The 60301-nt window shown below is 42.8% G+C and overlaps 1 protein-coding gene across 1 annotated transcript; it reads right to left on the bottom strand.

The window, feature by feature from the left end:
- Positions 1-1169: 1169 nt before the first annotated feature.
- grik5 (glutamate receptor, ionotropic, kainate 5) lies at positions 1170-30805 on the bottom strand. Its single transcript, XM_056444765.1, has 18 exons — positions 30595-30805; positions 27492-27589; positions 26958-27123; positions 22999-23177; positions 22166-22219; positions 21262-21420; positions 20709-20861; positions 19324-19428; positions 16943-17050; positions 15386-15589; positions 14390-14503; positions 13711-13820; positions 13316-13489; positions 12048-12213; positions 10716-10941; positions 7678-7806; positions 6628-6749; positions 1170-5388 (listed from the first exon to the last, which is right to left on the bottom strand). Exons 1-18 carry the CDS (start codon positions 30803-30805, stop codon positions 4759-4761), a joined length of 3108 nt encoding a protein of 1035 aa, XP_056300740.1. The 3' UTR covers positions 1170-4758.
- Positions 30806-60301: the final 29496 nt, after the last annotated feature.

Here is a 60301-nt window from a genome sequence, read left to right as displayed (position 1 = left end):
GGCGGTCATGATCATTTGTTCTCAAAAAGAGCAAAAAGGACTATTTGACTGCAACCAGAGCCAATCATAACAAACTAGACAACATGGTTTTTTTAAAGGCTCTTTTTTCATGTTTAGTTTTGTTTACTTACAATAACAATTACCGTTTGTGCTGTCAGGATTCATTGGAACTAAGAATTATTTTAAGAGCTGTTATCTATTTTAAATTTGTTCTGCAGTTATTAATTCAGTTGAAAGTCCTTAATGCGTTTTCTTGTTTAGTCCCGTTGCTGATAAACCATGCTCACGGCCAACATATGGAGTCAAAAGTGCACAGTTAGTCAACTGTCTTTACATCTAATAAGTGTCTATTGTGTAATAAAGTTGCACATTTTCACAGAGCTCATTTTTCTAATGTGTTGTATGTTCTGTAGAATCATGACAAGAAACAGATAAGAAAGATAAGACAAATGTTTCAAGGAAGTAAGGGCCATCTTTCTGCAGAATGAATACTTGCAGAACATTTATCTAACAATACCTTTGTGTTTTCGCTGAAGTAGCTTTTACATTGTTGCAGTGGTACATCCGAGTCCTCCCTCCACACCTGGCATTATGGCAGCGTTTCCATATCAGTGAGGAAGAGTAGAAGTGCTGTTTGAATATTTTTATTCCAAAAGAAGTTTGTGTCTATAGGTTTGAACAACAGGGCGATCTCTCTGAAGAACATCATTGCACTTTCGTCCCAGTCCCTCCCATCCCCCCCCACCCACAATCACACCATAGAACCTCTTGGTTTTAGGAATAATAACAACAATGTAATCATAATATTCATCATCAGCTTTGATAATCCATTTAGCACTAGTATAGAAATGTGAAAAAAACAAATAAAATAAAATTGAACAACGGTTTGTTTTGACTGTTCAGACACCCCAACTGATTTGTTTTGTGACCCCCCCTTCCCTTCATACACGCAATTAATCACACTAGCAATGTCTTCGTCTTATTTCGGGTTTGTAACCTCCTTTTGCCTCTCCACAATAATAATGCTTTGCAGCTAATAAACACTTAAAGCTGGAGACCACTTATTGGCTCTGTGGTGCCGTCACATTTGAAGTTTTGTGAATATGTACACAGAACCAACCAAAGAAGATGCATAAAGGAGACAAATTCAAAAACAACAAAAACAACCAGAGGGTTTACAACTTTTAAACAGCGAGGAAATAAGAATTGGAGATGTTGCGGATGAGTGTGTGTGTGTGTGGAAAGGGGCTCGCTGCTGTTGCCTTGTCAGCATTCTGAACAAGGCAGAAGTACAGAGGCTTGCTTCTGCTGACAGCAATCATTCAGAGACAGAATAATGTGTGCAAACAATGTTATCGTTCACGAATGTGTCGACAAATCTTTTTCACTGCAAAATGCACAACTTTATACAGCAATGCAATGTTTGCTTAGCCAACAATGCCGGTCATTTTTCTTCAGGGGATTTGTTAAAGGGCTGAACTGGTGTGTTTGCGTGTTATGTCACACACTTTGTATTCCTGCTGAATATAGATGAGGGAAGCCAGTGAGGGATCGTGTTCCTGCTGTTGGGTGAGATCTAAGATGAGGGCATGTAGCGCCTGCAGCTGGTAGCTTTATGTGTGTTGGGGGAGACCCGTTGGAGTCAAAAGGTTTTAGGAGACGAGGATATAGTATAAATTAATTTTACAAACTCAGGGGGAAAAAAGAGAGAAAGGGGACAAACTATTGATACGTACAGGAGGGAGGTAACGCTGACTTTTGAGAATCAGCTGCCGGAAAGTTTTACATTCATAAAATCAGCTGTCAACAGTAACAAAACACTGACACTGAGCAGAAAGAAGGGAATTCAGTTATATGTTATTGAAAAAACATCAGCTAACTCTCGTATCTTGGATTTCATTCTCTGAAACAGCACCCCGGGATCAGTGGGTAGTGAATCACTCTCCATGGAGTATTTTGGGTACCGAGTAAACACATGATTCAATGAACACTGACACTGATGAGTCTACAACCTGCAGTGCAGACAATGCTAATACAGCACTTGATAATGATTTCATATAAAAAAAATATATATATATTCTATGCAATGAATGCAAAAAACCCGGATATTAACTTTTGAGGGGACCATTTCACAGGGAGGTTGTACAACAGAGAACACAGCCGCAGAACATGAAAGGGATCTCATTTGATTACTAAAGGGAAATAATGCTGCACACAATTAATATTGTAATTGGGGTTCAAAACATCAAGGGCAGCAATTTAATTTTGATAAATAGGATTTCTGTGGAGATAGTGAAGCCGAGTGGTCTCTTTCTTTAAAGTGGACTTAAAGAATAAGGCTGGCAATATTGTATAGGCCCTATGTTTCTTCTTGTCAACAAATCCACTAACGTGTTGGTGTGTCTCTAAAACACATTCTCACTCCCAACTCCTGAAACACCGACGTTTAATCAGTGCTCCTAAGCCTCAAACTACCACCCTTGAGGGACCCCTCCAGCGTCACTTCTGAACGTGTCAGAGCCCCTCGCGACACGCAGAGTATCTTTTCAAAATAAACGTCCATCTTCACAGGAAGTTGGGTTGAGGCAACAACTCCACTTAGTTTGGTTGAGGAAAAGATCGTGGTTTATGTTAACGTGACTGACTAGGGACTCACTACAGGGTCACTAACGAGTCATGTGACCAGCGACTCACATGACAAAAGGACTCACGTGACAAAATGTCGAAGTTAACTTTTAGTTTCACATGGACATGAACAGCTGTGTGTCTCATCCAGATGCTGAAGGGCGCGTCAGGCTCCTCTGGGCACTCATCAACTGCCGATATTTGACAAGTTGGAAGTGAGAACGTGTTGGTCCCTTAATACTTTTTCGACTTCCGCAGCCTGCATGTTGGTGGCACTACGCCACTTTGGTTTCATTGATGACGCAACATTGGGTACAAATAGATACTTTATACGAGGCGTTGGCTCCTTATCAGTCAGATCAGTTCATCAATAATTGTGTGTTTTGGTCTTTTCATCAGATTTGTTGGCGGTAGAATGTAAGCAAGCCTCATGTAATGCTCCTTTTAATCATACCACCAGTTCTCGGTGTGAAAGCAGAGGCTTCTTGAGAGATTGGAGGTACAGTGTCCACAATTGGACATTAAAGACCTAAAAGATTTGATTCTATATGGTCTTTAAACCTATGGTCTTTATGCACCATAGCTAACACATAGCTAATATACTGTGGCGTTTAGTTTTAGTTGGGCTGTAACATTAACAACATAATTAAAAGAACGCAGCTTCTCTCTGAGCTGGAATGAAAAACATGCTTTTCTTCCAAATCTTTTCATCAGCATGTTTCTCTGAATTCAAACCCCTCCGGAATGAGCCGCGGACACCGTTGGGAGTAATTAGACGATCAAAAGCTTGAGACGAGTATTGACAAGGCTGTGTTGAGTCTATCACTCTGGCAGCAGCCTCTACTGTGGACGGCCAAGTCTGTCTGATAAACAGAGAAGAGCAGAAGCTGCAGCTACAGTCTGCTTGCGCATGAACACACCCCTTAAAAGATGCCCAGAATTAACAGATCAGGACAGATCTAATAATGGAACAGTTTGGGATCCCTCATTCAAATTATGTAGTGTCCTTCTCACTCTTTGTCTCTTTCTATCTCCTCTCTTTCCATTCTTCTCTATCTTGCCTCTTTGTCTCGGCCTCGCCTTTTCTTTCTATCTCCTCTACGCTGTGTAAACAGAGGTGACAAAGACGTGAAGGCTTAGCAAGTGTTACTCAGGATAACAAGGACATTCATTTCACATTTCAAAGCCTCCTGCGCTTTCTTCTCTTCTTTTGTGGCTTTCTGATCATTTAACATTTGTAGAAAAGTGCCGTTTCTGGGAACATAGTTCTCCTCACTCGAGTAGTTATAGACTTACAGTATCACACATTTTTACAAACGCGGAGACGCACAGCGTGAAGGAAGGCAGACAGTTTCCTCTGCTCCTGTTTGCATTATGTTGTCTTGCAGTAGCTTCATCCACCTTCCCTGATACCATCCAAAAAGCAGCTATGGGTCACAGTGAGGGACACAAAACTCACAAAACTCTTGAACACCACTCGCCAGTGTCATATTATGCTATAATTCACCATATTGTCACATGTACTCTGTATTTAACTCTGTAATTCCCTCTCAGAACAATGGTAACAAAAACAGAAAGAAAAAAAACCAAACAACAGGAAATAGTTCTCTGAAAGTCTTTTAGATGCTGTTTTAAATCGCATACGGATACAGCATGTCCTCCATCAAGGCTTCATTTGACTACGGTCTAGAGGAGAGAAGTGTCTGCGGAGAAATAAAAACCAGCACACTCCAATCTAAAGATGAAGTGAGAGGGAGAAGGAGGAAGGACAGGGAGGCCAATAGAAACCATCATCTGGTCGTGTGCATTTCCACTAAACTGATCTTCAGAGTCGAGTAAAGAAGCTTAACAGACGAACATCTCACAGAAAGCTTGACCCCAGTTCTGTAGCCCGAGGCCCCAAGCCCAACTAGAGAACGGGTCATGGTGTTACCTCTTTATTCTCCTTTTAAAGGTTGCTTAATTGGTCTATTGGCTGCCCTTGCAGAGTTTGTTTCCCTCCAACTCTCCCTCTTTTGTTCTCCGATGAATTTCACCTGTGGAAACAAGCAGCGTCTCTCTCAGCAGCACAGGTACATCCCACTGTCACAGTCACTTCCTGCTGCACTCTCACCCCGCCTATTGCTTCTGGTCTCAGTCCTGTTTACCCAGTAGGTCTGTGGTTTTGCTGTTCTGTGGAGAGGGAATGGGTCGAGAGCTATGATGTGGTGGGCTGTGGTGTAGCCGCCTTGGGCTGAGCCCCCCTCCGCCCTCGCTGTCTGTGTTGGATGTGGATGGGGGTGGGGGTAGGGCTAGCCGGGGCAGGGGTGCTGATAAAGGTGGTATTCTTGTTGTGGTTGATCCTATGGTGCTCCCCGATCTCACGCTCTGGATCCTCCGGCACTCCTGGCAGATCCGCACGTGGGTGCAACTGCGGGCGGACAGCATCACAGGTGTAGGTGCTGGTGGAGGAGGGGTCGTGTTGGCCCCCAGTGGATCATCTAAGAGCCGCTGGGGCCCTGGCCCTAATTCGGGAAGCCCCGTCCCCCCTGCTCCACCTCCTCCAGCTCCACCTGTCAGCGGGCCGGTGCCGCTGTAGAGCTTGCCGTTGCTAAGGCGCATCTCCCGGACCAGGCGCAGAGGTCGAGGGGCCCCCAGAGCAATACGAGTGGGATGCCGCAGGGCTGCTGAGCTGCTGAGGGGCCGACGGCGGCGCATACGGGAGCTCTTCTTACAGGAGACGGCGTTTCTAAACTCTGTGATCATCTCCTGACAAACAGACACCTAAAGGAGAAAAGAAAGGAGGGAAGAAAGAGGAAATGATGGAAGGGGAGGAGGCAAAGGAAGGGAGGGGCGCCACAGACACAAAGTAGGCAGGCAGCGGGACAAGACGGTGGTAAGGCGGTACAGAAATAGGAGAGCGGAGGGACAAGGAAATTGAAAAGAAAAGCAAAAAACAAAGCGGGAATATGGGAAAAAGAACAGACACAGTAAAGCATGGGAAAAGAAAAGTGGCAGGAGAAGCGAGGGCACAGAGACCAAAGAATGGTGGGGTGGTTTTTAAACAGATGAGGAGGCGATGGGGGAGAAGGATGTGGAGATGAACAGGGATGGGAGAACATCCAAGGAGCAGAGAGAGTTAATACAATCTAAACACATCAAACACCAAAATGTTGTTTCGTGTATGGGCACTTCATTATGGCACTATGCACTGTGGACGGACAGGCAGGCCTGCAAACTCAGGTGCATGTACACAAAGGCACACACTCACGCACACCCTCAGACACGCCCACAAATCAATGCATTATTCCAACAGAGTCACCACTGCAATTTGCACACACGACAATCGAAATGCTTCAACAAGTCTCTGACAGACAAACGACATTCTCATTAAAATCAGAACAAAACTGAATGTGCTCACATAAACAGAAACAATACTCCTTATCGGAGGACAGACACTGATGACAGGAGGCGTGTGTGTTTGAAAAAGAGATAGAGGAAGACACACAGTGAAATGGATGAGAAGTAATCCAAGAATGGAAACGAAGAATACCAGCGTACAAGTGAGGCGTGTAAAAGAAGATACATCGTGACATTTAATGCCAGGGAATAAGATCACACTAATTTTTTTTTATGCAAGCAGATATTGCCATTTCTCAATATTGCTGATGCGTATCATCAAGTTTAGCTCACAAACACTTGCTGCCATACCGTTGAACACCGAACACCACAAGGGCATGATGACTTCCAAACAGGCGGGACATGCAAAGTGAAATCAAATTCTCAATTTGTTTTATACATGTTGGAGTTCAGTGCCACGTACTGGAACATCCCTCTCATCTCACATGAACATTCATTGAACCTCAACTGTTAGAGCACACAAACAAACAAACGTACAAATGGATGCAAAAGATGTGAGAAATTCTCAAACACAAAACAACAGAATCCAAAAAATGGCGGGATGCCATGGTAACCTACTGGGGTGTGTCTGTGGGGTCGGCGTGGGCAGGTATGGGGGCATACCTCATCGATCTCTGTAGAGTGACGTGTGGACCACACAAACTCCATGATGGCCACAAACACGGCAATGATGAGCCCACAGATCAGCACGACAAAGATGCCCCCAATGTTCTCCATGCCCAGACCTGAGGGCGGGACGCAGGAGATAAACATTAGTACGCGGACGCAGAAACACACCGACACTAGCATGGTTTGAAATGTTTTACTCTGACACTTGGTTTTATTAACCAAAATAAAGAAATGACAAGATACGTTGATGTCTACTTTCCAGTCCCTCGGCTATGCTTCATCAGCTGCTGAGAGGTAGCTCTCTTCTCATCTAACTGTTGGCAAGAAAGCAAATAATCTCTCAAAATGTCGAACTATTCATTTATGTCTGAGAAAGTGGACTGAAGACCAGAGACGTTTAATTGACAGCCTGTGTAACAAACTGCAGGCAGTTCAAAAGACTTGGGCCTGATCACTTTGTTTGGGTCTAAGAGGGTCTAAGTGAACCATTAAAGATATGGATTTTTCAGCCTCTGAAAATCCAATTTGACCACTCTTTAAAAAACATCTGCGCCTTGCAAGTATCTGAATGTTATGTCAGTGAAATACTAAATCACTGGCGCTTTATGAATTAAAAAGTTAAAATAGCCGTGGTATGCGGACTCTGATCTCCAGAATGAAAGGCCTTGAGATTCACTGTGAAGATGAAAATGAATGATGCTGAAAGGTAAAGCACCAAGTCTGTTTTTTTTCTGGAGTTGTCAAACAATATTCTCAAAAGAGATTTGTCATTGTCATTTACACACACACACACACACAGACACAGACACAGACACAGACACACACACGCATGAACAGACCCACTCTAATAAAACTCCCATTACACACCACCTGAGACCAACAGACAACATTTGGTAAGGGAAGTAGATTGTGCTAAGCACCCTTCACCAGCACATTAGGTTGGGCATAAGCCATTAGCTGGACTGGAGCAAAGAGTGAGGAGACTATTACTGGGGAAATTAGAGAGAAGGTGGGAGAGGATACAGACAGCTGCGGTCGACTGACCCTTGGCACGGTGGTCCTCCTCTTTGAGGCATTGGCCTCCCTCCCACCACCGCCTCTTCAGTATCTCCAGCCTGTTATTCTCCTGCAGCTGGAGGATGGCCAGCGTGAGCTCATCTCTGAACGGAGACCCTGGGAAATGACAGTAAAGCAGGATAAGTGGTGGAGGATGGAAAGAGCCTCGAGCAAGAACGGGGGGTTATTTCACCACAGGGGAAAAACATGAACTGTAGAGAAAGAAAAAGAGGAATCAAAGGGACAGATGCAGCTTCGAGATGGCTACAAGTGATTTGAGTTTGAGAATAAAGAGAGGATTAGTGAGAGATAAAGAGCGAGATTACAACCAGTCAGAGCCAGTGGTGCAGCTGCTAGTCAGACCGCATACAACACATGTCAATGAACTAGATAACGGTAAAAAACTGTTACTGTTGTCGAGTCAGGGAGAAACTCAGCGCACCACAATGTGAGCAGTTTTCATCTTAACTGCTTTATGCAAAACCGTGGACAGTGTGTGCTTTGAATTGAGATCAATCCCTTATAGCTGATATCCTCTGGGAGGTGATGCAAGCCACTTCCCACCATGACAGAGCGCTTCAAAAACACCAGTATCCCCCATTTCAGGGCCTGAGCTCCTCCCTCCAGGGAGACTGTTGTTGCAGTGCAGGGATGTTGATAGAAATGTGCTTCTTCACACGGAACCAAAGTCCACCAGCATGTCTGTGTGGTCATTAATCATATGAAATAAAGGAATAGTTCAACTCCATAAATTACGCTTATTTGCTTTCTCGCAGAGTAAGATGAGAAGATTCTATGGTAAAAATTAAGCTGCAGCAATTAGCTTAGACTGGTTATGTCCAAATTGTAATTAAAATCTGCCAACCAACTACAAAAAAAGCCAACTAGGTAACATTGGTATATGGCTTGTGTTTATCTTTTGAAAAAACGAAATTGAAAACGTTTTTTTATAGGGTTTTAGTGTCGGAGAATTTCCTCCTGAATGCTTGTCGACTTTGAATAACAACTCTGTTTCCGACCAAGAAATAGTCCAAAACATAACCTGAATAACCGCATTATTATTAGCCTTTGGGGAAAGCCAGGCTCGCTGTTTCTCCCTTTTTCCAGCCTTTATGCTAAGCTAAGCTAACCATCTCCTACCTGCAGCTTCATATTTAGCATACCGACTTCAGATGGGTATCCATCATTTAACTTCTGGAAAGAAAACAATCAATTGTATAAATCAATATGTCAAACTATTGTTTTTAAATTGTGTTTTGTTATTTGGTTGAACCAGTATTTCTAGATATCTGCCTCAAGACATCTTTCTCCTGATCTGTCTCTCTCCATCACGATGTACAGTTACTCTCTCTTTCTCCACAACTTTGGTCCGTCAAATCTTTTCTGTCCTTTCCTCCCTCTCTCTTGTTTCTTCTTCCTTTTTTAGAACGGATGACTGTGATACAGTGACACCTCTTAGCGCTTGAACAAAAGAAGCTTCAGAAGAGCCAGACATGAGGGGAAAAGCCATTACTGTCACGACCCGGAGTTTGTGTCTTGTTTTGTGTCTTATTTGAAGTCCTTGTGTCGTCTGTCTCCCTGTGATTGTCTGCCCTGGTCCTGATTGTTTCCTTCTGTGTGATTGCTGGCCCCGCCCTCATTGTGTCCACCTGTGTCTCATTCCCCGTTGTCCAATCACCTCCGCCTTGCCTGTGTATGTAAACCCTGTTCGTCTCATTCCCAGTGTGGCTTCGTACCGTTTGGTCCGCGGTTTGTCATCCTGTCTGGCTTGTGGAATTAAATATTGGGTTTTGCAGTCATGTTGGCATTTGGGTCCTCTCTCGCTGCGACATCCGTGACACCTCATGACAATTACCTGCATGTTCATTACCAGTTGAAATGACTTCCCTCGGACAAAAAAATTAATCAAGCACGTACAAAACGTTTTTTCGGATCCAATCCCTCACCAATCAATACTACATGTTTCTATTTAGCATAATTGATCTCATGCAAGTGTTTCTGCCTCTCCCACAGTCCAATAAGTTTGTATTTGTTTAATGCAAGAATATCACAGTGATTCCCAATTTAGGGATCGGAACCCGAACAAGGGGCTGAACGATTAATCTCAGGGTCATGATATGATTTTGAACTAAATCCAAATTCTGCTACATAATGTTTAATTGCTTTAGACTTTTCTCTAATCCTTACTTATTTTCTTGTGAAATGCAATATAGTTTCAATATCTATCCATCTATCAATTTTGTCAATCATAATAGCAACTCATCATTTTGAGTTCACCAAAATCATCAACAAACTACAACTCATCCAGAACTCAGCCGACGGTCTGCTCTCCTGTACCAGAGACCACGTCCCCCCAGTGCTTCAAAACCTCCACTGGATCCCCTACAGCAGAGAATCCAGTTCAAGGTTCTCCTCATCACACACAATGTCCTTCTCAACCTCACCCCTTCACACCTGGTTGACCTCCTGACCCCCCCTACTCTGTCCCAGCATCAGACCTGGGGGGACAGGGCCTTCTCCATTGCTGCCCCCTCCCTCTGGAACTCTCTCCCCCATCACCTCAGACTTTCTTTAACCACTCACCACTTTCAAAAATGCACTTAAAACTCATCTACTCATATCTGCTTTCAACCTGAAATGCTATTTATGTATGTTGTTGTTTTGTTTGTAATATACTGTTATAATGTGTATATTAAAACTGCTTTTATTGTTTCTGTCTTTTCCATATAAAGTGCCTTTGAGTTAACAGAGAGCAGCTTTACACAGTTGCTGATGACAATTTGTAATATTGTAATTATTACTTCTTAAGGATTTAAAACCTTTGATAGAAATAATAATACAGATAATTTAAATGAATGTAATGAGCTCATGAATCTAAATTATCATTATGATGTCATTTCCTTCAAGAAATGTCCAGGTTTTCTGACATGTTTTTCTATTTGAAGTTATTACCTGGTAGTTATTGCCTTATCCGCTGTGACAGGCACTTTGTAACAGATTGAAAAATAAAACATTAGTAGTATTACCCAGCGGCATGCCGATACCATAACCCTTGGTGTCCAGTAGGCCTCCTATCTTCGTGAGGTTACAGTTGAGGCCGCGGTAGTACTCGTTCATTGTGCTCTCCATCAGGAAGGCGTACTTGGAGTTGACCACGCGGGCGATGCCCTCCTCTGTGCTTTTCACAAATACACTGGGCTGCTTGGAGTTCATGTAGTTCCACATCCGCTGGTAGGTCTGGTACCGCGAGTTCTGCAGAGGAATGGGAACACAACAATGAGAATTACACACCGATTACAGATTACAGTCACGGTTCCAAACATGTCCTATCATCTGTCTTTGAGGCAAAAATAAAATGGAGATTGATGAAATAGGGGAGAAAGAAAGAGACATGCATCATCGATTAACAGGAGTGTGAATAATGTCAAGCAAAATAAAACATCAATGGCAAATAAACATCAAGAGGTGTAAGGAGAGTAGAAGGAGGAATAGCAACATGAATAAAGGCAACAGATTATTCGCTCGTGGCGTAGCTGATGCATCATCGTTCATACAGATGGAGGTAAAACACAGGAGGTGGTTCAGCACTGAATAAAATGTGTTAAGCTCTAAAACAGGATTATGTTTTTAAAGTGCACAATTACATGTTGCATCTCTGTGTGTGAGAAGAAAGAAAAAGAGCAGAGAGGGCGGTCGACGTGTGTGATAATGTGACTGTGTATTGTATGTATTACACGTGTGTGTTTTAGTGGATTAGCCATTGAGTGGGGGATGTGCTGTAGCATTAAAACTGGCTCATGTCAGCAAACATACACAAAACGTATTATACCCCCAATATAGACAAAAACCACGAGACTCCAAAGCACACACACTCACAATTTGGCACGTCGCCATTTCCCATGCATCCAACAAACAAATAAAAAGTTGGTTTTATATCCACTCACTTACACACACTCCCACATGCAAACACACCTACACACAGAGACAAAACACACACACACACGCTTTGACAAACACAGATGCCGCAAGCGCTCTCATGAGCAAACACAGGCAGTCATCCACTTAATACAAACAGCTATAAAGAAAACAAGAGAGAAACTCAGAGATATAGTTGCAAATATGCAACCACTTACTCTAGGGCACAGCAATAAAGACAAAAACAGTGCACACTAAATCCCACATCTACACACAATGGCAAAGATTTTGTGAACGTTTTGTGACAAATAAAGAAAACTCAGGAAATTGTCAAAATCTAGTGAAATCCAACTTTCCACAAAATCAAAACAATGTACCATGTTAGCACGGAAACAGCCAGAGACACATGAACCCGCTCAAAATAGCCCAAAGACAACCAGTACCATGAAAAAGGTCATGGTGCTCCCTCCGTGGATGGTGCCATACTCGATGTTGGTCTGGTCGGCCAAGTCATCCGGAGACTCGATGGGAACCTCCATCCTCTGGACGGTGAGGAAGGCGGCCAGGTTAGCCGTGTAGGAGGAGATGATGATCAGGGTGAACGCCCACCTGAGAGGCGGAGAGAAGGGGAGGAAACGATGGGCGTTATGGATACTAGCATTTATCACGGGATTTCTTTTGTGGATCAAACAATTAATTCATATATAATGATGTAATACATTATCTGGGAAAAGTCTGAAAATACAAGCTCTTCTATTACACTGAAAATCAAATAGAAATACAATATAACCATAAATTCGTTTGTTGATTTGTGAAAAATCTCACCACAGCCTATTGTAACCAGAAATGTTAAGTAAGGGGAGCAATACCTCAGAATAAACCGGACAACAAACATTCCCAAATATACATTGTCGATACATTGGTTACCAGGAGTAGCAGACACTACTCCACACCCTCATTGTGACCCTTCTCGTCTCAACCTTCTTCAAGCACATCATGTACTCACTATGCTTAATAATATCCCTCTATCCCATATCTTGCTCGACTCAGTGTAATTTGGTCTCCCCGTCTTCCTCTACCTTTTATCTCTTTATCTCTCAGTCTGTGTCTCTTTCAGTCACTCTGACGCCACAGGAATATCATCACTGTAACATTTCTGTGAACTTTGCATTTTTCTACTGTTTCCTTGGTGCTCAGGGAACAAAATGTATCGGCAATATGTAAAATGTAAATGTCGTTATCTGCAGGTTGTTCATGAAGATATTAGTTGAACCATTGAATGTCCTTTAAAATCCAACTAGCTGATTCTCTTCTTTTTTTTTTTTGCAGAGCTTCTTGTTGTAATCTATATGAAATGCCTTCATATAGTTTTTTGTAATCATATCTACTAGTATTTTTTATAATTGTATTGCTTTTTATTGTATCATATACTGTTTTATTACATTTGCACTAATGTTTTTATCCCAACTGTTTTTACGATTAAGCATTCATTTGTTTCTCATTTTGTTTATTACTTTTATGTGTTGAAAAGTCTTTTCTCTGGAGGCTTCAGTGTGAGCACAGAGAAATGTTCCCCCTTCAGCAGATTAATGAAAACAGCTTATGAGTGTCAAACTATGAACACGCACCATTCTGCACTGTACCATAATACACATTTTTGAGTGGTATTTACTTTAAACTGGCACAGAAACGTAACCCTTCAGTAACTTACCACACCCCGCTAACACATCTGGTGGACACGGCTCTGGGCATTATCTCTGACCCCTGCTGCATGAAGCCTCCAATAGGGAACCACAGGCTGTTCCCGAGTGTGTACTGGTTCTCCAACATGTCCCTGCGATCTCGCAGACACGGGTAAGGGTTGTACCACTCATAAGGGCTCAGCCTGGTGGGGGAACAAAGGCACAAGGAAATGACCTTGGGGTCAAATGCTCCTCTATTATGTCATTCGAGCCACCGCCAACCAGTCACTCAATCTCTGTGAATCTGTGGGAGGATTTTAAAAGGTAAAAAAAAGACGACATTTGACGTGCAACTCGTGTTCAAGCAGATAATTGCCGATGTGGCTGCAGACCATAGGTACAGTGTGTGATGTAATGTATTGACCTTGCAGCCAGGAAGAGCACACAGCTGACAGCCAGGTAGGCGAGCAGCATGAAGAGCCAGACGGCCAGAGAGAAGGGATCGAGGAAGGAGAAGTAACCCGGCTTCCGACCCTGTTGCAGAAGGAGAAAGAGTGGTGGAGCGATTGGATAGGGCAACAGACACAGCCAGTGACAGACAGACAGGAAGTTACAGCGTATTAAAAAACAAGGTGTCATGTCTCAGCAGTCAGGAACTGCCCCCTGTGCACCACAGGAGGGCAGTGTCCTTCACTGCGCGCTGATACGCTAATGCTACAATCCATAACGGCTCAGATTCACAATGCCTGCTGCTGAAGCATACTTGGCAAAGACCCAGCACCTCATTAGCAATGTAAAGCCGCCGCTGTTACCCAGTTGCACAGCACTGACTTATTAAGTAATTTAAATTACACCTATAAATTTCCCCGTGTGACACGGTGGATGCGGCATGCATAAACACGATCCTCGGCTTCATAGATGATATAAGCTGTTATGTAATGGTTGGTCTGATTCCATAAGAATCATCAAACAAGTGGAGCCCGTCGCCTTCTCTGTGACCCTGCCGGCTAAAAGCAGCGCAAATAAAAGAAATGACATCCAATACAAGACCTGTCGTGAGTATCGTGCAGCGGACGCCCTGCAGCCCCAGATAACACCCTCACCAGCTGAACTCTGTACAAGATGCTGATCCCCAGGGTCATGAACGGCTTAGAGAAGTCGATAACTTTCTCTCTCTCCGACGTGATGGTGAAGCCGGCTACGGCCAGGTCTGCTTTCTGTGGAGTTGATGAAGAAAGATGGGTGGATTGATAGTAGTGGGGGTCGAGAGAAAGGTAGAGGTAGTGGAGGAGAGGAGAGAAAACGGAGTGGTCAGGTCACTGCTTAAAAATAGGAAGACACTCAACGCTGCGCTGGGTGGACGAGAGAGCTCTGGTTGAATTGACTTGCCAGAAGAAAAATTAAAAGTTTTGACAATGCCACAAAAAAGAAGAAGTGCACTCTGTCTTCTTCCCTCGCGCGCACACACAAACACACATTATCCACCATCAAAATGAGGCTAATTGCAAGTAAGCACTGGGTGGCTGGTCTTTCTACCTGTATTAAAACCCTGCAGGTTTGTCGGCGGTCTGCCTCCCCTCCATCTCTTCCATTAAAAGCTAATTGATAAACATGGACCACTAATTAGAGCTGAGTGATCAGGCAGTGGGGACGGCATGGAGGGAGAGGAAGCGTGGAGAGCTGGGGGAGCAACAGTGTGGCAGGCCCCACCCTGGGACCACAGTCTGGTAATTGAAGTATACCATATGGTAATTAAGCAAAGAGGGGCTCTCATTAGCCTGCTTCAACCACACTGTATGTCAGAGCAAACTAGGCCTGGACAGGGAGGGGGAGTCGGAATGGAGAAGGGTTACTGTGAGAAAAGATGGTGCAGACAGTTCTAGTCAATGCTACCACTCTCTTTGGGGGAATTATCAAGTCATCTTTTGTCCTAGATAAGAGTCGTACTCCCCTCTGAGGGCAATTTGAAACATGGGAAGTTACAGCAGAGTTTTGTTTTGGGGCATGCGTGAGTGAGTGAGTGAGTGAGTGAGTGAGTGGTTCTGGTTTGTTTGTGACACAGAGAGGGACATAGGGAGGGGGAGGGGGAGGATACTCACCCTGTTGATTAGCTCTCCCACCATGCCGGTCCAAGAGCCGTTGGGCTCTGGGGCCCCATACTGGCCATCATCCACCAGCTTGATCTTGAAGGAGAATTTTAAGATGTCTGAGAGCTCCTTGAGCATGTCGACACAGAAGCCCTCGTACTGGTCGTTGCCCTGGAAGACCTGGTAGTTGTCTCTGCGCATCACGTATGGGTTTTCCTGAGCACAGAGGAGGAGGAGGGGGGGGGGGGATTAGTGACTGACATGTACGGCGCACTGTTTTTAAAACTAGGGATTTATATTGTATTGTAAATAATGAACTGTTATGTCAATGATATATATGTCAACCGTTTGGGAAATTTGCTTGTAATAAAGCAGTAATATAATTTTTTTTAAAGCAATACAATATCTAAAAAATACTAGTAGATATGATTATATGATCATTTAAAAAAACTATCGGATGTTTAAATCCGCCCAAAATCCCCCTTATTAACACATTATGCATAAAATAAACATATTCACTAAAATATGGAACTATTAAAGCACAATTTGCAATTAGCATGTCTTAGGTATTTATTTTATTTTTAACCATCTCAAAAACATTTCAGTCGCCATTCAATTTAAATAGAATCCCACCAAACGTCTATATAAACGTTAGAGACATGCTACTCTATCAGGAAGGTAGATTCTTTACAATATATATATATATATATATATACAATTGCATTATGGGAATAGTAGGATTCAGCTTTTCTGTAGCTTGAGCAATACTTCGGACTGTAAGAATCAATTTAGACCGTTCTTTTTCTTCCGTCTCTTGTGAGTCCCCAAACATGATGGAGGTTCAACACTAAATTATTGGCAAACTCCTTTAAAATACATGAAATGTCTTCCAATCACTGGATCCGTCGACCTCCAAATCTCATATTTTATTTGCAGGTCTTGCGGCAGTAAAAAAGGGGGAGGGGGAGGGAACTGTGTGGGCGGAAGTCCTAGCGCAGAATTATTACAGTACACTCTGATATATGGCGATGGCTTTTGTTCCACAATTTTGACGTCGATAACTTCTAAGAGAATGCAGACTGAGTTCTCATTGAACGTTTCACTTCCTTTATTTGTTGTCCTGTATATTTAAATATATATCTATTTTTCATTCATCTTTTTCAATTTTCATTTCATTCTTTTGTAATAACCTTACGTCAACATTCATGCCATTAAAGCTTATTTGATGAAGCACAATGGGATGCAGGTTATTTACTGTATCAGGTGTTTTTACACATCTTCACTGAGCTGAAGATGATGTATCAGCATAATGGAAGGGGGTTATTGATTTTCCGATATGACATTACTCATATGGAAACTAAAAGGAGACAACTTGTATTGTTCGAACATTATCAGATGTTGGCAGTTTTGAATGCAGTACCACATCTCTCTCACTGCTCCGTCAGTTTCTATGGCAGCGACAGTGAGAGCAAAATGAGCAGAAGCGGACCACAACACAGCATGAGCTGAGGCACAAAAACAACTCTGACCTCCGCAGCGTGATTATCCAGAAGAGAACTGCGACCTTACCAGTATGGTGGTGACAGTGAGGGTCTTGTTTGCCAGCTTCTCTGAGACATTGATATCCAGACTGGTGGAGTTCATTGCCAGAGTGTTGTTGGAGTACCAGACCCCGATCTAACGGAGAAGAGAGAGCAAGAAGAAATCAATGGCTATTGTGGGATAAATAATGTATCATTAAGCTCTGACTTTCGTGCAACTGTTTTACCGTAGTGATAGGCTACACACCATCCATAACAATACCATATTTCAGTGAGTGCATTAACACTATTGCTTTATTGTCTAGAGTACCGTTGCATGTTGAATATGTTATGTTTTGCCACACTGCTACATACAATAAATGCATATTGAGTTAATTGTCCCATTGGAGCCGTACACATAGCATGTATTGGTTAAGAAAACAACAACAACAACAACAACAACAACACAGCAATGAGCTGGGGAGAGATGAAAAGCATTATTAATCAGTTGTTTTATTGCCATGTCTATTGTCCTTTATAAACACTTTTCTTGAATTCTATACTAAACAGCTCCCATATGTCCTTTGTATGGAGACAGTCAGTCATTTATGGACATAAGTGTGTGATTATGACCTAACTTGATTACAGGGGTGTAGGCACAGCTCACAGAGGCAATTCTTTGAGAGATGTTGCTGTACATTTTTCAATAAGTCAAAAGAGAGGTAATGTCTCCTCAGACAGAATCACCGTGTTTCTAATACACTCCTTAACCTGCCCTGACATTTAAGAGTAGTCTACCTACAGTGTGGGTGCTGTTGTGCAGAGAGGTGGGCTGAGATAAAATGGTAATTATTTCAACATAACTCTTTCATCGAGTTAGAGTCTCGATTTAAGAATGGTCATCAGGTGGTATTTAGGAGGCGGGTTGGTCTGCAGCAGAACCGAGCTGGACGTATTAAGGGAAGGTGAAGAGAAAGTGTTTCCTCCAGTCAATGAACCGCAACATAATTCCCTCAGACTGGATCTGCAGTGATGTGTGTGCTTGTGCTTCATTTAATCTGGACTTTGAAATGCTGGTGAAATGCAGTTTGATCTTTATCTTCCGTCACTTTTCCTTGTAATGCTCACTGGAGTCGTCTGCATCGACAGAATAATGGCATCAAAATGCTCCGAAACACCTCATTGGCTGGCACTGCCAACATTGTATTTTGGGTCGCCACACGGTCCAACTAGCTAACACATTCGTTGTGGCATACAACTTGTACATCAAAAAGATGAAATGCCCAGACTGACAGGGGAGGTCTGGTTCAGGGAAAATGTAAGAAAAGAAATTTATGTGACAAAAACTAGAAGATGAGACTCCTTTTTCAAAGAAGAAATGACACATGATTCTCTTAAAAATCTGAAGCAGCAAAAACACCATCTTTATTATTACAGACACTCTGTGGTGTTGCTGCTACGGTCTTAATTGTTCTGGTTTGACTTCAGATGGAGATTGACGATTAAACTGGCAAACCTGCGTCTTAACTTAATGTCTTATTGTTTTAACAATTACCCTGTAATTGCCATAGTGGAAGTTGTTCAGCAAAAGTCCCTTTTTTAACACATAATATGAATTTAATTTGCTGTAATGCAACCCGAAACCAACTGATTCTTTGACTGGTTTACTACTGCTTACAAGAATTTTAAAACATCAGACTTCAAGAGGGAGCATTACTGTAGTCATGACCAATTGAGTTTCTGCAAGACCTGATCCAGTAGAACCCAAGTGAAAAAAAGTAAAAAATTCAATACAAACTAAGGCTGAGCCAATCCAGTTCAGTAAAAGACAACGAGAAAATGAAACTCCATTAAGCCTCCATATAGGTAGCATATAAACAGTATTCTAGACACAGTCGGAGAGATGCAGATCCATCTGCACATCCACTCTGTACTGAGCTTGAACGAATGTCATTGTTTATAGACAATGTTTGCATGTTTTTTGATCAGAAACATCAGGTCAACTTCCCACAAACAAACAACAATAAACAAAAGCTCCAGGAACCGAGTCAGTCCAAACATCAAAACACATTCATAAGACATTTTAAAAATCGCCTGGACTCGATATTACAGATCTGCAATACAATATTGCGACTGTTTGAAATTCAACTGATGAACAAAACCAGAAGCTAATTTATTCCAGTAGCTTTCAGATGAAATGAAAGTGAACACGTATTTGCAGCCTCAACATGACCCAGATGGCACTACAGACCGCATCAAACCAACTTCACAAAGCGAAGATATTTGGCTGCTATCGCGGGAGCGTGCAGCTGCTGACGCGTGTTAAACAGCTCCCAGCGTCATGGTGAAATCAGACGGCTGATCTGTGTCTAACCCGAAGCCTCAGGCCGGTGTGACCTGGCTGCTGCATGATAACAGGTGACTCCTGACCTCTTTGAGGCCTCCTCGGTGTTTCTCCAGAATCCTCAGGGTATAGTTGGTCCTCTGACCTTTGCTGTTGAACTCCACACGCCCCGTCAGACCATCGTACTCCACCTGGCAGGCAGACGGAGAGAGTGAGGTGAGAAAGCGTGAAAGAGGAAGGGAAAGGAGGACAAGAAAGGACGGGAACATGAAATAGTCGGTAGAAATAATGACGAAACAAAAATACAGGCAATCGTCTATATAAAACAGCATATATAGAGACTTTCTACAGTGATGAGGAAGAAAGAGAGAGTGAAAGACAAAAAGAAAGAAAGAGCGAGAGAGAAAGAGGAAGTGTCTGAGACTGGACGAGACAAGCTCGATTAGTTTTGGATCAACGAGGAGAAAGTGAGTGACTGAGCGGAGGGCTCAGATAGAGCAGCAGAGAGTCAACAGCTCCCTAATAAGACTCGGGACTGCACCTCACGGCTCAGCTCTGCCTCTCCAAAACCCTGGTGCCGGCACAGTTAGCGAGTTCTATGATGAATGGCACGGCGCTGAAGATGGAGGGCACCGTGATGTTGACTAACAAAGGCAGATGTCGGGCCGGTGGGGAGGATGCAATGAGAGATGGGGCTCAGGCTGCCTTGACAACAGGTCGTCGATGAGAGGAGCACACAGAGGACCGGAGATGAGAGATGACAAAGAGTAACAAGAGACAGAGGTTACATGCAACATGAGACGAGGATGATACAGGGTGCTGTATTGTGGTCGTTAATCAATGAGCCAATCAGAGAACTAGATAATCAAACACATCTTATGAGGCAGTAAGGAAACAATTACAAACATTTGCTAGTTGTGCATTCTCAAATGTTTTTTTTCTGATTCACATCATTAAAATCTGAACATATTTAGTTTGTGGGCTGTCGGTGTAACAACACAGGGCTGCTTTTCATTATTGATTTATCTGCATTTAATTGTTTTGTCTATAAAAAAACCATAAAATATCAAAAAATAAAATCACACTTTAATGTGTCAATGTTTTCCTGAGTTGTTTTAGCCGACAAACGATTCAAATTACTCTCACATACAACAAAGGAAAGAGGCAAAATCTACAAGTGTTGGAGTCTGGAAAAAGCAAATAAATGTCATTTTTCTTGAATGATGACTGATATGATGAACTAATTCCTTAAAATAATTATTTTTATTTGAAGGTGTCACTTCAAACCTCGGGAAATATTCATTTGTATTTCTAAAAAAAGATTAACAATTCATTGAAATATATCACAAGTGTGGACATCTAAAAAATTCAACCACACTAAGACCATATTTTAAACATATATTTGAATGCACATGTGTATGAGCATGTACTGTATATCAGCAGGTGATGTCATAATACTTTAAGTGTTTACCATGCGCAGGTAGTTCATAAGACTGGTCCCATGTTGCCAGATCTGGGGTGAGGAGCAGCTGAGCGGCTTCACTCCAATCTCCTGACTGCGGTTCAATTCCCTCACCGCCCCCACCACCACATGCACCGCATCAAACATCAATGCTGACGAGAGCTGTGGAAGGGAAAGAGGAAACAAGAGAGAAGCGGAGGGTGAGGAAGGCAAAGGGGGAGGGATGGAAACCCAGTGAGGGGAGACAAGGTGTCAAGGGAGAAGGTGCGATGAGAAAAGATGTGCGAGCAGAGATGATTGAATGGTTAACAGGGATGGAGGGAGGGAGTCAGGGAGAAGAAGAGAGAGAAGAGATGTGAGGTATGAGTAAGCCAGTGAGGAGGGAACACAGATAGATACATCAATACCCATTAAGTACAAGCAAAAGACTAGCTGAATCTCTTTAACTGCTCCATGAATCAGTGTGAGGAATAGAGTAGCTTAATGGTATGAGCCGTACAAACAAAGCCTTGAAAATAATTCCTCTTGAATGTGCACATGCACAAGTGTGTGTGAGACTGACCGCAGGGCCGGGGTACGTTAGGTCACATCCCTCCCTCCAAGAGAGGTTCAGGCTCCTGATGAACTCCAAATAGAAGGGATGGGTGGTGTTGAACATGGAGAACCCCACAATGTTTGACTGATCGTCCACTATCTCATCCAGTCTCAGGAGTGGGAAGTCCTAAAAGGAAGGGGAGGAGCATTGAGGGAGAAAGAGAAGTCATGTTCATGTTGACAGTGTATCAAATCTGAGCACAGACAAAAAAATACTGTGCAAAGGAGTATAAGATAAAGAAAAAGAGTGGCAACAGGAGGGTGACAACATATAATCTCAGATGGAGAGAGAAAAACGGATATAGACATCTATAAAAGTGGGACAGCAGTGATACAGGGGGAAGACAGGCTGATGGAATAGCGGAGATATACGCACACGATGCGACATCCAAAGCACAAGAACATGTCATGTAGAGAAGAAAATAAAAAACATCAGGCACGCAGCATAAAGTGACACATTTATTTGGATGGTAGGAGGGGAGGTGAGTGATTCAAAGGGGCGGATGAAAAACACCGGAAGCGTAGAGAAGGTAGTGGTTGGCAGTAGAAAAAGGGCACATCAGGTCTGTCACTACCTTCACCTTAGAGCCCCTTTCCTGCAGTTTCTCTGCATCCTCACCTGCACTCCAACATCTTTGTACAGTGGGTTTATTTCTTACATCCCTCTCTCTCTTTCCCTCTCCCCAGCCTTCATCTCCTCTCTCTTGTGTTCCTCTCTGTCACCTCTCTCCTCCCTTTATCTCCTGCTTCCTCCGCCTTAGCACCTTTGCTCGCTCATAAAGGGACAAAAGAGGAGGCGGGAGGCAGGAACAGGTGAAAATGGAGGAATAGAAGACAGAAGACCGGAAGGGGTGGAATTGGTAAGCTCTTACCATTGTGGTGAGTATGTACTTGTAAAACGATGATGTCATCCCCAGCTCAGACGCCTGTGGGACGAAGAGAGAGAGAGATTAAAATGAAAAAATAAAAGTAGGGGCAGGTGGGATACAGAATGGGGAAAAATAGAGACTGCGGGAAGATGTAGAAGATTGATAGAGGGAGAGGAACAGGGGGCAAAGGAGACGAGTTATTGAGAAGCAGGGAGCAAAGCACACAGTTGGGGGCCAAAGTAGAAAGGAATATGGGGGAGGAGAGGGAGCATACGTTCATCTCAGTTTTACATCATCAGGCTAACACGAGGACATTCCGCTGAGGGCAGGCAGCCGCTCTAATCTGCCCAGTAGAAACATCCCATACACATTCAGGCTATGACTCACTGCTCTGGCTTTCGGCCTCTCCGCCCGTACTATGAATCAGAACAAGCCTGGGCTACATCTGCACCGCATCCGAGCAGAAGACGTTCTTTTGTTGAGTATTTTCTGAAGAGTGCAAGTGATTGTTGCTGGCAGACATGCATACATACTGTTCCCTGTGCAGTCCCGGAGGGCAGAGAAGGTACAAATGCATGTTAATTCTGCAAATGCGTGAAACAAGCAGCCCGTGGGAGCGTTGTTATACCGCTACGACAGATAGCAGCTGGGGAGAGACTCTTCATGTCCTTCATGTCAGTATTACATTACATGTCATTTAGCACTCAGTAGTCAGTAGTCGGTATTCCCCAAATGGGTACGTTTGAGGAAATTGTTGCTGTGCGTACTGGATAGAGCTTCATATCTTGCACGTATGTGCAGCTGTGAAGAACTCAGATTGATGCTTGAGAACTGACCTTCTTGAGGATGTGATAGGACACAGAGGCGTTGGCGTCAATGATGATGGTGGCCACTTTGTCGTCTCGGATCTCCTTCAGAAGCGGGGTCGGGTCCAGGTTGTCATCCAGCATTCTGATTGACAGCGTCTCCCGAGATATAAGAAAGCGGCGGACCAGTTCCTCCAATCTCAGCAGGCCTGAGGCGGAGCCGGAGAACAGATGAGCTGCATATCAACGTCTGTATCACTAGACATAAACTCATATTTCCAGAATGCAAGTTTTGAGCGCCCTTTGAAAAATCTTGATTCATCCTCGGGTGGTCATGTTTTTGTGTCATTTTGCATCCCATGATTGATGGTCTGTTTAAATCCCCAGGAATTTAAACAGAATTAGATGTGGAGTCCCCTGTATGTCTGCATTTACTGTTTCTTATAGAAGGACATATTTTCATCTATTATGACCTCCACCAAGGAAAGTTTGAATTGAAGTGCCATATGCTTGTTTCTCTGATAATGAACAGTGTATCTGAAATCTAACCTGACACAATGTGTTAGTTGAAGGCCTTTACCCACCAGGTTAAAACAAAAAAAGTTTTAAAAAATGCATTGACGTGCAAAATAATCGCACAAAGAAGAAAGAAAAGTACTTTACATGGAACAACTTTTAGTTTATGCTGTGTAGCGCCACCATGTGTCCATTTATAAAGCACTTTACCTGTTGCTCCTTTTTAAAATAGTTTAGAACAATACTCTGTTTTCAATAATGATTTTTGTCTCCTATGTTTAACTACTAGACGTAAGACGTCTCCTGCTTTACGGTCCACTCAGTGTAGATTTAAATAACTGTAAGTTGCATCTTTGATTATTATTACACAAAGATTTTTCTGTCAATCAACATAAACATATGTCAAAACATTTAAATGCATAAATGTGCATTTGAAACCTTAGTGTTACATCAAAACAGCCATATGGCGCCACACCAACATGACAACATATAACTATAATACTGTGCTTATGAGTGTGACTCAACTAGAATTAATTTTTGTACAAAGCCCTCGTATTCCCATAGAGATTTGAGGTATCCTCCTAAATTGATTAGGGCCATCAGCCTATCAGTATGACAAATGTCTAAACATGTTCTATTAATAGAATAATAAATCTCGACAGTTGTTCGGTCTTGGCAGAGGCATGCGCTCTGTGAGTGCTTAGTAATTCACTCTGTTGTCCCATCCATCAAGCAGTGCTTTTCAGTTCTTTGAGTTATGTGTACTGTGAGCAAAATAGTATGTGCTAAAAAAAATAATCCTTAAAATTAAAATAATAAAAAAGTGGAGAGTCAAAAGAATAAATAGAATTAGAAGCAGAAAGACTGAAATGCAGTATTTGAGACATTTCACACACTGCAAGTGAATTCCTCTACAAAACCGAGAGCAACGACTCACTTGACATTGTGTGTGGAATGAGCCTTTACCATGAAGTCTACCCTGAGGTTTCATAATTGTAATTCCATAGTAAAGCACCCCTAGCTATGTAAATAAGTGGTCGGGTAGGCATATGGGATGGAGGGGAAGGGGAGAAGGAGGAGTGGAGGAGGTGGAGAGGCAGCGCACAGAGCCCTTCAGCAGGAGAAAGCCTCTGTAAGCAGTGGGGTAATCACTGAACCAGGCCAAAACTTTAATTAGTTTGAAGAAGGAAGGGAAGAAAATCAATGCACTTTACAGCTTCCTTTCCTCCCCTCTCCCACTTTCACATATTCTCTCTCACACACATACGCTTTCACCTCTCCATCCCTCTCGTCTTAGCCCTGTGCTCTAGTTACCTCTCTCTGTCTTTATCCATCTCCCTCTAACGCTGCCACCATCTCCTCTCTCTCCCTCTCGCTGTCCTCATCCATCTCATGGAAATGGCATAATGGCATTAGGCTCAGATAGCGCGTTCTGACCCAGGCATATGTTGGAGCGATATGTCGGAAATGACCCAAAATCCCTGACTCACTCTCGTCTCACAGACTATCTGTTCTCCTTCCACTGGCGGTGGAGCGAATATTGTAAATGTTGCAATTAACATGGTGTTGCTATAATAACCCGTTTCTAAATACGTGACTTAATTAGGATGAGTGCGTGGTGTCAATGAAATGAGTGACTTCACATGGTCTCGCCTCACGGACAAAAGAGAGAGAGCGTTTACTTTACTTGAACTTCGCTCTACACCGGGGTAAACACGATGAATAAAACAGGTGGGCTGGTGGTAAACATCGTCTGATGTTCAACCTCTGCAGCGTCTCAGCAGACACACAACACAGCACACACAATCCCCCAAAACCCCACTCACACTAGAGACACACAGGGACACCCAATGCGCACGTGCACACGTACAAACCGGCGTGCACATGTACGGACAAAGTGAACCGAGCACTAAAGTATATATCAAGCACGAACACACACACATATCGTGCCACACACACCCACACGGTCGCCCGGAGTGTGGAAAAAGCCTGTTGAGTGGCGGTTAGCACCTATCCTGCAGCCATGGCAACGAGCTCCATGGCGATAGATAACGCAGCCAAGTGGGTCAGAGTTTGGGAATAGGATAACCTTGTAAAGATCACCTTAAAGCAAATATATATTCCAAACACACACCCCTCAGTCTCTCCACCGGTACAAGTTTAATCTGTTGACCTGGACAGTAACGATGATGCAATCTCTTTTCCTCTAATTGTTACGACATGAAAAGCCTGGTGCAAGACGGGGCTCTTGTCTGCACATGAACACTGGAAGAAAGATAAAGAGAAGTTTGATATCAAATATCTTTTCGTCCACACGGAGATCAGCTGACTTTCTGGAAAGCACGAGGCAGCTGGCTACCTGCTGAGGAGGAAAGCATCTCAATGACTGAATCAATGTTTAATAATGTCACAGCTCTTTGTCTGTTTACTGACTTCTATGGTCCCACTTATTTTTTATGTAATTGCCCTTCAGTTGCTGGACGGTTCAACTTGGCTCCTGTGAAGTCAACAGCTGCCCTCAGTATCACTCGCACTTTCTATCCTCTCTTCACAAAAGTTTAGTTTGAATACTACAGCCACCATCCGACCAAGCCCTTTAATTCCTGCGACTCTCGAGCATTGCATAATAAACTAGAATGGGCACTCGGTAGAGCGCATACCTTCGCACATCACAAGATTGGGCATTGAATTATGAACATTTTGGCATTAGTTGCATGCCAATTGGATACAAATTGACCGTGCTATGGTAAAATGAAGATTTTGACCTTTTTATGACATTGACCTTTGACCCGATTGATCCCAAAATCTAATCAAATGGTCCCCGGATAATAACCAATCATCCCACCAAATTTCATGCGATTCGGTTTAATACTTTTTGTGTTATGCGAGGAACACGCATACAAATAAATAAATAAATAAATACACGGCGATCAAAACAAAACCTTCCGCATTTTCAATGCGAAGGTAATCAATAACGCACTCGCTCAAAAGGAAAATAAAGAGTGCTCGTGACTAAGCCCTGAACCCCCTGTGACGTTAAAGCTCTCCGTGTGCCTGGCAAGTTAAATCAAATGTGCCCTAAGTTCTTCCAATGCGGGCAAAGCATTTCAAACACTAATATTTGTTTAATTGGTTTGACCTAACACCTCTCTGAGGTGGATAAGAGACGGTGTGCAAAAGCACCAGTAAAGAAGAAGAAAAAAGAGAAGGCTGCAGCAGAAGCCATGATGTGAACTTTATGACCAGACTGTCAACACGAATGTCCAACAGAGCAAAACAGTCACATCCGGCCAAACAGTGTGATTGTGGCATCACTCCCAAAGAGGGATTCACACACACACACACACACACACACACACACACACACACACACACATGGAGATAAGCTTGCAAGAACACCCAATAAACATCAAGCAGCCCACACTCACACATAATGTGCTGCGTGTCTATAAAAGAGCTGCATGTGTACTCACACTCAGCCTTGGCACAGACCAGGCTGGCTGATGGGTAACCGAACGAGCACAAGATGGCTTCTACGGCCAGGCTCAGGTCCTCGTTGCTAGGGTACAGAGTGACTGTGGCAAAGCGCAGGTATGGCAAGCGGGGAGTCTCCTCCGGACCGATCTTGACATGAGGGATCTGACAGAAGGAGAGAGGAGAGGATAGAGGTACATTAAGGGAGGCAAATGCATCCAGATATGCTCCCCTCCAAACACACTCCAGGGAAAAAAATACAAATTGAAGCTCCATGAGAGGCTACAGGGGGAATAGAGAGAGACCGTAAGCATAAAGGCTACAGGAAGAAAAGAGAAAACAGTTGGAAGAGGTGGCTGATGGTTAATTATGAGAAGAGGTACAATTAGCAAGGAAAACCAAAGCTTGAGATACATTCATCACAAAGTATGTGAATCGGAGGCGCAGTGAGTCAGAGGAGGTACGAGATGTCTGTTTGCACATGAGACACACCGACACACACACGGGTGTGTGTGTTTATTTTCCACACTCACCTCCTTTTCCCCACATATGTGACTGACAGTAGAGCTAGAGGCGGGACTGGAGGCGGGACCTATCACAGAGACGACGCCTTTGGGTAGAATCTGACACACTGGAAAGGGAAAGGGGAGAATAAGCATTGGCTATGCAGAAGCATACCTTTCACTCTGCTTTGTGTTGATGGCGGCACAGACTTGGCACACAGTCGCGGCAGTACTTCGGGGAAAGTGTTAAAATGCATTCACTTTAACGGCCGATTATATTGTATCTGCACAATCCGTCTCATTATAATTTGATTTATTTTGTGATTAATACTCCGGGGACTACAGCAGGGCAGGCCAGGAGTTGCCTGCTGCTATTATTCACTTCTTTAGACAACTGCTTTTAAAGATTTTTAGGACTTATTGCTTTAATTATACCTCCGGCATCAGAACATTAATAACAGATTGCTGGTAGCCTTTAATTAACAAAATGCCCTTTTGTGTCATTATCCTTCTTGCAAGAAGACATTGGTGTGGGGAGAGAACGGTTTTACACATTTGTCTTTTAAGAATGGCTGAAGTAAACACGTCCGATCCTTATTGATCTCGATGATGCCGTTGACAAGCACAGATTTCCCTCTTCAAATTCACCACATGACCAATGTTTTGATATCCCTGTAGCCAGGCTTACGTGAAGATACTGATTTCAGACCTTTTTGTGATACATTTATGTCAGCACACTTTATGTTAGCTTTTTTAATATACTGTATTAGCTCGTTTAATATACTGTATTAGCTCGTTTAATTTACTGTAAAAATGAGTCATTATCTTCCACCTTTTATCCCGAATGCCCAACGAATCAATGCATACAAAGATGAGGCTCCGGTATTATTTATTCTTTTGAACTATGAAAAAGATCAGCTACGGATTTAAAATTCAGTGACTAAGCATAACCAACATTTTAATTTAATTTAAATGTGTTCTCAAATTGCCCCATACTTCTCCACTATGTAGGATAGACATTTGTGATTAAAAGTAAGTAAAAGACGAGCTGTGTTCATCGGCTGTCTTACACTTGACAAATTGACCAGCGTGTTACTGATCAATACACTTATTCACTTTCTTTCTCAGGAATCAGATAAGAAGGCCTATGACTCATGGCTGTACAGGATATATGAAGAAATATGAAGCCGATTTATCCTTCAGAAATGAGAGTGATCTCATCGAACTCCCGGTAAGAAAGCCAATGAGCACATTTCTATTTAAAATCGAACATCTGCCATTGGCCAGTGATCATCAACAGACAGCAGTTTAATCAAGTATTCAGGGTTTTCATCTTTTAGCACAGTGATTCTCGAAGTGGGACCCCCCGGGAGTCCGCATAAATAATTAGCGAAGAATCATAAAATTGTGCTGTATCATTACAAAGTGCATACCTACAGATGTGGACCATTTGCCCCAATACACCAAACATACTCTCCAGTTCTCCCAACCAAGTTAGTGTTGGGCCAACCCGTGAATGTAACACACTGCAATAAGTTAATTAGATTTAATTTGAAGAATTACTGAAATATAAAAGTCCAACAATTACTTAAAAGATGAATTACATGAAAGAAGATTCAAATTTAAATGTGTTTGTGTTCATCACCATGAAACAGTTATTTTGGTTGAAAGGTTTTAGGATACAAATAGTTTGAATAGCATCAACATTTGCATATGGTAGTAAGCATATGTACATGTTGATGCTATCCAAACTATTTTTAATCGGTTTTACAATAAGTAAGGGGGGACCCTGGCCCAAAAAGGTTTGAGAACCCTTGCTGCAGAATAGAGAGAATACTTTCCTGTTTTTTTTTACAGCATATTTTGTTTGTGCGGTAAGTACATTTGTATTCATGTTTTCCGTCTACTCACCTGAAAATTGCTTTCACAGATACAGCCGCCACGAGTCTGGAGACGGGACTGTGTTATTCTGATAAACATAAGCTCTTTTCTTGCTGGCATATTTGGTTGGTATTTTAATTCATCCCAATTAGTTATCTTCAGTCCCTGCCACTGTCTGTGTTGTTGTTGGTTTTTCTTGGTGTGTGTGTCTGTGTGTGTGTGCGTGTGTGTATGTGTGTGTGTGCGTGTCTGCAGAAAGGGATGTGTGTTAATGCCTGTGTATGCTTATGCACGTGATTGTGTGTGTGTGTGTGAGTGTGTGCATGTTTGATGTGTGTGTGTGTGTGTGTGTGTGCAACTATGCCTTAGAGAGCTGTAGCTGTAAGATGATGAGCTCTCTGATCCAGAGACGAAAAAACGCTGCGAGCAAACCAGCCTGAGCCTCCTGCCCATCGGTCAAGGGCATAAACACACACACACGCACACTCGCACACACACACACACACACACACACACACACACACACCTACTATTCATGCATTCACATACGTACACGACCCCTCTGAAGCACACACAGACATGTAGCCAGTAGCTTGTGGCAGGGTCAGTGAAGTCTTAGAAGAGGAGCGGAGCGCCTCGTCTCCTCTGCGTCTGCTTTTTTCTATACGGAGTTCATACATTTTTTTCTTTACTTTGGATATCAATACAAATGTCATGGAGCGGTGGTGCTCTGTGCTTTCTGCTGTCCTGCACCGCTGATCTGTATTCGTAGTTGATGATTTGTTTCTGTCGTGGCAGTGCCAGCTGTTACTGGAGGGCACTGGTCCACTCTTTTTAATGAGACAGGCTTACTGGCCCATTACTGGTCTCCGATGACGTGTAAACTAATCAGCACCAGCCCCTACTGGCTCCTAATCACATGAAAGTGGCGGAGGTTTATCGTTCTGGTCATTATTTGAGGATTTTGCTCGGAAAATGTAATTGTCTTTTTTTGGTAAAATATCAGCGCCCTTTTGAAGTGGAATAAAACCTGTCGTGTTCTGTAGATTTTTTTACACAGTAGTCACTATTAATATTAATAGTCCATATTAATAATAAGATATACTGGTACTCTCAGTGGTCACTATCTGCCTGTGCTATTTTGAGACTATGCCCGACTAGACTATAATGGATTTAGCAGGACTTAATCACTCTGATGGGTTTGGTGAATCTGCTCTACTGGTTCTCTTTGGCGAGCATCTTCTCCACTCACTGGTGTCAGTAGTGTCGTACTGGGAGTCTTTTTGCAGCTCGTATATGTCCACCTCCACTCGGGCTCTGGCCGGACCCTCCATCATACTGTTGATGTTCTCCCTGGCCAAGGCCAGCGCCAGCCGCTCCCCACGCCCACAAACAGACTGGTCATCCAGGATTGCCGCTAGAAAGGCAGAGAGGGAAGGAGAGATTGGTAATGGTCGTCTCATCTCACTCTCCATCAGAAAGCATCAGAAAGCACATTAGTGGACACTCGAAAATATCAAACAATGCCTTTAATGTTTATCATTTTGATTAGGATGCTCCAAGTCCTTTAGTCTCTGGTGTGTTTACAGTATGTTGTCCATCCTCTGTGTACATGAGTTGTCTGGTGAGACAAAAGTGTTTTGTGTTGACATAAAAATTCAAATTTGCATACCGAATTATATATATTAAAAACATATATTTAAAACATTGAAGAGTATCATTGCAGTTGCTCTCTTCCTGTTCCTGATGGAGGATTTGTTTTGAAGGAAGCACTTTTATTCTTAATACTGCGTACATATATACAGTAGAGCAAAAACACTTATATAATTCTACCAAGATCTTTTAATCTCTCTGTGCATGGGGAAATATTGTGCAGGAAAAAAAGAGCTTGGACACCAATAAGTATATTATTAATGCTCATTGGGCAAAGTGCTTTTTGCTGTCACTTAATGTCTTTCTGGACTGACCAAAGTGGCAAAACCCACCAGAGCAAAATCAAACCATGATAGGCATGTCAACACATTTTGATCCAGGTGTAGTGAGGATGGATGGACGGCTGTTCCACTCACCCATTCGGATGGAGGAGAGCAAAGGGGCCTGAGTGAGGGAGCTTGGCAGCATGATGACTAACAGGAAGGGAAGGACGTGTATTGACAGCAGCAGTGCTGGCAGAGCCGGCATCTTCTACTGCTCCTCATGGAGAATGTTCTGCTGGCTGCCTGTACCACCACCTTCAGGATCGGAGGACACGCTGCACGTTACTGGACACACAATCGCTCTCCTGTTGTCTCTCTTTAATACATTGTCATCCTGCTGCTTATCTTCAATTTGCATGAAGTGGGAGCACCTGCAATTTGACAGCATATATACAATAGACCTTTATACTGCGCCATGAAGATGTCATCTGAAAGAGACAGCCGAGTCCCATGCACGCCGCCTCAAAGAAAATATAGGACATAAATCTCGTAACCATGTCTGGAGAGTCTTCCACATACAATTGTGAATGTGTGCCGCACATTCACGCACACACACGTGTATAAGCACATAGAAACTAAGCCAGACAAACAGATTCACCGTCACATACTAGAAATACTTCATACAAACATACAGAGAAACTCCCAAGTATAAAGACAACCGCCTTAAATACACACACTCCATATACTATATAGAGTGTGTGTATACTATATAGAGTGTGTGTATACTACTATACACTCACGCATGGCGAAAACCCACTTGTGTTGTTTCCTTAAATTAGCCCCCTACCTCTACTTCTAACAGACACGCAACGCAAGCCACAAAAGGAAGCCCTCAAAGAGAGCTCAGCTGAGCTCCACTGGCGCTTAGCAGCCCTCTTGAGGAGGGGCGAGACATGTTGACAAGGCACTGTGGAAGGATGGAGAGATGAAGGGAGGAATGATGACAGAGAGGAGGAGGAGTGTTGTGTGACAGACAGGGCGGTTGAGGGGCTGTTGGTGGAACCTGTTGACCTGGGAATGATGCAAAAGTCTGGTTCACCGATGAGAGCTTTAGACAGATCAGACAGACAGTGGAAAAACTGAGTTTATGACCTCCAATTGACCCTCGCGGCTGCGAACACAGGGCTGCTGGAGTGGTAGAAGGCTGCCCTTTGACCATGACAAGTACATGAGGGGAAGGAAATGAGTTGGGTCGATTGTTCGTGTTTTCACTTGTGTGTACATCAAAGAGGAAGATGATGCCCTTCCCACCTCCATTCTTCCCTTTTTGTTCTATCCAGCCATTTTACTTTTAGAGCGTCATTCTGTCTGTTTTCTCCCCACTCACCTTTCTAGCACGTCTTAAGCTTTGATGTTTAAAGCACATAAAAAAAGAATCTGCAACCCTCTGCTTTAAATCCCTCTTCACGTCTCATAGACCGTACTTCCTCTTTTCTTACTTTTATTCTCCTTTGCCTTCTATCCAATTGCCTACCCTCCTCTCTATGGGGTCAGCTCAGTCTCAATAATTGCAAATGCACACAGAGAGACTCACAAATGCAAACACAAAGATTCACAAATGCACACAGAGAGACTCACAAATGCAAACACAAAGACTCACAAATGCAAACACAAAGATTCACAAATGCACACAGAGAGACTCACAAATGCAAACACAAAGATTCACAAATGCACACAGAGACTCACAAATGCAAACACAAAGACTCACAAATGCAAACACAAAGATTCACAAATGCACACAGAGACTCACAAATGCAAACACAAAGATTCACAAATGCACACAGAGAGACTCACAAATGCAAACACAAAGATGCACACAGAACAATTCACAAATACACACAGAGAGACTCACAAATGCAAACACAAAGATTCACAAATGCACACAGAGAGACTCACAAATGCAAACACAAAGACTCACAAATGCAAACACAAAGATTCACAAATGCACACAGAGAGACTCACAAATGCAAACACAAAGATTCACAAATGCACACAGAGAGACTCACAAATGCAAACACAAAGATGCACACAGAACAATTCACAAATACACACAGAGAGACTCACAAATGCAAACACAAAGATTCACAAATGCACACAGAACGATTCACAAATACCTTCCAATGCACACAAATTACGATTTATATTACGAAATATATTTCTGCATTTCTATGTGGATTTGTATGTATTTGCTCGTGGATCGCTATACAATTGTTTGTGGGGTTTTGAGACTCCCCTGCCGTGGCTTGATTTGCAAATGTGTTTTTTTCCACATAGACCGATGTGTAGCCAATCAGATGTCGCCCTCTGTGCGCATTTGCAATTATTGAGACTGATCTGACCCCATACTTTTCTTCCTGTTTAACGATACTTGTCTTTCATTCTGGCGTTTGCTGTGACAAAGGTCGGCAAGCGTGTGCACGAACATGTCTGTAATACTAATAGCATGTTCCATACTGTGCAGATGGCTGTGTGGCTCTCATTATGGTCACAGCAGCTCAAAGTAAGCAGAGCAGAGCTAATGCGAGGCCAACATAGAATCACTGGCACGCAGTGGGAGTGTTTTTTCATTCTTCCTTTACAAGAAACCGTTTACGTTGCAACACAATGTTACAATTAAATGGGACAATAAATTCATATAGCATGAAAAAGTAAACAGTTCTACGCTGTGAGAGGACTACGGCACACTGCTGTCACACAGCACCATAGTGAGGGCGGTTTTCTCCCCATATCAGTGGTCTCTTTCTCAATTTACTTAATTTACTTTTCATCAAAGTATGTCTGCATGCAAGTGTGTGTGTGTATAGAGTATGAATGTGTGAGTGTGATGGAGTATTGATCGAGCTCAGCTGAAGTGGCGGGCCTTCAGGTGCAGTCGATCAAAACAGCGGGGGACCTTTCATGGGAGCGCTGCATTTCACTGGAGCCATCTGATTGGCTATTACCAAGAAGCAGATTGCATTGATGACAAATAAGATCCTCACTGAAGGATATGCCTTCATCAATGATGGGATGGAACCGGTGGTATTTCATTGTTATTGAGAGCTATTGACAGCCTTAGACAGGGAAGATTACAGTATCTACACTCTGAGCAGAAGAAGAAAATGGGGGGGGGGGGGAGTGAAGGAGATGGAAAGCTGTGATAGAAGTCAGGAGAGTGAGAGAAAAAAGAAGCAGAGGGTTCGGTGCTGGGGACGATGAGGGAATAAAAGATCAAAATTGAATCCAGAGAGAAGAGATGGAAAGTGTTTCTGCAACAAGGGATGCAGCGCAGGATAAAGATAGAAAGACAGAGGAGCAGCGGTGGAGAGTAACCTCGTACATTTACTGAAGTACTCGCTATGTTTCAGAGAGAACATGTTTTGTCTTTACATAACCGATATTTATTGGACATGTAACCCACTGATTGGCTCATAGAGGCAAAGAATATAATTGGCCAATCCAGGATCAGAGTCTTGATAAATATCCGGGTCAAAGAAGGTCACTTCCTGTTTTGATTGTCATACCGGACAGCATGGTGTCCGTGACCGCCGTACCTTAAATGTTATATCCCTTGCATACAGCAGTGAGTTCAGTACGATTGCAACTTTGTTATGTTGTGGACTATACAATATGCTAGTTTCATACTTAGCACACTTTGTTTAAATGCTGGACCCCCATTTTGTTTTATTGCATGGGTTTTTTCTTTTCCTTTGTTTTCCGCTGAGTATGTCAGCGCTTTGGTCGCTGCTGTTAACAGTTTGTTTGTGTTAAATTAACAGTTTTTTGTGACCTTTTGTATAGGTCAGGTTTTTGAAGCGGTCAGACGCAGATGACCACCACTTGATATCAGATGGCGAGCTACCCACAAGTGTGAACATGGATGACTGTCCACTCTAACCAAGTTTATTTTTCATTCTAAATATATGTGTGTGTTACTTGATTTATGTTGAATACCAGTAAAACCCTTAAAACATGAACTATTTCATTTAGTGTTTTTTCCAACAACAATTGAGCTCTGTAGCCGAACCTGGTGACTAGTCCATAGACTTTGGTTAGAACTATTAAAATAGAGCCACAGATTACAGACAGCTACTAGTTATTTTGCAGAAATTAAATTAACCTGCAAAATACATGATTTATATATAAAATAGGATGCATCGTCAGCAGTGTATTAAGGTCAAATTAGCTCTAACTCACCAAGTCGCCATATTAATATCATGCTTTTACATGACATTAATTCACAAGGATCAGTAATAAAATGTATTATTTTGGGGACACAGTCTTTACTTCTGTCCGCAACTTCATTTCCGTCTTGCAGCTCCAGTGCATGCTCCACTTACGACTTAAACGTGGTGTTAGACTCCAGATCTAATGGCTGGTGGGAAGGATGAGTGAGTCCGAAGTTTTAATTTTCTGCTATTTCAATTTCTTTGTAGATTTCTTCATTAGTCTGTGTGTGTGGTTGAAGCTCTGCAAATGGATAACAACATTATTAACATTAAATGACATTTCTCAAAAGAAATAGTTTGCAATAATAAAATACAACTTTAATTAAGTAAATTCACTTATAAGACGCTCACAATATGGCTGGAGTCAGAAGTGAAGTAAAGTACAAGGTAGGATCATGTGACCTCTTGATGGAGACCCCCTGACACGTACAGGCACTTAGACCTCCCTTACATACAGTGCTAATGGATATGCACCATTGGAATGAAATAAAGTGCAAATTTCACAAAGACTAAATTCTTTTTTCCCTTTTTAAAAAGGATTTACTATCCAATTATTTTGTACGACTCTTTTACGACTCACCAATGTTTTTATTGATTCTATGTTGTTTGATTACAGATTGTTTAACTTTAGATCATGTGCTTTTATTATACGCACATTAAGTGATTATCTCATGTCTCTTTGGAAAAAAGATCTTGATCCAAATATGATTACCTGATTTTAAATACAGTTTGTCAGTAATGCAGACTTTTGATACAATACTGTACGTATAATATACCTCTGATACTACTTTACTTCGATTTAAAGCAGGGCTATTTACAGGGCTATATACATTGTGGCATTCGTGGTTTTACTAAAGGTTCGGAGAACTTCATCCACCACTGCAGGAGACGGAACGAGAGAAAGTATAATGTGTGTGTGAAGAGGGGAGGGAGCCAGAGGTAATGCAGTCACAGAGACCGAGAGAGCAAACGGTGAGATGCTACTGTCGTGTTTAATCTGCGAGGACTGTGTGTCTGGCTGCTGCACTGCTCCATGCAGTAGTAGTACACAAGTCCCTGTAGCAGTTGGGAGAGGGCCAAGCGGAGCCAGACTAGTCTGAGCTGATGTACAGAAAGCACTGCTGCGCGAGCCCCCTCGCTCGCTTTCATTCTGCACCCTGCTGTAAATCACCCGGCACGCTGGCACCACTGAGAAATACACAAAAGCAAAAATACATAAATATTCGGGCTCGCTGTGTGCTAGAGAGAGAGAGAGAGAGAGAAAGTGTGCGTGTGTCTGTGTGTGTGTGTGTGCGTGCAGGAGAGAGTATAAATGAGAGAGAGAATTGAGAGTGTGAGAGGACATTCATCCTTAGATTTAGTTGTTTGGTGCATGTATTCATCTTAGTGTGCAAATAAAGGTATATGTATGTGTGTTTTCTGCCGTGTGTGTGTAGGTGTGTGTGCGTGTGTGTGTGTGTGTGTGAGCGCTCTCGCAGGAGACTTGGCGTCTTGTTTATAGTGTCTGCAGTGCCTATTATGAAAGAGAAAACCATAAAATCAGAGCTCTTAATTATCTAGAGAGAGTGTGAGGGACAAAGGGGGAGTGTGTGTGTGGGGGGGCTAGGCAAAGGGAGGGCCAGAGTGGATTGAAGGGAGGGAGGAGGGAGATGGGGAGAAAATCAGAAAGCGAGGGAACGCTATCTCGCCTCACACCCCCAGGCAGATGAGGAGACGATGAACAGAGACCAAGGCAGAGGAAGCAGAATGAGCGATAGCAAGGGAAGAAGAGAGGGATGCAGAGAAAGACAAAAAGAGATGGAGAAAAGCTGCTCGGGGGAGGATGGGTGAGACGAAGGAGACGAGAAGGATGTCGGTCTGAGGGCTAGCAAATCATTTGTTTTTCCCCTTGTGTCTTATTGTATGACACAAGAAAATCTGACAGTTATCATAATGGAAGGATGAATCATTTCCATAATTGAATTTGCAAGTGGAACGGCTGCAGAGGCTGTGGATCCAAGACGAACGCACCGCCGGCCATTATGGGACACACGTGTTATTCTGCTCATTCTTCTCACAATTAAAAGTCACTGTTGACGAGGAAGCGCCTGACGCAGACAGCCGGCCCGCTGCCCCTGAATGAGCATGGTCAGGCCATTTCAGAGCATTTGTCTTCCCCCTCGATACTATGGGTGGAGGTCGGGTTGCTGTGTGTGTGTGTGTGTGTGTGTGTGTGTGTGTGTGTGTGTGTGTGTGTGTGTGTGTGTGTGTGTGTGTGTGTGTGTGTGTGTGTGTGTGTGTCAGTAGTAAAGGAACAAAATACCAAGGTCCATTCGTTCATCCCTTTGGGCTTTTTGTAGGATTACGTGTTTCTCACTTTGTGCCTGCATCTAATATCAAAGCAGCGGCCCATGTCCTTGGTCACATTGACTCAGCATTTTCACTTTGCACCCATTTAAACGTCCTCCCTCTCCTCTCGTCTTCAACCCTGTATCACAAAAATTACGTTCCCCCAGACCTAAAATGCAATTTGCAGTTACGTTTGACTGAAACGTATTTCTCTCCAAATTACGTTTGACTGAAACGTATTTCTCTCCAGATTACGTTTGTATTTGACGTATTATAATAACAAATACGTCTCTGATCAACGTATCTTTGCCGTTTGTTATCTCTCTTTTCTACAATGCTGTTATGAATTGTAAAAAGCGTCCTCTAGTCTTATTTATTATTATGTTATATATGTTGTTTCGCCTGCGTATTCTGACAGCAATAAGCGTTGTCGGATCATATGAATTGGCGTGAAGACTTGCTGCTGGTGACTCTCCTTTATTTTCTTCTTTTAGGTGACAATACATTAATTAAAACTCGTAAACTATCACCACCTCATCACCACCTTAACAGAGTCAGTCCCATACGGGTCAAATCAACTATTAAACTTGTTATAAAATGCGCATCTGTCCGTAATCTATACCATAAAGTTCGCATTTTAACCTAAAAAAAAGTGCGCTTCCTTGTTACCTTTCAAAATAAAAGTCCGATTAGTCTGTTAAGCGGAAGTAGTATAAAACGTCTATATTTATTCAAACAATACAATATAAAAGGCATACATCAAAATCAATAAGGAAAATGCTGAACAGTCAAACAACTCAAAACAATAAACCTTCATGGGGTTATATACAGGGCGTGTTTACTTCTCATCAAACAAAAAGAGCAGGTATCTGGAAAAATCTGGGAAATAATTTGGGAATTGTTAATAAAACATGATTTACCCTTCAACTTCCACTGATATGCATGCAAACTAATACATCGCTTCACACACACACACACACACACACACTGACAGAAACACATAGACACTCACATACATACACACACACACACAGGCAGAGACACACACATACTCACACACACAGACACACACTCTCATACGCACACTCTTACACACACACACACACACAGACAGACACACACTCACACACACACACAGAATGACAGACACACACAGACACACACTCTCACACACAGACACACACTCAGACACTCACATACATACAAACACAGGCAGAATCACACACACGCACACACACACCCACACACACACAAATACACATGCACACACACGCATACTCTGCAGACTGACCTTTGACCTCCCAATTGTCTCTCAGATATAACCCTACTGCTATATATTAAATATATTATATTTACCTAACTATAAGACTTTGAGGTCGTGAGGGGAATCCCCTCCAAAAGATTCACAAGAGAAAATTGTCACCGTGCCAATAACCCTTGTACGATCCTTAAAACCAGTCTTTTAGTTAATTTTGCACACTTTCAATCAACTTAAAGATCTGGATTCTTTTCAGATTCAAAGAGGGGCCTCTGAATATGAATACCCTACAGTTTTGGACCGATAGCTCTGAGCTAAGGGCCCCAAAAACAGGTCCAAAGGGTCAAATTGGGTAAACATGTCAGAGCTTAGCTTTCTTTTCCAGGTTGTAGCCACTCCCAAATGGGGTAGAATACAATTGAAATTGTTCATATAGTACAAACATTTGAGGAGTTGTTAACCTTTGAAGGAAGGAATTTTGTTAAACCCTTCCCAAGCAGGGATGCTAAGTGCTATATGTGGCCAGCCTACATGGTTGGGACCCATTTGGGAGGGGCTACAACCTGCAAAAGAAAGCTAAGCTCTGACATGTTTAGAAAAAAAAAGCTAAAATCAGCCCAAACTCACAACAGGGTCTCAGATTTGTTAAACCACACACCCTCTTCAAGTCCTGGATTTCAGACAGCCAATTAACTCTTGTGGGTGTTTCGGAGGAAATTTCACCCCATCACCTCATTGTAGGCTCTGTCCTGAGTGTCTGTGTTCAATTTGGGATTTCCAGGACTAATATTTAGGGGATTATGGCCATTTTTGCACTTGTCAAAAAATATGCAAATTTAAGAGAATAAGGCCCAATTTGACCCTTTAGACGTGTTTACTTCTCATCAAACAAAAAGAGCAGGTATCTGGAAAAATCTGGGAAATAATTTGGGAATTGTTAATAAAACATGATTTACCCTTATTTATACTGTACATCAATGACATCTGCAATGTTTCTAAAATATTGAATTATGTTATTTTTGCTGATGACACTAATGTATTCTGTGCTGGGGAGAACCTTCAGCAGCTGTTGGAGGTTGTCACGGCAGAATTGAGTAAGCTAAAGTTGTGGTTCGATGTCAATAAATTATCAGTAAACATTAAAAAAACAAAATTTATGGTTTTTGGTAATAAAAATATACATCCGAATACTCCAGTAGAATTAATGTTGGATAGTGTTAGGCTGGAAAGAGTTTTCGAGAATATGTTTTTGGGTGTGATAATCGACCACAACTTTAGCTGGAAACAACATGTCAAGTATGTAAGGTCCAAATTAGCACGAACTGTAGGGATATTAGGCAAAACACGGCACATACTGAATTATAAATCATTGCAGACATTATATTACACTCTCATTCTACCATACATGACCTATTGTGTTGAAGTGTGGGGGAACACCTACAAAAGCACCCTACAGCCATTATGCATCATGCAAAAGAGAGCAATTAGAATAGTAAATAATGTAGGATATCTTGAACACACCAATTCTCTGTTCTTAAAATCACATACACTGAAACTTATGGATATAGTAGAGTTCAAAACAGCACAAATTCTGTACAAAGCTAAACATAATTCACTTCCTGGAAATATTCAAAAGATGTTTAGAGATAGAGAAGGAGAGTATGAACTAAGAGGGAGATGGAATTTTAAACAACCAATTGTTCATTCAACTTTAAAAAACATGTGTACATCTGTCTGTGGGGTGAAACAGTGGAATAGTTTAACTGATGACATCAAGGAAAGTATGAATCTGGTGATATTAAAAAAAATTTTTAAAGACATGACTCTGGACAAGTACAGACGTATTGATGACGTATTATAAGTAACTGGTAATGGGGACAAGTTTTTTTTGTTTTTGTTTTGTTGATTGTTTTATGTATATGTAGGTATGTGTATTTATGTGTGTATATATGTTTATATGGGTGTGTGAATTTGTATGCATGTTTATATGTTTATGTATATATATATATATATGTATATGGTTCTCGAAAATAAGTATTTTCATGAAACCATAGGTTAGGGCATTTATAAGCTTGATAGCTTCAGCCTTGACCCTTTCGGTCAGCCACTTTCTTCTTCTGTTGAATTTTTGTTTGTTTGTTTTGATTTTGTATATTATTGCTGATCGAAATAAACTACACTAAACTAAACTAAACTAACCTCCACTGATATGCATGCAAACTAATACATCGCTTCACACACACACACACACACACACACACAGGCAGAGACACACACATACTCACACACACAGACACACACTCTCATATGCACACACTCTTACACACACACACACACACACAGACAGACACACACTCACACACACAGAATGACAGACACACACAGACACACACACACACACACACACAGAATGACAGACACACACAGACACACACACACACACAGAATGACAGACACACACAGACACACACTCACACACAGACACACACTCAGACACACATACAGACACTCATACATACAAACACAGGCAGAATCACACACACACACACACACACACACACACACACACGCATACTCTGCAGACTGACCTTTGACCTCCCAATTGTCTCTCAGATATAACCCTTCTGCTATATATTAAATATATTATATTTACCTAAATATAAGACTTTGAGGTCGTGGGGGGAATCCCCTCCAAAAGATTCACGAGAAAATTGTCACCGTGCCAATAACCCTTATACGATCCTTAAAACCAGTCTTTTAGTTAATTTTGCACACTTTCAATCAACTTAAAGATCTGGATTCTTTTCAGATTCAAAGAAGGGCATCTGAATATGATATACCCTACAGTTTTGGACCGATAGCACTGAGCTAAGGGCCCCAAAAACAGGTCTAAAGGGTCAAATTGGGCCTTATTCTCTTAAATTTGCATATTTTTTGACAAGTGCAAAAATGGCCATAATCCCCTAAATATTAGTCCTGGAAATCCCAAATTGAACACAGACACTCAGGACAGAGCCTACAATGAGGTGATGGGGTGAAATTTCCTCCGAAACACCCACAAGAGTTAATTGGCTGTCTGAAATCCAGGACTTGAAGAGGGTGTGTGGTTTAACAAATCTGAGACCCTGTTGTGAGTTTGGGCTGATTTTAGCTTTTTTTCTTCTAAACATGTCAGAGCTTAGCTTTCTTTTGCAGGTTGTAGCCCCTCCCAAATGGGTCCCAACCATGTAGGCTGGCCACATATAGCACTTAGCATCCCTGCTTGGGAAGGGTTTAAAAACCCGGGAAAAAACAAAATTCCTTCCTTCAAAGGTTAACAACTCCTCAAATGTTTGTACTATATGAACAATTTCAATTGTATTCTACCCCATTTGGGAGTGGCTACAACCTGGAAAAGAAAGCTAAGCTCTGACATGTTTACCCAATTTGACCCTTTGGACCTGTTTTGGGGCCCTTAGCTCAGAGCTATCGGTCCAAAACTGTAGGGTATTCATATTCAGAGGCCCTCTTTGAATCTGAAAAGAATCCAGATCTTTAAGTTGATTGAAAGTGTGCAAAATTAACTAAAAGACTGGTTTTAAGGATCGTACAAGGGTTATTGGCACGGTGACAATTTTCTCTTGTGAATCTTTTGAGGATTCCCCTCACGACCTCAAAGTCTTATAGTTAGGTAAATATAATATATTTAATATATAGCAGTAGGGTTATATCTGAGAGACAATTGGGAGGTCAAAGGTCAGTCTGCAGAGTATGCGTGTGTGCATGTGTATTTGTGTGTGTGTGGGTGTGTGTGTGTGTGATTCTGCCTGTGTTTGTATGTATGTGTGTGTCTGAGTGTGTGTCTGTGTGTGAGTGTGTGTGTGTGTGTCTGTCATTCTGTGTGTGTGAGTGTGTGTCTGTCTGTGTGTGTGTGTGTGCGTGTGTAAGAGTGTGCGTATGAGTGTGTGTCTGTGTGTGTGAGTATGTGTGTGTCTCTGCCTGTGTGTGTGTGTATGTATGTGAGTGTCTATGTGTTTCTGTCAGTGTGTGTGTGTGTGTGTGTGTGAAGCGATGTATTAGTTTGCATGCATATCAGTGGAAGTTGAAGGGTAAATCATGTTTTATTAACAATTCCCAAATTATTTCCCAGATTTTTCCAGATACCTGCTCTTTTTGTTTGATGAGAAGTAAACACGCCCTGTATATAACCCCATGAAGGTTTATTGTTTTGAGTTGTTTGACTGTTCAGCATTTTCCTTATTGATTTTGATGTATGCCTTTTATATTGTATTGTTTGAATAAATATAGACGTTTTATACTACTTCCGCTTAACAGACAAATCGGACTTTTATTTTGAAAGGTAACAAGGAAGCGCACTTTTTTTTAGGTTAAAATGCGAACTTTATGGTATAGATTACGGACAGATGCGCATTTTATAACAAGTTTAATAGTTGATTTGACCCGTATGGGACTGACTCTGTTAAGGTGGTGATGAGGTGGTGATAGTTTACGAGTTTTAATTAATGTATTGTCACCTAAAAAAGAAAATAAAGGAGAGTCACCAGCAGCAAGTCTTCACGCCAATTCATATGATCCGACAACGCTTATTGCTGTCAGAATACGCAGGCGAAACAACATATATAACATAATAATAAATAAGACTAGAGGACGCTTTTTACAATTCATAACAGCATTGTAGAAAAGAGAGATAACAAACGGCAAAGATACGTTGATCAGAGACGTATTTGTTATTATAATACGTCAAATACAAACGTAATCTGGAGAGAAATACGTTTCAGTCAAACGTAATTTGGAGAGAAATACGTTTCAGTCAAACGTAACTGCAAATTGCATTTTAGGTCTGGGGGAACGTAATTTTTGTGATACAGGGTTGCTCGTCTTGCATGTGCCTGTCTAATCTCACCATCTCTGCCTTTTACTTGTATCTTACCATTGTCCTCCACTCCATACCACCATCAGCAGGCACGTGCACAGATAGAGCCCTAGTGGTGCTCAAGCACCAGCCCTTTTGCCCTGGATGAGAAAAGTGCCCTTTTTGCTGGAGACACATTTTTTTAAATTCATCAGTATTTAAGAATAAAAATGACTCTCTGTCATCAAGTCCCCCCAAATGTGTTTTGATATCCGACGGGGCATTTATTTGAGTTCTTGTGAGAATTTCACCCCGACATGCTCCGCGCCGCTCACGAGCCCCCGCCTCCCTCCTCCTCCTTCACTTAGTGCTCGCGCAGTGCTCCTCGCGCCACGCTAAACGGGTGCACCTCCTTCTCCTCTGACCAGCAGCATCAGACACACAGGTCATGACGGTGTTTGTCCCCTGACGCTGTTTGGTGATAAATTAACCCCGTCGACATTAGCGCTACTAAAAACATGACGTCGCAACTGGTCCGAAGGAAATAAACAAAAAACTCACGAAATCCGTGGTTTCACAGCCTTGTCCAGCTGTTTACTGACGTCATGTGAACAGAGAGAGGGAGAGATATCCAGGCAGGCATCTTATTTGTGTTGTATAAATGCTATTGAGACAATTTCGAAAGTATGTTGAACTTATTAATTCATTTGATAAGTGTCACAAGAATTCACAGCTAGAAAATTGCAGCTAAACTATGATTGCTATCCTTGTACCACATTGTTTTATGTGGTATGTTTCTCTTTGTTTTGTCTGTTCCAGTTTTACAAAGATCAATCTTGTATGAGCATTGCAGAGGGTGAAAAGAGTAAACGCAAGAAAAACTAGAACGGGCACTCGGTAGAGCGCATACTTCGCCGCAGCCACTTTTTTGGTACTTGGCATGAGAGTGTGGGGAGCTTGATGTCATGTGAACATTTTGGCATTAGTTGCATGCCAATTGGATAAAAATTGACCGCGCTATGGAAAAAAAGAAGATTTTGACCTTTTCATGACCTTGACCTTGACCTTTGACCTGATCGATCCCAAAATCTAATTAAATGGTCCCCGGATAATAACCAATCATCCCACCAAATTTCATGCGATTCGGTTTAATACTTTTTGAGTTATGCGAATAACACACACACAAACACACACACAAATACAAATAAATACACAGCGATCAAAACATAACCTTCCGCATTTTCAATGCGAAGGTAAACAACACTTGTAATAACTACTTACTAAGTGAGGTCATATCACTAATCACGGTAAATATCAGACTGAGGCTTTTTAATGCTTTTACAGAGGTTTGATATGTCCCGGCATGACCGAGCGGTCGAGGTTAGTAAGTTGTTTATTATATGGCATTTTTCGCTCCTATCATTTTGTAAAAAACTAATTGTAATTGTTAATAGAAAACAATTTCATTTTGTTTAGCTCTCATGTCTTCTCGCGACACAATGTGTTTCAATTACTTGCTAATTTCTAGTTACAGCAATCAATATAAAAATCATTTTGCCGATGGGTGCCCTTTTTTTTGGTTTGAGCACCTGCCCCCCAAAATGTCTGTGCACGTGCCTGACCATCACCCTGTTCCTCTTATCCCTTTCCTTGCAGTATTTCCAATTCCTTAAAAAGATGTTTCTCACCTCTCCTTCTCATTGCCACTCTGAGTTATAGGGGCTTTTTTTTTGAGAATCTGTATTTGAGGCATGCCTGTAAGGTAAGGTTTCAACATTTTGAGCAAATATGATTTATTCCTGTGATGCTGCCTACCAGGAAGCTGGTATCTATATATTTAATAGGATTTTTGAAAAAGTTTACTTGACTGCAGGATGCTGGGTAAAAGGTATAATATCGGCTGGGCCATATGGAATAATAAACAAGGAATAATGTCATTCAAGACAAGTACTAACAATGCAGTGCAATCAACAACACTGTCAACATCACAAACTGAGTGGAATCAACAGCTCATTGGCAGACAGGACTCCACCAATACTGGACCATTGTGCAAAACCACACAGTTTATCCAATGACAACATGTTCTCCTGCAGTTTTCTGCACAAAACGCATCAGCATAACAGTGTTACCATTGGCACCGAACACAATGGAGATAAATAATGCACCACCGAATTGTACAACATGAAGAGAGATATCAGGCCGATCAGGCAGAGTTTTAAAACATGATTTTAGTTTAAAAAGTTGATAGATATTAAATGTCTCAATCATTTACAAAGCAAAAAAGTAAAATGTGCTTTTTCCAGCAACTCGCTTTTTTTCTCTCTTCTTTTTCATGAATTGAGTTCCTTTGAGCTGTGGGCTGTCTGTCGCACAAGACGAGTCTGAAACCGTTGCCTTGGTTTCTGAAAAAATATTGAGAATAATAATGAAAAGAGTTTTCTTGAAAATCGACTCCAGACCACACATGTATCGCTAGTGTTTTAGAGCCCAGTTGGATCAGGTCAAGAAAAAGAAAGTTGTGAAGACAATGCGTCTCCAACTGGGATCGAAACAAGTGATGTGTACACAACCGCATGGCTTCTAATTTCTACATCGAGTATGAGTTGCAACCTTATTTATAAGCGTCACAACGTTTATTTCATTACAGACATATTGTTGTAACATCCTGTGTGCTTCCTGTTTTATTTTGAAGTCCTATCTCTCGTGTCCTCTGTTTCCCTGCACTTCCTGTCCCTGTGATTGCGTGCCCTGTCCCCTGATTGCTCATTCTCTTCACCTGCCCCACTCCTCTGCCTCCTATGTGATTGCAAGCCCCGCCCTCGTTGTTTCCACCTGTGTCTCGTTCCCCCGTGTCTTTAGTCTGTGTCTACTTGTTCTGTGCCAGATTGTTTTTGTAGTTGTGTGTTGCTGCGTCTTCTGACCTGAGTTCCTGGTCCTCGTGTGACTTTGTGTTAGTAAAGAGACTTCTTTCACCTCGACTCCTGTGTTTTCCTTTGCTCCTGAGTCTCTGCCCCTGCCCTCAGAAACATGACAATTGTGGATTGCATCAGGTAATTGTGTCCAACCCAAATAACTCTTGTCCCGCCGGTACTGCCCCCACTTCCTACATGTCTTCACCCCGCCTCCCCTCAGCAGGGCTGTGATCTCTCATTTTGAGCCTCTTCCCCTCTCTCCTCTCAGGGCCTCTTGTCTATTTCGTCCCAGGAGCACTCTGTACCCCTGTCTCTTTGCTGACCTCTCTCACGTCTCTCTCGCCAGTCTCTTCAATCTCAACAGTGCACGTTCTCTCTTACAGTCCCCAGTTATCCCTCTGCCTCTCTCTCCCCCTCTTCCCTTCTCACTCATTGGACAAGGATAAATTCGTTCCCAGTGTTCTCCTTGACGAAGTCAGTGACACGGGCAGCTCGGGGAACCACCTTGCTCCTCTGACGCTGTCACATCCGAGTATGTCACACACACACAAGCATCCACGAGCTGCACTCGCGTACAACAACTTTCGAGAAAGGTTCAAAGAACATAGTGTGTCTGCTTGCTTGCGTGTAAGCGTGATTTCTCCACGTCTGCACGGCTGCGTTCTCTGTATTTGTACGTGCCAGCAGGGAGTTTGCATTTCCGCCTTCCTGCATATATTTGTGTCCACCCCCCCCCCCCCGCTGTTCGGATCAGCACAGTTGGGGGTTGAATGGGGGTGAAGCTCGGTGCACTGCTTTCCCCAGCAGCTGTTTAAAAAAGATGTACTGTTCAGTCACTGGCTGTCGATGCAGGTCCAACTTGTTGCAGCTGGGGCTTATGTAAGCACAGCAGTTTAATCACAATTAGGAAGCTCTCCTTGAACTCACACGCCCCCTGGCTTGCTTGGAGAGCTAACATTTGCATTCAGAACCTTTGAAATATAAGAATGATTGTAGCACGCCCGAGGCCGCCACCCGTGGGTTTCCCCCCCCAGCACCAAGGATCCGCCAGACCGCAAGAGGTTTGGTTCAACGACATCTTTATTCGTCACTCACACGACACGAGCAGACCGCAAACACTCTGCTCACCTCCTCTCCACTCGGCAGCTTTTATGGCCTCGGCTGCTGAGTGATTGCCAATCACCAGCAGCCGAGGCCAAATCAGACACAGCTGCCACAATGATATTATTACACACGGCACTGAAAAGAACACAATGTCTGAGTAAGTGCTGTGTATTTAATTCAGTTAATGATTACACTTTCATCACGGTATGGGTTTAGTTATAGGATATTATATGATAGTAATTATTGCATCGATCATTAACCCATTGTTGGACGATAAACCCCTTATGATTTGAATTCCTACAAACTGTTACAATGTCTTGCTCTTTTCTTGTACATCCGAAGAGGCATGTCTTTATTAATTGCTATTCCCAGGGCTTCTCAATTTATTTTGCACATTCTTCTTCTTTACTGTTTATAGTAGTTACCGTGTCTATTTTTAAGAGCTTGGCACCAGTGATGTGAGCCTGTGAAATCAATTGAGTAAAAATGGGCTTACTTGGCCGTACAAAAAAAATCTGACTTGATTTGGTGCAGTAACGTTTGAGCTGACTATTGACGCAGAACATTTGAAATAACGTCTCTTAGCGTAAGAGAAGCTTTGGTAAATCAAGAAAGCGCTCCCGTCAGGAATTGACTTTGTTCTCTCTGCCAGAGCCCAAAGGCTTCACAAAAGAGATGTTTGTGAATCACTTAGAGGGCACATTGCTTTAAAATAACACTATCTGCAGTGGACATGAAATAGAAAGCGGAAATAGAGGTAGAGTGTTTGCCTTCGCACTAGCATAACTCTGATGAACCGATGAACCGACTCCACAGCAGCTTCCCACTTAGACACCCACGCGCCGCACATACACACATCAGACCCACACACACTCACTCACACACACATCAGACACACACACACACAAAGGCTGTGGATTAAATTACTCAGATGCCATTTGCTCACACTGTCTCCCTCTCTCTCTCTCAATGTCAGGTTTTGCTGCCGTGGCAACAGAGCCGAGGAGGAGGGAGTGGGAGGGAGACGGGGACGGAAGAGAGGAGCCGGTGATGGAACGGGTAAATGAGAGATTGGGGGGGGTCAGTGCTCGCGGGTCATGTGAGGCGAGGCTTCGTCGCATGCTGCAGTTATTTTTTTTGATTAACTGTGTTCTAGTCGTGAGAGCAGAAGCACGAGGAATGTGTTTCGTGCCACGTGGCTGTAAACAAGTGTGCACACTGCCCATGACTCGAGTGTCAGTGCCAATAAGACTCGGACATGTTGCGTGTCCACTCAGACCGCGCTATAGTTCTGTCACCCATGACTACGTCTCAAATGAGTCATCTGAGATCGAGCCCTCCTACTCTCTGTGCTGATAGAGGGCGACTGGGAGGGGGAGAAAACTAAAAACATGAAAAGGGGCCACTGAGTGTTGTAAAAGTCCTCTTGTGATTCAAGTTTACATTTGGGGATTCATGGTTTGTGTTTTCGTCTGGACTAATTTGCTCTGGAGAAAGCAGCATGCTCACATTTGGTTTATTTTCAGCTGCCCCGGGCAAGAGATAAATTCTCTTTGACTGCACTTCTCAGACTCAGTTCAACATCTAAAAAGGATTCACTTGCAACTAAGCAAAGTATCTATGCAAATACCAAAGTATGTAGGGCAGGCCTCTGTTGCTCATTCCGGAGAGGAATGATCATGCGTTCTCATGGAGGGAAATAGTCGAGTGTTCATGTAGAATGCCAAATCTTACATCATGCTTTTTTTACCCGAGGATTTGTATCTGATCTTTTATTTGAGACATTTCGCGATGAAATTGATGCATCGATGTGTAACAGACGAGCAAGACTTGAATCATCCCTGAGTTGTATGAAGTGTATTTGTGTGATCGCTACAGGTATCATTGGAAGGCTTTCATCAATATGACAAAATAAAAACATCAATCTGAACAGACATTTAACTTGATTTTAAAGTGATCAGACAAGGTGATGACAGCACAAGAACAGTGAGTTCATTGACACTTGTAGTACTTGCTGAACATTAAACCTCCCAGTTGAATCAAATCATTCTTCATTTTATTCACTTCTTAAATTTGTTACCGTAATGCATTTTTAAGTTGAGTAGGCACCAGGTCGTGAATGGAAAAATAATTTCATTTAATGAGTATAAATGTGGTAATTATCTTGTTTACTCCATGTTTCGTGGTGTGAGATTACTTTCTGGGTGTGTTTAGGATTGAGCCTTGGGATAAATTATTTTTGTTATTTTTATGATGCTGCTAAAAAAAATTGCATTGGTGCCAGATGGTGAAAATAAGGCCAGAATAATGCTGTGCTGACTCAGCCACATTCTGAAGTCTGCGTCCTAATAGATAATTCTGACTTTGGCCTTCGTGTCACTGTAGCGTGAACAGCTCACCATTAAGCAATTCTAAATACGCAGTCTAAAATTAAAGGAACAATTAACTCTATCTTTATATTTATTATATCTAAACGTGCACCGATAAAAGAAGACAAACTGTGAGCACTCATGTTGGCTCTATTGGATTATGTCATTGATCAAATTATTTTACGAGCAATTTCATTGCAACAGAAAAACCCGGCACCATCCACTTTAAAAAGGTCACAGAAGCGATAGAATAACACAATAAAGCCCTGAGGGATTTATTTTTATTGCGTCTCATGTTGAAAACAACATGGGTCTGAATATAGCTCATAACCTTGGTTGATGTCATCCCCGCTCTTCCATGGTGTCTTTCATTCACACTTTATCCAGCACACTGGAAATGCCAGAAGAAGAATTTTTAATAATGTCCTTTGTCAGATTGGTGAGATGCTTTAATACATAGGAAATACTGTGTTGCTGGAGGATGCAACTAAATTACTTTCAGTATTCTATTTATGTTTAGCCATGAATTATCCTTTTAATCAAATGATTTCATCAGTGTTACTCTCCTATTTCGATTTTATTGCAAAAGCCTACGGATCATAAATACATTAATATCTGAACTGTAATAGTGTAAAGCTGCTTTGATCCGAACATATTGAATCACTCTAATCACAAGGCTGTGCATATGTTCTGCTTGTTTCAGATTATAATTACAGTATATGAAATAAAAGTTTAATTTATTGGTATTTATGTAAATTGCAGAGAGATAGTTTGTCCGCCTGGTTGAGCTACTTTAACGACTGGGATCATATTAATCGGATCAAATGAGTCTTATAACTATATGTTTTGAGATGTGTGACCTAACCAGGGGCTAGTGGTCTATACTTTTCTGAAATGTATTTCCATATTTCACAGTTTTCTTGAATATGTTGCATGACATCATGACTCCTCAGGATGTTGTGTAATTCTGTCACCCATGACCGATTCTAAAATTGGTCATCTCCACTCAACAGGAGACATCACATTATTAGGCCTGATAGGGAATGACTGGAGAGGGGAGAGGGAGGGGCAACGAGATTCAGCAAAATATACAAAAATGAAGTGAGTGGGCACTTTCACAAATATTGTATTGTATTGCATCAGTTTTGCATAAAACGCTTTTTATTTGTGTATCCATCTGTGCAAAATGCATTACCGACAACAGCATTCTCCAATCGTTTCCCGATGCCTCGGGCGAGAGGCATTTTACTCCTTTTCTGTACCTCTGAGGCCCAGTTAGGAAACCAAAAGGGACATCACGTTGGAATCAGTGGCAATGATGTTTAAGGATTCAACCACTGAGTACGATTCATGATCAAAGTGTTTCTATCCATGTTTGTGAAAAGATGAATGTTGTCGTAAAATCTAATAAATTTCTTCAGTGTAATGCAACAGTTGTGCGAACTTCCAAGTCTTTTTTACAACATGCCACACATTGCTGTTCTGTACTTTACTTACAATTTATTAAAACATATCCAACAAAGGACTTAAAGGAAGGTAGAAGGCTTCTCAGCTCCCAACAGTACTTACAACGAATTGATTTATAAATCATCAATGTATTGTGCTGTGAGAAAATACATATATTTTCTGGTATAAGTATGAATAAAGGTAAAATACTGTCTTGGTAAACCTGATGAGTATTTTATCATAGTTTTCAGCTGTTAACTTTAATATCTATTTCATCTTAACGTGGGTATGATGGGATCCAGTCCAAGGTCAGCAGCAGAGCACTGGAGGACAGAGGTCTGAAACAATGGCTAAGATTATCAAAAACATTTTATCAGGCAAATGATGTATACTTTTTTTCTATTTCATCCCTGGTTTTATCTGAAAGTCAATATTTAATGTCCCTCACCTGCGAGCTGCTAGCTGGAGAAATATCAAACTAAAACTAAAAGCCAAACTGATTATTTGTTAGAACAAATTGAAGGTCACTTTCAGGCTCTGTGTGTCATCATGACCGCGGCGTCACCTTCACAGGGTCAATACACTGATTCAGTTTGTTATTCAGTTGTCAAACACTGCTGCACTACATTCAGTTCAGCTTCCTCATGCTAAGTTGTTGCTTACCCCTCCGCCGGCTCTATGCTAATAGACGGAGCATATGCTAAATGTGATGTCTGTTAGAATATGTATGCACCAGCGCTGTATTTAAGGAGGATTAGCATTTGTTTGCTCCATTGTTCAGTAAATCAGTACCAGGCACTGGTGAATAAATGCATACTTAGTTAGTATTATAATTCTACAACTTACTACAGATTTATGAATACCCACATTAATTTTTTATACGTCGCAGTACTGGCTTCCCAAATTAGAGACGCTTATTCACGTTACTTGATTTAGGTCAGGTTTATCTTAATTATGAATGTGAGATGTGTGTTTACTCAATTGCTAAATTATCTGAATTACTTTTTATCGTGTAGTATTACCTAGTTTCATGCCTGACTGTATTTTTCCACTTTCGGATACAGTCTGCGTCAAATATATAAAAATGACGGCGTTTAGGGATAAGAGTTATCTAATATGCACTATAACGTCCCATCACACTATGTGATTTCATCTATATTAGCTTGCATTCATGTACTATTTGTGCTCCACATTATGCCAGTGTGATTGATGATTATACGTATGTGTGCTATGTTAGGAATGATACACACTCTATTGTATTGTTTTATAGGAAGCACATAATTAGGCAGTTGGCATGCAGCACATGTGCCAGTGTTATGATTATATATGTAAAGTATTCATAATAGCATCCGGCCTGAACCCAAATGTCACAGGCAGATCCATGTAAAAAAAAAAAAAACTATTCCATCGTCAAAGCACCTGCTGCATGAAGCTGTAATCGTTATGACAATGTCCAGACACTGCCCGAGAGAAAAGAAAACAGCCTCTATGCTTTCATAACAATCCATAAAAGAGTGGTCACAAAATGCTACAACATGGTGTAATGGGCGATGGAAATGAGATTGTTTTAATTGAATCTCCCATATTAGCATTTTAACTGTGGCGTCTGTCTTACAGTGTGTTGCTGTCCATGCCGCAGTGGTGATTATTGAGCACGGCTCAGGATTTGGCAACAACAAAGCACACTGTGTTTTTTTCCCGGCACTTTTCGTATCCTGAATGTCTGAGATAAATAATGAAAAACAATGTAATATGATGGCAAGGGAGACTTCAGTCGTCTGTTTTATTGCCAGGGTTCTCACATGGTCAAGAACACGGTCCCCGGGGAAGCCAAAGGGTGTGATTTGAAGGTTGCCCTATATTTGACTCAGAGGCTTTCAAATGCAGCCCGTCAGGTCTGCCTGCGTTATGCTGCACCTTTCTGTCCGCCTGCATGCTCGGCAGCCGTCCGCTTGGTCAGGTGAGTTATTGCCAGGACTGTTCCTTAAACACCCCCAGCAACCACCACACACACGGGCGTGCACTCCAAGCCGTCCATTACTGTGCCTATCAGCCAAGCGTGCAATCAATACTTCCCCCTCAGCAGGCACACATGTGATGGAAGGCAAAATACCAGCAGAGAAGGAAGACGGCAAAGGTAAAGAAGGGATGTTGGAGGGAGGAGGAGACGGGAGAAAAGGGCAGAAAGGCTGTGGAGGAGGGAAGTGTTAGTGATGGGGAGTCTAGGGCTCGGGGGCAGCGGGTGAAGGAACAGGGCAAAGAAGAGAGATGACAAGAAAAATGTCCAGAGACCCGAGACAAACAACATCGAGAGAGAGAGAGTGAGTGTGGGAGTAGGAGATGGAGGACAGAGATGAGGAGTGGCAGAGCAGGGATGGAAAATAGAGGCCCAAAAAAAGAGAAAGTGTGTATGTGAGAATGAGAAATGGAGAGAGGCCGTGGGTGGATGAGAAGGATGCTATATGTGATGGCAGAGGTTTAGGAATAGATCAGAGTGATTGTGTTTTGTGATTACCTAACACTCACATCTGCAAAGAGTAGCAGCCACCAGCTGACTTTGAAAGCCACACACACACACATAGTGGACATACACACGTGCATGCAGCAATACTGTCGGCCAAGTAACGCTGGCACACACGGGACGCCAAACCCTCGTCTTCATGCTAACTCCCTGCTAAAGAGCTTCTAATCGTCTGGTCTGGAACAGAAGCCAACAAACACAAAAACTGGTACACAAACACACTTGTTGTGCTCGGAACACTTCTCATACACATACAAAGATGCAGAATTGCATATTAACACAGGGCGTGTAGTCAACACCCAAACAACCACGCTACTCTCACATGCAGACACAAAATACATCAACTGCAGCGCAGCAGGAGCTCTAACCTTCGTCTTCTGTGGTCTGAACAAGAAGGGTTGGATACTGACAATGGAGATCCCGTTATTACCTGAAATAAAAATGTTTCAAGAGGTAAATACCAGTGGGAATTCACTGTGCTTGGTCATATTTGTTGAAAAAAAAGAAACCCCAACTGAATTAATGGTACCATTTAAAAACATTATGATGGTAATACGCCTGAGCGGCTGAATCACACATGCAGGCCTCCGTCCTCAAATCAGAAGTATTCCACAAGTTGAGCATCAAGTGCAGAAGAAAGTTACCGTTAAGATAATAAGTGCAACCAGTGACACCCTAAAAACATTCAACACGAGTCCTGGGGGGTTGCGCAATAGTGCGAGTGCGTGTGCATGTGTGTATGCGGTCTGATGCCCACGCGGGACTGTGTGTGTGTGTGTGTGTGTATGTCTGTGTGTGTGCGTGGGAGTGTGTGTGGAAGTGTGTGTGTGAGTGTTTATATCACAAACAGCTTCCTTCAGCCTCAGGATGACCTGGCCCGGTCCTCATCAAGCTACTCCTCCTCCTTTGATTTGCAGCAATTAGGGAAATTAAATACGTTCTGCATGTGTGTGTGTGGGTGTGTGTGGGTGTGTGTGTGTGTGTGTACGTGCGTCTGTGTATACGAGCCTTCCCGGTATGCCCCTGTTTGTGTGTGTGAGTGTGAACCGTTTGTGTGTTTCCTTTCAGTGAGAGGGAAGGCTGAGGGCTCAGAGGGAACGCTACAGCCGGGGCACAAGAGGAGCCTCTCTCCTCTCCATGAAGACAACAAATTACTCACAAAAGTCAGCTATCACACTTTGTGTCTCCTTACCAAACGGTGGAGTAACATAATATCGGGGGGGGGGGGGGGGGGTAGGGTATGGAGGTGCTCTAGTTTCACGCCTGCATAGAGCAGGCGGTGAGCTGCCAAGGTGATCTCTGCCAGCCATTTTGCCCAGCATTTAGTGTTCATTTTCCAGCCGATCAACCCCGCTGCCAGGAGGTAGAGAGAGTATGTGTGTCCATGTGAGAGTATTAACACCGGGTGTGTGTAGGAGCGCGCCGACATTAGCAACACATGGATGTGGGCGTGCAGATGTAGGCTTACCACCCTCACAGACTCACTTCTAACAGGAGGGTTGGTGCACATGAGGATGCGCGTAAGTTATTGAATTTGCAAACACGTGTGCACCGTGCAGCACGGCTGATTAGGAACACAGGGATGGAGCCTAGAATAGGCCAGGGGCCAGCAGAACCCGGATGCCTGTACACAGCCAGTGGAGTAAACCTGGATGCACACAGATTTCCGCCGGGGAAGTATAAGGCAGAAACGGGGGAACACAGGAAGTAATGAGAAGGGAAAGAACAAAGGAAACAGTAAAGTGGGGTGAAGCGGGGAGAAGGAGGATGAGCGGAGGAAGTGGGTTTGGGGAGAAAAGACAAAACAGAGCAGTAACAGGATGAGTAGGCGAGGGGAGCAGGGGAAACGAGTGATAAGGGGCAGAGTGAGCAGAAAGAGAAACCAACAGGGGGATGAAACGTGCTCCGTTCTGGTGGTGCAGGAGGAGGAGGAGGAGGAGGAGGAGGAGGAGGAGGAGGAGGAGGAGGACAGGAACATAAATGGGGATAGGCGAAAAGAGGGAAGGAGCTGAGCAGCAGTGCCCTGGCAGCATGCCGGGGAGGCAGGCGAGATGGCTGGGGACAGTGCACCCGGCCAGATATGGTCATCAGGACCCAGCTCTGTCCTACTTTCTCGAATGGGCTAAACCAAAGATGAGGCAGGAAGAACCATCTATGGTCAGCGGGAAGCAGCGTCGGCTCCTGTCTCTCAGATGTGTCGTGCCACAATGAGTGGTGCAGGACTTGGGCCTAATATACAGACAAAGCCCTAGAGCGTGCTTACACACACACACACACACACACACACACACACATACGCAGACACGCAGACACGCTCATTTCTCTAATTCCCCAATCTCGACAGCGTCGGTGAGTGGCGGCTCCACAGTGCGTTCGGGTGACTGAGCGGGCGGTGAATGCATTGGACCTGACTGCGTGTGCCTGAATGTGTGTGGCTGCTTTGCTCTTGTGCGACCGTGGTCACACCACCCTGCAGAGCTCCACCAAGCTGTTATCAATCGATGGAGGCTCCCCTCAGGGTTCACCTCAGGCGACGGTGTGCTACTCTACTGGTGCCGTCGCCACACCATGTGGCCAGGTTAACCCCTCTCAGCTGTAACAGCTGTAAGCATGGCGGGCAATCAGGGGTGTACAAATACGGATTGACCAAGGGCATCGCTGCGAGTGGCTCTCCTTCTGTTGTTGTTGGTGTCCTCTCGAGCTTTAGAAGTGAAGGCAGTGCTCTCGGATGCATGCAACAGGGTATCTATGTTGTAAACATATGTTTTTCTTTTGAATTATTCCCACTCTTAATTAGCTTATTGTGTCCACAGTGTTTTCTTGGCAAAGTTGTCTACCCCAGAATGTGGGGACAAACTGACAAACACTGATTACGAAGGCATAGCCGGGGCCAGGAGATAATATAGCATGCCAACAGAAAAGCACTGCTACTGATTCATCTGATCTATTTCAGTTGGCCTACGCAGGTCTTGTTGCTATGTGAGTTGCTATGATTGACGATTGACGGTCTCACATCCGTTGCACAGCGGATTCCATTCCTGCCTGAATTAAGCCATTATTTGAGAAGCAGTGCTTTAAAGCAAAAAAAGGGGGAGGGGGGCGTCTCTTTTATTATGGCTTCTGTGTCAGGAGATGCAGAAACAAAGCCCAACGCTGCTGCTGTGGAAAACAACTTGCACAACACATGTACTGCACAGCAAAGACAGTCAATGCATGCCTTCAAAGAAGGTTCCTCTGTGAGATGGCTGTACATGTGACAAAGCGAAGTGCCTTTACTCTGCTCCATATATAGACACATAAAGGGCGGTGTCACTCTTAGTGTCATTGAAGCAGATAAGTCTTAAACGATCCCATCACAAGGGTCTGCAGGCTAAAACTACAAATGAAACAACTGCGGGGAAGTCAGGAAGGCGGCATATGGATTTAAAGAAATGTGACTTTCTTCTTAATATTCAGAAGAGCAAACATACATTCTAGGGTGGAAACTGAACCGTACACCTACGATGTATCTGCCGGCAGACTGTAAACTCTGGCACACCACAGAGTGGCTTTCTACTGCCTCTGTGTTTTGTGACGGCCCACACACAACCGTGTTCATTATCATCGCACAATAGGCACAATAACAGCACACTCTCAAATCCCTCCTCTCCGCCCATGAAATGTTTTCAACAACAAACCTGGGGATTGTTCAAGTGTTGAAATGTCACTTGCGTTCTTCTGCGAGGCGTCTTCGTTATCAACATCGCATCTGCTGTGCTCTTGAATCAAGCCCCAGTGTGGGGCTTAGTTCCTGTTCTCCATGACAGCTACACTTACAACTAGAACGGGCACTCGGTAGAGCGCATACCTTCGCATATCACAAGATTGGGCATTGAATTATGAACATTTTGGCATTAGTTGCATGCCAATTGGACAAAAATGTATCGTGTTCTGGTAAAAAAAAGATCTTGACCTTTGACCCGATTGATCCCAAAATCTAATCAAATGGTCCCCGGATAATAACCAATCATCCCACCAAATTCCATGTGATTCAAGAAGATTTGACCTGTTCATGACCTTTGACTTTGACCCGATCGATCCCAAAATCTAATCAACTGGTCCCCGGATAATAAACAATCATCCCACCAAATTGCATGCGATTCGGTTCAATACTTTTTGAGTTCTGCGAAAGATTTTGACCTGTTCATGACCTTTGACCTTGACCTTTGACCCGATCGATCCCAAAATCTAATCAACTGGTCCCCGGATAATAAACAATCATCCCACCAAATTGCATGCGATTCGGTTCAATACTTTTTTAGTTTTGCGAATAACACGCATACAAATAAATAAATAAATAAATAAATAAATACACGGCGATCAAAACATAACCTTCCGGCATTTTCAATGCGAAGGTAATGAAGCCTGTTGGCATCACAGTTTGGGTTAACATTCAGCTACAATGGTTCTTAACAACTCCGCTGTGGCTGCTAAGCTCCGTATTAAAGCGAAGATAGCGAGCCAAAATACTTCTCTGCATGTCATGTTAGACAGGCAGTCACGCACACACACACACACACACACACGCTGAAAACCTAAGAAAAAACAAGTAAATAATTACGTGTCCAGTGTATTCTGGGAACTGCTTTATAATTCAAGCATTCTAGTTTTTTTGAATTTATTCTGAGGGTTTAATACATACAAAATCCACCAGTGTTCATATGGCAACAAGAGAGACAGTGTCAGTGAGTACATGTCAACTTCAGTTGAATTTAAGCGTAGAGGTTAAGAGTCTGCCTCCGGTTAAACGAGGTTGGACTGAAGGGAAATAGGATAGCGAGGGAGGAAGACAGCCCTGAGTCCCTGTCAGGTGAGCCGACACACTCACAGTTTCTGACAGTGTGTAGTTGTGAGTTTGCATAACATGAACACTCACCGACCGCCGGTGGGAGAACTGATAGAGCAGGAAGCATGCCGCGCACCTGGGAGTGTGTCCTGTATTTGTCTATGCTCCTCGCAGAATGCCTAATAAGGACTACATTACACACACAACTGTGTGTGTGTGTGTGTGTTTGTGCACATTTAAATATGTGTGCGTTCGTGGAGGTGTGTCCATCTCAGTCAGTGTTGAGAATGTAGCCAGCAGTGCGCTGATGGCTGCGCTGCGTGGACGACACCTCCCGTTGACAGTGGGCTCGGAGCAAGGACGCGAGTCATAACATAACAGCAGGGAGGTGGGGGGGACATCACTTCCAAGCGCACACACACACACACAGTGACACACTATGACAGTGTTAAAGTCACATCAAGGTCCTTATTTAGATAGGTTATCATCTCTGACCTCTCTCTCCATCCTCATTAGTCGAACTCGACAGCCTCTGCAGTCAACATTGATCTCTAAGAATCAATTTCACCACCATGTTCTCAGTGTTTTATGAGAAACAGACGACAGCGAGTGTTATACAACACGTGAAGACTCCCGTTGTCATTGGAGGAGCAGTTAGAGGTGCAGGGTGACTGGAGAGCAGGCCACTACAATAAGTCAGGCAAGGCTCCAGTACATGAGCGTCAGAAAGGGTTTCAAATCAGGCCTGTGTCACATTTCTCTCTCTTCACATTTGAGCTTCAATGTACAGTGCAAAATTAAATAATACAAATAAAATGCCGACTGAATTCCACTGACTTCTCCATTTAAATGCCAGATGTCAAAATGTCAAATGCCCCTCGAGTACAACCTTAAAAATCAAAATGAAGGTTGAAACAAGCATTATCTCAGGACGTCATCTGCCCTTATCTGGGGACCCCATCCAGCACGCATAGCCTTTAATTATTAATGTTAGAATGGGAGGCAGGAAAGAAAAGGCAGGTCCTCAACTGAAGGACAAAACCTTTCTTTATCTCCTTCTTTCCTCTAGTCTTTGTTCCTAATTCCATTTCTCTTTCTCTTTTTTTCTTCTCCTCCTCCTTTCTCCGCATGTCTCAAGTCAATTCGGTTCAGTTCAGACT

Source organism: Pseudoliparis swirei, chromosome 22, assembly GCF_029220125.1.
Source record: "Pseudoliparis swirei isolate HS2019 ecotype Mariana Trench chromosome 22, NWPU_hadal_v1, whole genome shotgun sequence".
In the NCBI taxonomy this organism is placed as follows: Eukaryota; Metazoa; Chordata; class Actinopteri; order Perciformes; family Liparidae; genus Pseudoliparis; species Pseudoliparis swirei.
The sequence above is the reverse complement of the archived record's forward strand: the minus strand, read 5'-3'. Positions and strand labels throughout refer to the sequence as shown.

Excerpts from the sequence above, each read along its gene's own strand:
- grik5 (XM_056444765.1), bottom strand. The coding sequence starts at position 30,805 with ATGAGACGACCATTACCAATCTCTCCTTCCCTCTCTGCCTTTCTAGCG. Across the intron at positions 17,051-19,323 it reads ACCGAGGAGGCCTCAAAGAG|ATCGGGGTCTGGTACTCCAA; the intron begins GTCAGGAGTCAC and ends CTTCTCCGTTAG. Across the intron at positions 13,490-13,710 it reads GTGCTCTTCCTGGCTGCAAG|GCTGAGCCCTTATGAGTGGT; the intron begins GTCAATACATTA and ends TTCCCCCACCAG.